A 72,089-nucleotide genomic window follows, 5' to 3' on the forward strand; every position below is an offset into this window, starting at 1 on the left:
ATAGAAGGCTGTCAAGTCACACATCACCAGTGATTCCCCTGAGCAACGATAGTCCTCGACATATTCAAGCAACTCATTGAGGATAAACAATCAGCTTGAATCATCAGCTGAACTGCATCCTGACTACCACCACTAATATCCACTATAAACTCAGGCAGATCCCCTCATGCCTTCAGCTCCTGGATGTTGTCGACAGCTTCTTTGTTACACGATTGCAATCTTTCAGGATTTTTTCGCAGCTTGAATGATGAAGAGGGATCTAATGTTTTTTCCATCTGTAGGGTAACCCTTGCCCAAGCTAACTAGTTAGCTAGTTATTAGTTATATAACATTAAACACATTTTTCTATTCAATGGGTAAATCATGTGTCCCTCAAAGTGTTAACCTTTCACCTCAGACCTTGAACAGCTGTCATAGCTGGTGCAGATGGGATGTGTTGTCCAAGGAACAGATGCATAAGCTACTCCTGACTGGTTTTTACCCCCAATTGTCATAATAAGGGGAAAAATGTTGGTTTCTTAAACTTGAAACCTATTTTATTAGATTCCTTGACCCCCAAAATGTACACGTTGACACCAACTTTGTCATTGTAGCTATAACAGAAGCAAAGATATGGGCTCAAGAGTATTTTCGACACATTGGCGGCCATTTTTGAAAAAACTTGTTTATTTCCGATACAAAGTGTGATCTCACTTGTGTCTTAGGATAAATTTATTTGTATGGTCCTAAGGTACTTCCATACCAAAGGGGACATTTGCATCATGACTTGAAGTCAAAAGTCACTTAACCTCCCTACTATACGGTGAGTTAGTTTTTAGAAGGAAGTGTAACACAGCAGCAAAAGAGAGGGAGACGGCGTCAGAGAACACTGCTGCTGATGCGGAAGTTTAAATGTCGTCCTTTGCACAATCACAATAATATTACAGCGGAAAACTGCTTGAGTTGTAGACGATTAATTTATTTCATTTAGGTGTAATCCAGCGGGGGAGAAACGCAGTTGGCAGCAGTTTAATATGAAACATAAAAACATTGTTCAAACAGGTAAAACCTCGGTATAATCTCATGGGATTAACCTCATTTTGATCATGTTTTACATAAAGTAAATATGAAGTGGCTGTTTGATTGTTGTTTTATCCCCAACATAATGATGTTTTCACACATTAATGACTTCTTATTCTTTATATCACGTTCAAGTGCTCTGCATCTATGACGTTGTATAAAAGAAAAATTTGTAAATTTGTAAGTAAAAAAAAAAAAAAAATTTAAACCGCAGCGCAACACACAATATATGCTGTGACGTGAGAGCGTGACTCCGGTTGTTAATGTTGAAATGTAAGGACAGATAAGTTTGTGAATGTAAATGATGACGTGAAACTGTTCCGCTCAAAAAGATAAGTGTCTGGAAATGTAAGAACATCTATGCGCGGTCTGATAATCATCTCCTGACGAATATTGAATACTCTGCACAGTAATGATGCACCTTCATCCACGGGATCACTGTCAAAAGTACACGGTTGTGAAAATAGTCGCCACCTAATATAACTTGTAATGTAGACGCAGAACAGACTTCAACACTCTGCTGACTGAATGAATGTGGAAATCAATACCGTGTGTGTCTGAAAGAGGGCGGAGACAGAGAGAAACTCAAGGTTTTGGTCCCGACCAGGTTAGTTTCAAAGAGCATGTTACCATGGTAACTGACCGAGAGCTTAAGTTACCTCTCTCTGTGAAACAGGCTAGAGTTACTCCTCTTTCTCTGGTTTGACTTACCTCCCTTTGTGAAACGGAAAACTCAGTTTCCCTCATTTCAGGGTTAACAGACTCAGAGTTTTCACTAAACCTGCTTTGTGAAACGGACCCCTGGTGGTGCCTGAAACCTTTTCACAGTACTGTATGTTGTGAAGGCTTACATGTTTTATTGTATTCTAAATGTGTTTTAAATCACCTTATATTGTCACTGTCCATGTTTTTCATAAAAGCCTGTCTAAGGATTGGTTTTGCAAATGAGCATCTGTTATAAACACTATGTTACTTCTGAATCTATCAATGAATCCTACAATAAAACATAAACAAATGGTATTGGAGATGTGACAGCTCAAATATCACATAAAACATGGAGCCTGCAGTGATCCAAACGTCTTGCTTCACCCTCCTCCTCAGACATCATGAGCTCTTTTGGGCAATGACCTTCTTGTGTCTTGCCATCACATCCTGAAAAAAAGTCTCACCTTATTTTAGCGCGAGACCTAAAAGTGACTCTCAGTCTTAGTGTGAGTTTCTGTATCTGTGACAGCAGATGAGTCCTTTCGGTCTGTGTCGGAATGGAAACTGGAATGGAATACTGATTAGACTTTTTATAGTTTGTGGATGATCTAGTCAAACAAACATTTGTGTGAAGCATGACATTTACATTGAACACACAACGAAAGGGGGGAAAAAGGACAACATTCCTTTATATGATCAATATTAGAAAATAGCTGAACACTGGTGGTTCATGAGCGACATCACAGCAGCTTTCAGATGCACAAGAAAGACAACTTTAAAAAGTTAATCTGATATCTGATTTGCAATATATTTTTAAAATAAAGCCACAGCTCATTATTCACTGTAATACATTTAAAACATGATGGAACACATCATTACACAATCAAAATAGGCTATAGGTTCAAATAGGTTAACATAACAACTTCGCATTACCCTAACCCTAACCTAGAACTACCAAAAAAGAATGTTGCCAGTTAACAATACAACCTAATAAAACTGTCCACAGTCCTAACAATAACATTTACATCTTTACCTCACGGTTAGACAGACTTTCAATGACTCAGGTCTACTGCTGCCTCGTGTGGTCAGTTTTTGTCACTGAAGAAAGGTTTTCAAACATTGAAGTGACAAAATAAGATATTTGAACTTACTGATGGAGGCAGTAACTTCAGCTTCCTGTGTGTAACAGTGAGATAAAGACGTGAACACATTCTTCAGATAGTGGAGACAGAGCATTTTAACCGTCTGCCAAAGTCTCTTTTTTCTGTTGTCCCCAGTCACAGCCATATTTTCACTCAGCTCGTCTGGTATGTGTGCAGACCGAGCACAATCACCTGTATAAAACACTGACTTTGAGTTAGTCCCTCATCAAAGTCCACTTCCTAATGCACAAATCATATGGATTTACCCAAAAAGCCAACTTCTCTTCTGCAGGTAAATAACAGTGGAATAACTCTGGCTGTGAGTTATTCCCCAGGGATCCAAGATCAGCAGTTAGACTGTGGCACAAAAACAAAAAACGAACAAGGACGGACAAAGGAAAAATGTTCAAGTCGGCCAGCGAGGATGAGACGATTCTTCAGGTGGTGATCACCTTCTTTATCACAGACGAGGTCCGGTTGGAAGGGAAGAAGTTATGCATGTTCATCGTTTTTATTGTCTTCACCTCAGGGGCGGAGCATCCCATGATTTCCACCAATGGGTGAACAGTTGCCTGCTGCTGATATCATGCACCGCAGTGGCTTGTGGGGAATGAGTTCATCACAGACTGGATTTTCCTTTGTCCTCAACGTGGTTTATTCAGGCTTTCAGTGTTCCAGTAGGCCTCAACAGTCTACAAGGGCTTTGATAAAGTCTGTGTTATTTGACATGAATAGAGCTCTCAGATTCAGCACTGACAAAGTCAAGCCCTAATAGTTTCCATTGATCCACATGAAAGTGTGTGCAGTTTATTTTGTGTTGGAACCTTATTTGTGGCTTTTAGGTGTGCTTTACTCATCACATCATCATGGCAACACCACAAGATGGATAACTGCGTGCACTACTTATTATTATTATTAATAATAAATTAAGGAACACTTGTGTAATTCCAGTATAAATCCCATTACACTCCATTTGAACAAACAAACCAATGATGTCGACACTAGTGTTAGAATATTCACACAGCAGAAGAGAAGTCACATGTTGTCAAACACTTGACAAAAGTAGAAAGGGTGCGAAATGTGTTTACATTGATTAAAAAGGAAAAATCACAACATTCATTCAGCATTGCTATGTAATTCTTTCTGAGACAACATCATACAATAGACAAACAAATAGTCTACACACCAATCAGTATGACACATCTTGCCAATATTTGCCTACTTTTTTTTTTTTTAAGATAAGGCTCCAAAATGAATGAGATCTTCTGTGCAGTATCCACCTCAGGTATTTTTCCTCGAGTAGTCTTCAATTTGTTGATAATTCCATCTTCCTATGTATACATTATTTTTTATGTAAGATTTTATATTATTAGTATTATTATTTACTTTTACTTAGAATATTAAAATGTTGAATCTTTTCTCATTTTATTAACCTTGGACTATTTTTTCAGTTATGGTATTTTTTGGGGTGTAGAAAAGGACACAAGGAACTTACTCATGGACGCATGGATCAACACCTCCTGTGTGCTGTGATGGAAAATCACTGATTTTACCTGTGGACTTTTCCTGTGGTTTGGTAGAGTGACTGGTTTACAAACTTCAGTTTCTGGTTTGTCTAATGGTGAGATTAAGTGGCAAACATATTCCTATGGTAAATCTGTTTTTCTTTGTTTCACCACTGGCAGCCAAGTTATCAGTGACCGCGAGCCTCAGTGTCTGGTTCTCCTGACAGGAGGCACACACAGAACAGTTAGCACTGATTATGAGTCATAACCTCATCCAACCACATTTTAACAGACCTGAACTATCCCTTTAAGCTGCAGTGTATGTAATAACGATGCTATCACTTCAGTGACATCAGACTGTACCATCTGTACCTCATGTAAACACTTCATGTAAGACTGAAGACGTGCTGCACATGTGTGCACTCACTTCCAAGGCTGTGTGTGAAAGTGCAGCTTCTTTGTCCACACTAGCTGACTCTTGGCACCAGATTATCCATTAAAGTAAACACCTGACTTCACTGTCCAAACGGGTCATTTAACAATCCTCATCTACACAGACACTTTGGTCTGCAGCTGAACTGTGAATGAGGAGCGTCTCTGATTTCTCACATGACGAGACAGTTATTTGGAGGCAGTGGGGTCCAGATGTCTGAGGGCTCCTCCCACAAGGTGGAGGCTGCCGGTGATGAGGACATGGATCTCGGCTGCCGCACAGATTGGAGCAGCTTTGGCCATGATGCTGGGTTTCACTGTGAGGACTCTCTTTGATGCATCCGTCAGCACCGAGTCCCTGCCTTGGGTAATCCAATGGAGGGCGCTAAGGATGCAGGGGAAGACCAGGGTGTCCGTTTTCTTCTCAGGGACCAGGGGCAAAATGTCCTCGATGAGCAGCTGTGGATTGTTGTTGTAGCCTTTGCTGTGGTGAAGATGCCAGCTCCTCTCATTGTCCAGACAACGAGTCAACATATTCTCCACAGACACGTTGAAGTTCTGCTCGTCTGAGAGCAGAGGGAAGTGTTTTTTTTTGTTTTAAATCATTGAACTGAAAAATCTGTAATCCATTCTAGGGCTGCAACGATTAGTCAACGTAATCGTTCACGTCGACTAAGCGTTGATGTGTCGTGTTATTGTTATTGTAAATCACACACGGGACGATTGACGCTCATCTTTAACTGCAGTGTAAACAAACTCACACTCGCACGATCCAGAACTAGCTACAGGAAGTGCTGGGGGCAGTATTGCTCGCTGTTTACATCCCGCAAGGTAGCAGAGAAGAAGAACGCACAAATTATGGCGGAAACAGACGTAGAGGCTCGAAAACTCCAATCCAAAGTTTGGGAAAATTTCACTGAATCACAATCTCTGTGAAGCGCAACTCTTATTCTTATTATGGTAGCACTACGATGAAGCACAAACACCTTAAACGCCGACACCCTGGAGCCGCTGTATCATCACGTACCTCAGAGAAGTGAGTTCACAAATAAGGTTGATACCTCGTCGATATTTTTAAATCACATGCTCATTTATTCATTAACCATCAGCCTATGATGCAAGTACATAATACGTTTGTGTTGTACGTCTGTCAGACGGAAAAACATGGAAGAAGCTAGCTTAGCGAACGCTAGTTAACTTACGTTAATGCATACTTTACGGCAGTAATCAGTGAATTACAGGCGAAGCTGCTTTGACAAACTTCATTTCAGCCCCCGTCAATACCAGCATTTGCAGTGTTATGCAAAAGTTTGGGCACCCCTGTAAATTTTCATGATTTTCCTTTCCTTTGTTTGGATGAGAAATGTCAGTTAAATATATCCTATAGGAGACAAACACAGTTATTTGAGAAGTGAAATAAAGTTTATATGATTTACACAAAGTGTGCAAGAATTATTTAAAGAAAATTAGGCATGTGCATAAGTTTAGGCACCTTATCACCTTGTCATTTTATTGATTTCAATACCGTTAGCACTAATTATTGGAACGCAAAATTGGTTTGGTAACCTCAGTGACCCTTGACCAAATCATGAGAAAGGGTATTTAAGGAGGTCAATTGTAAGTGTTTCATGGGCAACATGGGAGCCTCAAAACAACTCTCAAATGACCTGAAAACAATGATTGTTCAACATCATGGTTTAGGGGAAGGATACAGAAAGCTATCTCAGAGATTTAAGCTCTCAGTTTCAACTGTGAGGAACATTGTGAGGAATTGGAAGACCACAGGCACAGTTCTAGTTAAGGCCTGAAGTGGCAGACCAGGAAAAACTTGGTTTGTCGACAAATCGATCGACAATCGACACGTGCGCACCTCGACAAAAAATTTTAAGTAAAAAAAGTCGAAGTGTCACAAACACGTAAAGTTCACAACCACGGAGGTTAAAGAAGCTGTGCACGAAAAGGTGATCCTGCTGTCCAGGCTCCCTGCGCTCTCAGATGATCGTTCCCTCGAGTGGCTGTGCGCACGTCCAAGCGTGTGTGTGCGTGCAGTGCGAACGAGGTTATGCGGACGAGGGTGGGGGACATAACACAAGCGCTACACAAATGAAGACGGCATCTCATCCAGTCAAGATCGCTGTACTTCACTCTGGTGGACATCTAACGAGCGCAGGTTCAAAAACCAGAGCTGTCTGGTGAGTGGCGACACGCGTTCCAGCAGAGAGTCCGATTTTTTTCCTTTTTTTTGCCCCTAATTTTTATTACCGCTGTTCTGATGGTCAATAATGGACATTACAGCCATGTTTTTGAGCATAAAATTAAGTAGTACAGTGTAGAATATTTTACACCCCCCGCATTGCTGCTGTTGATGCTGCTGTAAAAAAAAAAAAGTTGACAAAAATTTGACACGTAGACCTCGACAATCGACTCTAAAAATGTGTGAAATTCCCATCCCTACTTGCTACCTACAGGAAAATATGGTGGCAGTTCCATCATGATGTGGGGCTGTGAGGCCAGTGCAGGGACTGGGAATCTTGTTAAAGTTGGGGTCGCATGGATTTCACTCAATATCAGCAGATTCTGGAGAACAATGTCCAGGAATCAGTGACAAAGTTGGAGTTGTGCCGGGGCTGGATCTTTCAACAAGACAACGACCCTAAACACTGCTCAAAATCTACTAAGGCATTCATGCAGAGGAACAAATGCAATGTTCTGGAATGGCCATCTCAGTCCCCAGACCTGAATATTATTGAAAAGTTGTGGTGTGATTTAAAGCGGGCTGTCCATGCTCAGAAACCATCAAACCTGACTGAACTGGAGATGTTTTGTAAAGAAGAATGGTCCAAAATACCTTCAGCCAGAATCCAGACTCTATTTGGAAGCTATAGGAAGCATTTAGAGGCTGTTATTTCTGCAAAAGGAGGATGCACAAAATGTTTCTTATACCTAAACTTATGCACTTGCTTTATTTTGTTTAAATAATTCCTGCACACTTTCTGTAAATCATATAAACTTTATTTCACTTCTCAAATATCACTGTGTTTTTCTCTAATATGATATATTTAACTGTAATTTCTTATCCAAACGACCAATGATTTATAGAGGAAAATCATTAACATTTACAGAGGTGCCTAAACTTTTGCATACCACTGTATAATGAATTGTAAACCTCTTTCACTTATCAACTGTGGGATTTTGAGCCTATTAAGTCTATATTTACGCTGTTAGAAATCTGTGATCATTTGTTTCAGGTATTTAACTCTGATAAATGTCGACGCGAATCAACTGTATGTAGGTTAAACAGAAGTCCAAAATAGGTGCTAACGAAGATAATCGTGATTAGTCGACTCATCGAAAAAATAATCGATAGATTAGCCGATAACAAAAATAATCGTTAGTTGCAGCCCTAATCCATTCAGGAAGAGTTTACTGTCAAGTATTAAGAAACAACAGATTAAGGCAACTCACCTGCATTAGAAGAAGCAATGGCCTCAGTGATGTTCGGGCAGAACACAGCAAAATCAAAATGGCATGGCTAAATAAAAACAAACAAACAAGAGGATACAGTGTAAAGATCAGAAGTGATCACATGATTAAAGAACCATCTAGGCTGAGGTGTGCTGTACGAAGTGAGGCTCCTGGCATTTAGAAATGGGAAAACGTGCATAAAACTCATTAGAATCAGGAACTTTTTCTCAAATTCAAAATTGTGTAAAGTTTTGGCGAAATTGGTAGGAGGGGTGTGGGCGACTCAAAACGACACAACAATGGAGGATGTCCAGCAGCTTTTTGTTTTTGTTTGTCTCAAAGAGACAAAGTCAGTCTTTGTATGAGTACAGACTGCGAGCATTTGCCTCAACATATTTACACCCATCACATTTCTGTCGCTAAATCAGATGACTGCCATGGGTTGAGCTGGTCTAGCTCAGGGTGCCAAAGAATGGAACAGTTGGATCTGGTTATTTTGGTACTATTCCCAATGGAAACACAGAAGGATATGTACTGAACCAAACCGTTCACAGTTGAAAAACGGCTATGGATTATCCAACATTGAAATCATATGTATACTAAATACTTAGTATAAGTAAATTGGGACTCAAAAATACTACAGGACCAAAGTCAAGCTTTGGAGTCTTTTAGAGATTTTAGTATCATGTGCACAAAGTTAGGCTCATTTATCAAACTATCACAGCAACCAGAGCAGATCTCACTAACCATCAACGTGACAAGATTCACATGGAGCTTATATGAAATGTTCATATCTCTCCAATCTCACAGTAAGAAACGGTACAAATATACATCATTTATGCATCACGCTCTTATATATTCGTGGTTCTGAATGCCTTGTCCTGAAATGTATTAATCTGGAAGAGGAACAGGAATCTCTCTGATGTGGAAATTTGAACTCCTGAAGAGCAGAAACATGGGAAGTGGAAAAAATGTAGTTTGGAATGAGATCACTGCAGTCACTAGGGCCCAACTGCATGAAGAATAATTGTTATCAATCTTAATGATTTTTTAAATGCTCCTGATTTCCATCTCTCCTCTATATTTTTCTCTCATTTCCATTTTTCTTTTCACTCACATCTCCTTTACTAACCTCCTTCACCTCTTTCAAATTCATTGAAATAATGTATAATTATGAATGTAGTCTACTCTGAATATTTGCTGGGTGAAGACATAAATAGGGTTAAACTTAAATGTCCCACCATAGCTGGTTATGGTCCTAAAGAGCAGCACCATAGCCAGTTCAGACAGCTGAAAACCTTGACATGACTGTGGACTGAGGAAATGTGGCCTTCAAACCACAGTTTTCCTTCAATTGCAGGTATAAGTGGCTACACTGTTGCCTCACAGCAAGAATGTGCTGGGTTGGACTCCCGGCGTGGGACCTTTGTGTGTGGAGTGCACATGTTCTCCCGTGTCTGCATGGGTTTTCTCCCACCATGAAGAAATGTATGAATGTTGGACACATTTGGTCAGGTGGGTCCATTGTGTTGGCACGCTTAGTCACAGTGGCTCTGATCAACCCTCCAGCTGATCTGGTAATTTTGGTCGTATCATGACAATAAAGACACTTTCCATCGAGGACAAGTTTTCTGCTGCAGCACTGACTCCAAAACTTGGAAACTCCAGACTTTGCGTGATACTTGCCTTCGCTCATGTTCGGATCATTTCAGTGAAACTCTGTAACACCCACACCACATCGTCCTGTTAAACAGCTCAGTATAGCATCATTCTCTGTCTTGCTGAGACAGCACTTGTACTCACCACCAGTAGTTTAAGCATGGCTGCTGAATCTCTCTCTCCTGTGGCATTGAACAGTAAAACTCTGGCCACAGTTCCACTGCAACAAAAACATCAACATGTGTGAAGTGTGTGGATGGTGTGTGGAACAGCAATTTATCAGACATTACTACAGCCAACTTCATACAATCATGTTTTAAAAATCTGGTCCATATGGATCCAAGTCTGGCCTAAGATCCTCAGGTGGGTCCCTTTTAAAGATGATCAGAGAGATTTAATTTCAGCGTCTTGTCGCTCTGGAATGACCAGAGATCAGGAAAACTAATGTTTTGGCATGTAACTTCCAAGCTTCCGAACTTTTAGGGCTGGGCGATTTTATTGCGATATATATCGATTTTTTATTTTCCCAGAAAGTATCGATTTTTCAGCCGCGAGTATCGATACATTAAGTTCCATTCAAATCCCCGGTGTTCCGCCTGCCACGTCCTTGCAGGAAGAGCGATTTGGTCAGCCAGCTGATAGGGTCGCTGTAGAGCATTTATAGCAAGTGACCCGTCTTAACACGCCGTCTCCCTCTTCCTGTTTACTAAGTGAGAGCGAGGAGATTCAAGAAAATCGCGGCGAATATAAGTTCAACACTTGCTTAAAAGCAGATGCGTGGGAGCACTAAAAAGAAGAAAGTAACACAGTTTTTCGTGCCATGTCACCGGAGTTTAGCGTTACTTTAGAGACTCATTTTAACAATCGGGAGTTACGTAAACATGACTTAACGCATGTATTTTTCCGGACAGTCGTCATGGAAACGAGTCATGCTTTAACGCCGTTCATGGCCCAGCACTAACTTTAGGTTAAATGCTTTAAAGAGACATATATTGTGTATATGTGTTTTTAGTTTTCAGTTCAATTAATTCAATCCAAGCCCTACGGACAAGTCGAGGTTTTAGTTGATTAATATCTCACCAAATGTGTGTAAAATGCTATTGATTCTTATGTTAACAACTGTGAGGTTTTTTGAAAGGTTGATTATTAAGATGAATGTTAGTATATTGTGCTTGTACCAGTTTATGCAGCGGAAATAGTTTAGTGTTAATGTTTTCTGGCAGGAGTTACACTTTAATTAATCCATAGAAAAAAGTATAATTAGTCATTGTATGAATAAAAGGGGAAGGCTGTAGCAACTTCACCCACACTATGATAACTGTGTGTTAAAGGGATAGTGCATGTGCAGTGTATGAAGTACTGACATAGTCAACAGTCAGTACATGTAGTCATAGTTGAATCAAGCATAGTTGAGTCATGCCATTTCACTGGACTACTGTCCTTGTCCAAATATATAAATACTAGCAATCTACTTATTAATTGAAGTATGTCCTCCTCTGTGATGATATGCCCCCTTCACCCATTACATCACTTCCGACATCTTTGTCTGGGAGCTAGTTGTTAGCAGGTCGAGGGCCTGCTCGTGTCTTTCTGCCGTTGACCGGTCTTTTGTGTACCAGCTTTTTTTTTTACTAATTGCAGGAGGTGTGGGAACATTACCTGGGTGTGTTATATAGACACACCTAGGTAATATATTTTTTTTAATTTAGTATAATTTTGGTTTTAGCTGGAATAATACAGTACTTTTTTTGTGTAAATGTACTGACCGATTTTTTAAAGTGCTTGCCATCAGCGTATCACTATCGCTAGGAACCAGTCTGTACCACGGATGTCAGTCTATGATGTCATCAGAATGTGTTTGTCTCATCTTGCCTTTTGTGTTGCTTTGTAAACTGCACACGTAGCCACAGTAGTTTCACATCACTAAACCGCACACAGGATATGTTAATCCATTGTGTGCATGGGTTTTCTCCAGGTTCTCTGGTTTCCTCCCACAGTCCAAAAACATGCAATCAGGGCATCCGATAAATTGGACACTCTAAATTGACTGTAGATGTGAGTGTAAGAGTGGAAGTTTGTTTGCCTCTATATGTGGACATGTGATGGACTGGATAACTGCCCAGGGTGTGACCCCACCTTTATCCCTGTGTCAGCTGGGATTGGCCACAGCAGCCCCAGATAAAGCAAAGCCTTTATTTGGTGACACAAATTTAGCAAAGGGAGCAGCAGCTGACCAGCAGTTCCTGTGTCCTTGGGGGTATAAAAATTATTATTTCGTGTTTTGGACTTTTGTGATTTAGTGATGTGAGTGAGTGGTTTACAAACTTCAGTTTCTAGCCAAAATATGATTGACACAAGCAGGTGTGGATTTCATTAGGTGAACCAAGCCAGCCAAGTAGCTAAAATGTTTTCATGTGTCCTTGCTTTGTTTTCAGTGATGGGAGGCTGATTCCAGGCAGCAGTAGCCCACACAGGGAGGTCAGTGTTTACTTTGTGTCAATAACTCATAAAGCACACTTCAAAAAATCTCACCAAATTAGCCATCATCATATAAGCAGAAAACACTACTTTGTATAATTGTCTTCCTTTGGGCATTTCATTTACCGTGCTTTCCTCTCATGCTGGGCTGCAGTCTCTCTAAACCAATGTACACAGGCCTGCATACTGCGCATGGTGTGAGCTCCATCCAGGAAGTAAGTGACTGCTCCACGTTTCAGTGTCTGATTTCTCCCAGGCCACTCGGTGTCTGCCAGCCCTGACAAGATACCCAACAATACATGATAATGTCACTTTTAGTCTGGAGACTGTGTCAGACATGCACTGCAGTCTGGATATTCTCTGAAGTGTCTCTATGTGAGAATGGAAATGTCCACAAAAGCCGTTGGCATTTCTCTAGCTCTAGCTCCTTAGTGAGATCTCAGGGTAATGTGTAGGCAAAAAAATATCTATTAACTCTTGTGGATTTTTACGATAACGATAATTAGTCTATATCATCATAATTGTAATTCTTATTGGTTTCGAGAAACCAATGACATTTCTCCAAAGGCAACACTAATGGTGCTTTTCCACTATATAGTCCCGGCAAGAATCAGCACTTTTTTTTGCTTTTCCATTTGTGCTTTGTGATGCTTTGTTATGTGCAGTATGTACAGTTTATGGAAGCAATGACATATTTCATTTCATATCAAAATAAGAGAATGCATTCTCCTCCAAAGCAGCTCAGAGTGTCTATACACTCCATCATCATTTCATGAATAATTTCTTCCTTGGGCCATAAACTACATGCCCACACAGGGGGACACAGTCTAAAGTTGAATGTGTTGAATAAGCTCAGTCAGTGAAAAAACACTTATTGTTTTGCCGACTCACCTTTCACCATGATGGGGCTGAGCTTGAAGGAAGCAGCCTGCAGTACGCCTGCAGTATTCTCAACATCAGTGTAAGAACAGCTTTTATCTGCTGAGAAACAAAAGGTTTTCACCTAATGAAACTGGTAATACACAACAGAACCATCTTCTTGAACATGTATGAGTGATGGATTTTTGATATAGTCACAAAATCTTCATAGCTGCACCTGAACTGCATGACCACAGACCTGACCTTAGAGCTGTGCGTGTTCAGATCCACATTTTATACAGTCAGTCTGTGTCTGATCCTGCTCTGTTATTATTTAACTATGGTTCATTTTGTTTTCAAAAATAGACATGATATCAGTGTATGTTTGAAAAAAGGACAGTGAAGCCAGATCTCACGTGGTCACAGGAAATGCATCCAGGAACAACACGACCAAAACAGGATATTGTGATGAGGCATGCAAAAACTGCGGCCAGCACACGTCTGTCTATTCCCACATAGAGTCTGTCCGAGATCAGTTTGGAACACCAAAAAAACGGTTCCAACAAGATGCAAGTACACAGTGGAACAGCACCTATGAAATGCTGAGAAGTCTCTTTGGGCAAAAGCAAAAAACAGATTATGAACTTCCTGTGGAATTCACTTGACACCAGTGAATGTCACATCTAAATGGAGAACATTCTCTCTCTTCTCGGCCCTTTTGAGCAGTTAACTAAAGACATCAGCTCATCTGATGCATCAGTGACAGACTTTATTCCCTGAATAGCAACACGATGTGGGGATAAAGCTGCATGTAGAGAAATTATCCAGTCTATGTTGGATACGGAGAGCCCGCTTGGAGAAGGAGAAGCGCACAGCACAGGAGCAGTGCACAGCAAAAAAAGGCTCGTCATGCACTCTCGTTGTCTGATATGTTCAATGAGACCCTCCTTCATATTTTCTTAATCGATTTATTCTTTGAGGCATGAATATTAATCTATACAATTGCAATGCCTTGACTTTAGTGAGGTAAGTACAAACAGACCCAGCCATAACAACAAGATTAAATTAAAAAAAACAAAACAAAAAAACAAGGGTACAGGATTGAAATAATAATTGATTTCAGTGTTTTGGCCAACAATCTTCATTTCGGTGCATCCCTTAGCCAGGACAAATTTTAATATCAGGTTTGAACAGTCATACTTAATTCGATCTATGCCAGTGGGAGTGCAGAGCACTCCTGGCAGGGTCACCCATGCTGGACAGGTCAGGGGGGTAGAGGCCAGACAAAATGTGGGTCACTTCGCCCCCAAGGTGAAAATGGTTGGCGTAGGGCCAACTAACCAACCCGGAAAAACAGTCAGTTACAGAAGCACCGATGATAACCTGAGAAAAACCCGTCCTGGGAGAGGAAGGGCCTCCACACAGAAGTCTTATGGCGCAGGGTAGTGAAAGCCAGAAGGAAGCAGCAAGGCCGACTCCCCTTCAGACACCCAAGACATCTATTAGGATAGGTACATGTGATGTTAGAACAATGTCTGAAACAGGGAGGACAAAGGAACTACAACATCTCTCTACTAGGGCTGAGTGAAACAAGATGGCTACAGGCAGGAAAGCTTAGCCTAGCAATGGGAGAGATTAGGGCTGGGCGGTATACCGGTTCACACCGAATACGGGTTTTTTTTTTCATTACGATATTCATTTTTAATATACCGCCATAAAGGTGTATTTGATTACAAAACATCCGCGCAACGCGGCTGTCTCCTTTGCGAGTGAGCTTTTCATTAATGTTAAAGGTGAAGTAAGTCGTTTATAGTGACATCTAGAGGAGAGGCTGAAATTTACAACGAACTGCTCCTCTGCTCACCCCCTCCCTTCCCTGAGCGCTACGGTATCCTCAGCCGGTCAAAAGTCGTCCTCGTCGTCTTTCTCCGTGTCAGCAGTTAAGGTTCTAGTATTTATTCAGACAACAAGAGGGAGGGGGAGAGGGCGAGGACGAGGGACAGCTCTTCGTGGCCGCGGTAGAGCTGTCAGAAGCCGGCGAGGGAGAGGGCAAGCTATCGCGGCTGTAGCAGACGAAGCGGAGAGAGTGGAGGCGGGACTTCCGATACATGTAAAGCGACGCTCGGGTTTGTCTATACAGGCTCCGGTAGAAACATGGCGTCTCGCTGCTAACAGTGGAAATGCAACAGCGGCCCGTGACCATGTTATTTTACATGACTTTTTGAAAATGAAACAAAAACTATTATACAGCGACTAGACAATGCAGGAGCACATAATATGTATTAAAAAGTGGAGTCCTCTTTCGTCTATATTGCGGAGTTTACCAAAGAAATCCATCCATCCATTATCTACTGCTCCATCCTGCACCGGAGGGTCACGGGGGGGCTTCATGTGACTTGGCCTGACTCAAAATTAGCTGTCAGCTTGGAGAAACGGATGCCAAATAGGCACCCATTTCTGTAGAAGTCTTCCACAACAGACACACACAGTATGCTGCCGCTGCGAGCTCGCGACTGTGTCGCTGAGGAGGAAGTGAATCTTGTGAATCACATCCTCCGCCAGTTCTGTAGGTTCGCGAATCGCGAACATTACTCACGTCCTCCACGACAGTTCTCAAATCATGAGTGAGTGACAGAGAGAATGATAGAGAGCGGCAGTTCATAGTCCCTCCTTGCTCGCACACTGGCTGGCGTCATTTGCTGAGGATTCACAAGTGAGTGAATATTTTTCAAATTTTTTCCAACTGTAAATACTGACATGGGGTCTACTTTGGAACCTGGCATATGGCAAATAAACACCCCTGCATTACAACCTCTGCTGCATCATCCTTGTAAAAAAAAAAAACAGACCTCCTGTCACGGTACCTTTTCACAATGTATACATAGATTTACTTCTTTCTTCTCAGCTTCTCCCGTCACCACAGGAGATCATAATATATACTATCGTGTTGGAAACACTTGGATATCTTTATCTTCTCAACCTTGCATTCGAGTAATTAAGGGTCCAGTGTGTCATTATTGAACCCTTTATATGAGTAGCGGCTTGTCTTCTATGGAGTTCTCATGTCCACCATGTGATTCAGATGGTTGGGATACGCAACTTCCCCCTGGCTCTTTAATGTTTTGATGATGTTAGTAACACTCACAGATGGAGTCACAGTCAAAATCAATCATCAATGATTCAAAGAATCAACTTTCTGTTTACACCTGCATGCATGCTCAGTGAACTTGAATGGTTACATGATTTACATTTTCAGATGTATTAATATAAGTGCTGTCAAACGATTAAAATATTTAATCGTGATTAATCACATTAATGTCATAGTTAACTTGCGATTAATCGCACATTTTTATCTATTCTAAATGTCCCTCGATTTCTTTTTGTACCATTATTTTTCCTCATTTTAATTCTCTTATCAACATAGAAAAGTGGATTGGTTTGCTTTGTGTAAATGTTATTTGCATATTTTGGCATATACTGTAGTGTAGGGCTAAACAATTCATCGAAATTTATCTAAATTGCAATACAGCTTACTGCAAAAGACAATATTTAAAATATAATATTTGTTCAAGCCAAAATCTAATTTAAATGGATTATTATTACACATCTTATTCTACAGACAAACTAATCTATGTTACAGGCTAAACCTGGTGTGTGTGTGTGTGCGCGCGTGTGTGTGCGCGTGCGTGAGGAGCTGTGTATGTGTGTGTGCTGTAGGAGGTACGAGAGGTGCGTAGGTGAAGCAGGAAGTAATGTGTTCCATGTGTTTACATTAGGGAGCCGCAGGTGAATATCTCTGCCACTCTGCATATTTTCAGTTCTTCCTCTTATTGTGATAGAGCCGCACAATAATAACAGAGTCCGTGTATCACCCCGCAGTGCTGTGAATAAAGAGCCGTTCTTTAACGCAGACGAAGTCCTGTGGTTTAATGTGTTGTTGCCGTAACAAGCTAATCCGAGCTGATCCGCTCTAAACGGAGCGTTTACTCTAATGCGAGCCGACTACTCTTTGACCAGCGCGTCTGTTGTTTTGTTTCCGGTCTATCTAGATCCGGTGTGGTTGTTCTATTGGCGCCGTTAAAATGGGTTCACGTTGGCGCGTTAATTAACGCGTTTAACTGACAGCTCTAATTTATATGGATACAGATTTTAATAATGAGCTGAAACATTTTGACCAAATCATCAAGATCTGTTTTAATTAATGATCGCATTACTGACAATCCAATTGATTTATTCTGTGTAACTGAAACTTGGTTACATGAAGAAGATTATGATTTGTATCTTTCCTTCCTGTCCTCTTGTGCTCTCCCCGTTTGTCTATCTGTCCTCATCTTGCAGGTTGCAGGATCCAGATCCATTTTGAGCTATTATCATACTATAATCATCATTATTATTATGTATAATTAAAGTTGATATCAGTATAATTATTTGTAATAACTGATTCAGTAATGTCTTGTGTACACTTCTAACTTGATACAATTGTTTTATATCTGCTCCTGGTCTCTGTCTTCTGCATATATTCTAGCTTTGTTTCATTACTTACAGTATATTTGTCACTTTGTTCTGTTATCTTGAAAACATTCTCTATTTATTTAATTTCAATTGTTGTTCAATACTTCATTGTTTTGTGTGTTTGCGTTGGTTAACTACTAATGATGTTGGGGATGTAACAACTATAGCGACATCCTTTCCCACCTGATAAACATCTCTTCTGCAGCCAGGTGTGACTCAGCTGGAGTGCCAGGGAGGCATTACTGTGCTGGTGCAACCCTGCCAGACCAAGACGCAGAGGACCACAAAGGTCTGTCTGATAGTCCTCCAGCTCTGGACACACCCACAGTGGACACTATGACAACAATAACAAGAGGTGAGAGCATTAAAACATGCACACAAGCAAATAATATTACTGCATGTGCACAGATATTAATATGCACAATACAGGTCCCCCGCATGTATATTAAACAAGCGTGAGCAGTTCAGACGGCTTTACTTTCTTTGCTGCTGTAAGAACGGAAATTGCCCCACTGCGGGACAAATACAGGACTATCTTATTTGATTGACAGCTGTCACTACAAGACGTGCGAAGAATGACTGAAGTTAGACTGAAGCAAATAATTTGTAATGTTCATAATATGTTATAATATTAGGTAACATTGCATATTGTTGCTGTAATGAGCAACAATGCGAGTGGTCACTTACTTTGATCTCCTTGGCCCTGTCCTTGAGCACAGCCATTGCATTTTCTTGCTGTTTGACTGTGAAGGCAGGAACACCTGGCTGAAAACACATAGTCATGATTAACAGACAGAACAGAGCACAAGTATGAGAAATATACAAATGTGTTTGCGTATTCGTTTCACTGCATGTAAATGTAGTGTGGAGAAGTGAGTAAGATAGTGACAGTGATGATAGTTATTTCCTAGTTTAGTTTTGTTTATATTATTATTTGTTTGTTGTCACCCTGAAGTTTAATAATCAATAAACCTTTTGACATTTTCTTTAAAGTTACCTTTTAAAAAGAAATTGCCTTTCTTGGCTTGAAGACAACAATCAGGAATTCCCTTTGGTTGCTTGGTACTTGAGGAAAATTCATCTGTTTCATGTTGTGTCTTGGCCCCTAGGATTGATTTACCGTATTTTCCGCACTATAAGGCACACTTAAAAGCCCTTTCTCAAAAAACGACAGTCCGCCTTATATATGGATCAACTGGTAAAGTTTGACTTTATCTGTTTTGTTGACATTCCCTTTAGCACAGCTCCATCTAGTGGATGCATAACACAACCCCAGTCAAACGGTTGACTGCAATATCTTCTATTCTATGCGCCTTATAATCCAGTGCGCCATATATAAATGAAAACAGTTCTAAAATACGACATTCATTGAAGGTGCGCCTTATAATCCGGTGCGCCTTATAGTGCGGAAAATATGGTAAGCTGTTTTAGCTATAGTTTATTAGTGTATGCTACGTAAATAATACACAGTATTTATTTCACCAGTGGGCATTTGTTACTTGCTATTTGTAAACCACATATTTTTCTACATAAAAGTCTGTGATAGACCCTGCAGGGACACAGGAGCTGCTGTCTACTGTTGCCTCATGTAGTCAGTTTGTGTCACTGAGGTAAACCTGAACATAGAATTTCAAGCACAGAAGTGACAAAATAAGACATTTGATCTTACCAATTCCTAGCACCAGTGTACACGTCAGTGTCGAGCATGTGAGTGATATACACTCCCGATCAAATTTTAAGACCGGTTGAACAATTGCAATAATTTACATTTTGCACTGTTGGATCTTAAAAAGGTTCAAAGTGGTCAGCTGATCAAAAGTTTGAGACAAAAGCCTTTAAAAGCCTAAATCTTCGCAAAAATGTGGATTCAGTGCAATTTTCTGTCAGCTATCCAAACTGTCATGGCCTCCTGATGGCAAAGGCAAAAAAGCTTTCTCTCTTTGAACGCAGTCGGATTGTTGCTCTGCATCAGCAAGGCCTCTCGCAGTGTGCCATTGCTGCTGAGGTTGGACGCAGTAAGGCAGTCATTCTTAAACTTCTTAAAAGATCCTGAGGGTTATGGAACAAAAAATTCAAGTGTTAGACCCGAAAAAATGTCACCAGCCCTGAGCCGGCTGATACAATTGGCTATCCGTCAAGACATCGGACGATCCTCGGCCCAAATTAAGCTTGTCACTAGTGCCAACTGCAGTCACATAACCATTAGACGGCATCTGTGAGAAAAGGGTTTTAAGAACAAAAAATGTCTTCAAAGGCTTCGTCTACTTCAACGGCACAAAATTGCCCGTTATGAGTTTGCACAAGAGCACCAAACATGGGACACTGAAAGGTGGAAGAAAGTTTTATTCTCTGATGAGAAAAAATTTAACCTCAACAGTCCTGATGGTATCTAACGATACTGGCATGACGAGGAGATCCCACCCAAGATGTTTTCTACACGGCACAGTGGAGGGGGTGCCATCATGATCTGTGGAGCTTTTTCCTTCAATGGAACAATGGAGCTTCAGGTTGTGCAGAGCTTGCGTCAAACTGCAGCTGGCTTTGTGGAGATGCTGCAGGGGCCATCCCTCATGACTGAAGGCCATCGTCTGTGTGCTAATGACTGGGTTTTTCAACAGGACACCCCTGCAGTTCACAATGCCTGCCTGATAAAAGACTTCTTTCAGAGAAATAACATCACTTTTGAACCATCCTGCATGTTCCCCTGATCTAAATCCAATTGAGAACATTTGGGATTGGATGTCATGGGACGTTTAAAATGGACACCAGTTCTAGATAGTGGATGCCCTCCGTGAAGCCATCTTCACCGCTTGGAGCAACATTCCCACTAGCCTCCTGGAAACACAAGCATCAAGCATGCCAAAACTAATTTTTGAGGTGATTAACAACAATGGCGCAGCTACATATTACTTTTTTGAAAATTGTATTTCTATTTTAGGGTTGTTGTTTTTTTGTTTTTTTTGTTGATGTGTTCTTAAAATTTTGACCAGCTGATGAACAGCCTATTTTCAGTTTAATGCAATAAATTGCTTACTCAAATGTTATTTTTGTCTCGCTCCCATTTCTTCTTTTTGCTTTTTGAAGCACGACTTGGAACCTTCTTAAGATCCAACAGTGCAAAATGTAAATTCTTGCAATTTTTCAACTGGTTTTAAAATTTTGATCAGGAGTGTATATTCTAAAAAAAAATAAACACAGACTAAATCAATCAATCAATCTATCAAGAAAATAATACAACTATGAAGACAATCATTTGCTGCAGCCCTACTGTGAATTGAGTTGTTATTAATAGAATTAGTCCAATCACATCAAACACACCTTAAAAATGCCTCCTTTCTGCCAGGCGATCTTTTCAATGGTGTCTCCAAGAATCTGAGTGTGGTCTATACCCAGAGAGGAGATGCCACACACCCACGGCCTCCTATCAGGACAAAACCACACGTGGCAACACCCACATACACAAGATGTTTTTATCGATTTTTTATGTACGGATGGACAACAGGATCATTTCAACAATCAATGTAACAATAGATTGATATTGTTCATATTCAAATTTATCAAACGATCTTTTGATATGATAACATTGTCTGGAATAACCAAGTGCAGCTATTTACTGGGTGATAAGTGTTCATCATAAAAAAAGACATTAAAGCTGTTGTGTAAGCCATGTAAAGAACCTACCTGATAATATTGGTACAGTCATATGCGCCACCAATTCCAACTTCTATTACGGCCAAATCTACCTGAACAGACAAGAGCAAAGGTTCCACTGAAGTTAATTAACATCTTTCTATTAAACAACCCAGGGAATGTCCCTGAATGTGAGCCTGGAAACAAGGACACAGGACAGCCAACACTTTTAAAGTTGCTGATTTACCTTCTCCTGAAGAAACACATGGAAAGCCAGGATGGTGAGGAAACGGAAGTATGCTGGCATCGTCCCTCCATGAGCATCCTGAGAAGTGCAAAAACCAACAAGCAAATGACTGAATCACTTAACGTGCGAAATTGATATGCACTATATCTTCTGCTATATGATCCACCTTAAAACAAACAAACAAACAAACCTTAATATTAGCCACATTAAAGGGACAATTCAGGTTTTTCAGGTGTCAAAAGTTACTTCACCATAGCTTGCTACAAACATGGAGCACAAGGAAAACCAAATGTTAGCTAATAAACTTTAGGCTCCATTTTAAGAATATGTGTGCCATGTCTAAAGGTCTTGCTCCGCCCTACCTATCCGACTTGCTGCAGCCAACTTTATTTACTGGGCTACAGAGAGTGAATCACGGGCCATACTACAAGCGTGATGTAAACGTTCTTTGAATGAACTCACAAAATCCATCACATTTTCACTATTTTTTTCTCCTGCAGAAGACGCAACGGACCATGCACTGTGGTCCACGCGCAGACCAAAAACTAAATTACCTCGACTGAAAGATTCTTGTACCGCATCTCTCACAGCAAACAAAAATGGCAACCTCTCATCCCACTCCCTTAAAGTATTTCTGCATCATGCTTTTTAGAGCTGACTGACAGTCACACAGACACTCTCAAAGGAGGAGAGAAACTGGAAATAAAAATGCCAAACGGACCCAAAACATGTGACATGGGTTACAGATTGTGTAATGGCCTGCCATTACACATTAGGGAGGAACCCTTAAAAGACTCACCTGTTCCCCTTTACATTTAAGACAGTGCAAGTCTGTTTTTATGTTTTGTGTTTGTTTATACATCGGTTTACTTAATTACTACTGTACATCACCTAAATGGTCAACTAATGCCGTTGCTTTTTTAAATGTGCTTTATAAACAAATTGGATTAGACATACATTTTATTCGATTAACCTTTTGATAAGCAGCCAATTAAAAAAAAAAAAAAAACTTGCATCCCTGCTAGCTGCCATGTTTTCATTCAGGGTGAGTGGGAGAATAACGTTGTTGATCATTGACAAAGTCCTGCATAATCTGGGACATGAGAACAAGTGACCTTTGAGATCTGTTGACCTGTGCTCGTCTGAAAACTAGGGCTTCAATTGACAGATAAAAAAAAGATGAACAAATTTTCTGATTTTTCTGTGAAAAACAGTGAAAACTATGGGGGGCCATAATTAATTTTTACCACACACATAATCTTAAATCTCACGTACACAATTTTACCTCTAACATTCACTACTTTACTTCTCACATACAATTTTTTACCTCTTACAAACACTCTTTTACTTTGCACTTACACAATTTTACCTCACATACAGTTTTACTTTGCACATACACAAAACACACCTCTTGCATACATTTTTGTCTGTGTGTATGAAGAGTTTTTATGTGAATGTGCGAGGTACAAAAAAGTGAATGTGTGAGTGGAAGGCCTTCAAGTCATGTGACGAAAAGCACAAACTGAAGAGGCACTGCATCATGGCGGCTGAAAGAAAAGATTGGTTTTCCTATCCCTATGTCTGCTAAATTAATTTCATCTCCGGTGGGGACAAGGACTTCCCCACCTTGATAGCAATGGATGCAACTTAACTGATGGTCCACTATCTCTTCGGCCCTGATTTACAAAAGGTTTGCAAATGCAAAAACGTGCACAAATTGGATTGCAAATGCAAATTTGCGTTGATGCTGATCTACTAACGAGGATTGCGTCTCTCAGACAGGGAAAATAGAAACCCATTTAGCGGTCTTGCCTTAATGCATATGCAATGTGGGTGCAATTTTGCGTGTGCTGGGAGGAGAAAATGTAGATATATTATTTTAGCATGTGCAAAGTGATTTATGAAACCTGAAACTGATTGCGGTGCTTATTTTTGTGTCTATAATTAGCACGTTTGAAAGGCAGGTCTTAACTGCCACAGCCGTGCACACACATGGTTGTGGTTACGCACATACTTCTGCACCTCCGCTGAAGCATAATCCTCTGAGAAATTCATAAACAAAAATACTTATAAATCAGGAAATTACGCTTTTCCAGAGCATGTTCAACTACGCGTTCATAGATGACGCACATACATTTCTTATTTGGTATATCTGAATAAATTAAATATAGATATCCAGAGGAGAAATGCGTGTTTGTACTGGTATGGGCTTACCTTGGTCTGCAATTTGTGGTTCAAGGAGGGGTCGTACCTATGTTCCCCGGGTCCTATGATCATAGGACCCTATTTTATGAAAAAAAAAAGGTTATACGTTCTCAGTTTTTCCTTATGGGGTCCAGCATGGCGAAGTGCTGGCGGCGCAGTGGTGGTTTGGCTGAACGGTGCACAGTGCGCAAAACATCACAGGCAGGTTTCCACAGTTCCAGGCTCATTTAAATGCAATAAATAATCACAACAATCACTATTTAATGCAACTATCTGTATCAGCACATCGTCGCATCTGATGTCAGATCAAAGACCGTTGGCACTCGTAATGGAAACTCAGCCTGACTGAATCAACAGATGAAACCAGGGACGGACTGGGACTAAAGAACAGCCTTGGCTGCTGTTGTGATGATCCGCTTTATTTATTTACTTATTGACAAAAAGTGTTGAGGACATGTCACACATCTATTGAAAGTAGACCTATGTGTAATCTTGAGAGAAACAGCAGAGCGCTCCCTGGCAGCTGTCAGAGAGCTGCAGGTGAGTCAGGAGGAGAGAACTTTTTTTTACGGCAACATCCATAGTCCATAGTTTCCTTTGTTTGATACGTCAGGTAATGATGGAGCTGTCCATCATACCAATGCAGGATGTCCTATGGACACGGGTAATACGACCCCTTCAAGGATGTCATATCCCTTGATCCCAGTTATCTGCTTATCGCAGAACGTCAGCTGAACTTGCTGTTCAGTGGCTTCAAATTTCATTTTGCGCTTCCATTGAGTCTGCGCTTTCTCTTTCTCCATGTTGACAACCCTTGACCCTTGACAACATAATGGAAGTCCTTGTCCCCACCGGAGATAAAATTAACTTATCAGAGATAGGGATAGGAAAACCTGGGGGGAAATAACGATTCCCCCTACAAATCGCACCCTGATTATTTGATACATTCTGAATGGATTCTGGTGAAGATAGACTGTTGAATAAAGCGGCAGCTTGGCCGATGCGCTCTTCTTTTCTTCCAGCCGACATGATGCGCTGCCTGTTCACAGTTCCTGCTTTTCGTCACATGACCGGAAGGCCTTCCGCTCGCATATTCACTTTTTGTACCTCGCACACATAAAGCTTCACACAAAACACACACCAAAAAATGTATGCGAGAGGTGTGTTTTTTGTATGTGCAAAGTAAAAGAGTGTATGTGAGAGATAGAATGGTGTACGTGCAAAGTAATAGAGTGTATGTGGGAGGAAAAATTGTGTGTGCAAAGTAAAAGAGTGTATTTTTAGTTTATTCAATTTCTGCCAATAAACTCTGCTAAATGTTACACGAGGGACCTTCAATGGTAGTAACGTGACCAGTTAACACTGTCACATGAGGGTCATCCTGACATGAAGGCTCTTATTATGCACTGACAATCACACTGGGGTAGCTCAGTGGTTAAGACTGGTACCAACCACTGAGCTTCTGGTATCAATTCCCTTGTAAGTCGCTTTGGATAAAAGCGTCTGCTTAATGATCCAGACTGATGCAGTTCATTAGCTCATACGAGTCTGGTTCATTTGTGTAGGTGTGAATGCACAACCGAACTCTGATCCGCACCAAGTTTCAAGCGGACCGAATGCAGGGTATTGTGGGTAAACACAACAAGAACATACGCGAGTGTAGAACGATCATGGATGTATAATATGAACTGGATAGAGCACCGCCCCCCTCTGCCTTGAAGACAACTTTACATGGTGGCCACTGTGGGTACTGCAACAGAAAACCCCATGGAGCCCAAAAGCAATTTTCCCATTGACCGCAATAGTAAAAGAGACGCCTGTAAAAATGTCCACAGGACACCTCGAGACATGGACACAGGCTTTTATAGATCTTTATACGGTAGTGACACTACTGCGCATGCTCTATGGGCCCCATAACCCGGAAATAAATGCGGAAGTCAAACATTTTTTTGGCATATGCGCTGGGTGAGCAGCTTCATAGGAATGAACGGAAGCAAGGGACGGTGCTCTAACCAGTTCATATAATACATCCATGAGAACGATAGCTGGGAGAAATTGTTGTGTCGTATGTTCACATAAAACCATAGGATTTGATGCAACGCCATGTTTTGCCCTTATGTGGAGGAAACAAAAGTTGTCCTCCATTAATCAATAGATGAGCGAGTTTTCCTGTTTCTTGTTGTCTTCTCCTTCAGTAATTATTGATGCAGCGCCGCCTCAGGCGAGGAGGGGAATACTTTATTCAAAAGGTTTGGTTTGTTTCACTGCAATGTGAAAGCAAACACCGACCGTCTGAATGTTGCAACTGGCAATTGAAGAAATGTATCATATTTACATACCCATCATCTTTGAGGCAATTAAAGGTCATTCTGCTGAATAAATTCAACAAAGTGAATCTTTCATTACCATAACAACATCCATCCATCCATTATCAATCACTTTATCCTCCACTGGAGGGTCGTGGGGGGTGCTGTGCCTATATCAGCTTACCCTGACAACATGTTTGGCTGTTTTAAAAAGGGACTGTTGTGCCTTCTTGTTGCATCACCTACCTTAGTTTCATCCAGCCGTCCATAAACCTGCCAGAAGTATTTAGTGAAGAGCTCTTTTCCAATAGGCTGTCCATTTATTCGAATCCTCTCCCTGACTTGTACCAAGTGTGGGGAGCTGCAACCAGAAATGAAATGGATTTAAAACAATGGCTCTGCTGAGGAACATTTAGAAGAAATCAACATCAACACAGACATCTTCTCTTTTAATATGTAATCTATACATTTGATGGTAGCTGGTCATGGTTTCAATCCAACTTTTCACATTTATATGTCTAAAATGCATTTTGATTTCAGTTAATCCTTCTCTGCCAAGAACATACATTTTCAATGTTAAATTTCAAGCATCCAAGGTCTGGATTCTCCTAAATGTACATTTGTCATCCAGATGTTGTCAAAATGCATCACCACACCAACGTGGGCTGTCCCATGAATGACACATGAATCATCGGGCCTATGAATGCGGCTGATGTTCGCTTAGTTTTGAAGGATAAATTGGTGAATCCTTCTTGGTCGACCATGTCACAAAAGCCTTTGTGTGCTGTCTTTTTGTTTGTTTTTTAAACCCTGGCAATTGTAAGCCAGACACGAATTCAAAAAAGAACAAATAAAATAAACCCCAAAACACTAACAATACATAAAGAAGATATAATTAAGATACAATCTATCTATAACAAGGGTCTCAAACTCAAATGATCTGGGGGCCAATGCGCATCTATTTTGGTCAAGAGGGGGCCGACCTAGAGAACAAAAAGTTCAACTGTTCACAATATTGCATCATGATATCACACATATACTTAATAATAGTATTTATGATGCAAAATGAATGCATTAATATCAAAAACAGACATGTATTTTAAATTACATAAATAATAGTGTGGACAACTGTAATTAAAATTCGTACCAGGAGCCGTTTCAGCCACTGCCATTTGTGGCTCGGGCCCTAACAAGCGTATTTATTTATTTAATGAATGTTGTATATGATGCATTTAATAATGGGATAATTATGACCATGTAATCGATTGGGGGGGGGCGCAAGTTTGAGACCCCTGATCTATAAATTGCAGGAACTCTGTGTGTGTCTCTGTCTGTTATTCACATATCTCTGTAACCAATGGTCCGATTGATTTCAAACAGGCACTTGACAAGTGTCTTGCTACGGGCACGAGTGAGTGCAGTGCCAAGTTTGTTTGGATAAGGAATGCAAAAGATATTGTTAAATATATTGGTAAAAGAAGCACACATTGGCTTTTGCCGCTCTACTGTAGCCACTCCCCCTCTCACTCACACAGCACTGTGGGCTACCTGAGAGGATAAGCAAGGCTTTTGGCAGAATTGAATCTGTGGGAAAAAAGTTAAGCGAGTGCAAGATGTGTGGGTGACTATTATGTCCAACCACAACAATAAGGACTCCCTGAATGCAGTATGCTTGCATTACAATCAGTCAGTGGTAAGTTATTATATAGAAATACTAAATATTACAACTAGTTTTCAAAACTATGTCGAAAAAATAAAATGTATATAGATATATTCAGAACCGTTTAGTATATCAGATTTTTGAGATGTTTTGTCTGATAAGGGCTTAAATCAGCAGTCAGACAAACTGTGATGCAGGGCTTTGAACTGTGGAAAGCAACATTTAACCTCTTGGTGTACAGCCTGCCTGGATTTATTAAGAGAAGAAGGGGATTCTATGAGTTGTGTGGGCTACACGGTCTCATTTCTCATGTCTCTAGTTTTTTTTTTTTTTTCGGTTTATCCCTGTATCTCAAACTGAGGAAATATTCACTCACTACAGTTTTACCTATAAAATCCTGTACGAAAGCCATAACTTCTCAAAATGTACTCTGTAAATGCACACGTTGACCCCTGAAAGACAAACACAAAGACATGTAAGAGGCCAATCTCACACGTTTGCATGCCAAAACTTACATAATGACATCTTTAATCATCTATAAAGGTCATTGAGATGGTCAATTGAAATTTAATGACAACATAACTATTACCACTACATTGTCTCTGCTCATATATGAATATGATATATAATACCATATATATAATGAATTCCTTTATGTGTGTGACTCACATGACCAAAAGTTAGTGAATCATTCCAAAATCATGCAATGCACACACACACACACACAGGCAGTGTGTGTGTCCTCAGCTTACCTTGCCCTTTGTTCCCGTCACATGTATAATATTAAGATGATCCAGTTCCTCCACCTTTGACACAACACACACTTATCAGATTAAACTACAAACTCTCATCAGACAGACCGACAAAAACACTCTGTGACGCTCATCTCTTTTATTTGACAAACATGCCCTGTGTACTATGTAAACTGATAAGATTTTACTCACAGTGAGACCGGTTCGCTCCAGGAAGCCTCGCATGGCTTGGAGCTGCAGTTGAGGGAGGCCCCGCTCCCGTCGTACCTGCTCCAGAGCATTGGCGTTTGTCTGTAGGGTGTTCAGAGTGCAGATGGCGTCCTGTGGCAAACACAAAATGTGACATGATTAGTACACAGCCTCAAGGGCACATGACCAGCGTTATGCAGTTAGGGGCGATGGAAATGTAATTTGTTTTCTACAAGCTGCTCTAAACCCTTACTACTAGGGTTTGTGTGTCACACTGCCTTTCCTGTAATTCTGACTTGGAGGAATAAAATGTACTGCGTTTCATTTGCAGACTAACATTTACTCTGGACAATTGTCTCTGTTTATTTGATATGGTAAGATAAACAAAAAGCTGCTAGAGGACACACCATCTTGCCCTGACAACTTCAAAAAAAACAAAAAACAGTGTGAAAGGGATTTAAATAGCAATGGTATAGCATATTTTGACATACTAATCAGGATTTCTTAAACAGGATTACATAAGACAGTTACCTACATCAGTGTTTCTTAAATTCTCCTAAAACAACTTTCTGTATCACTACTTCCATAGATCAAAACATCAAAATAAAATGTCCCCCTCTTTGCTGTCCCATTTGTATTGTTCTTGAGAAAGAAACCATCAGAGAGAGCTTTTTATAGTCATTTGTATATATATTTTTTGGGAGAAACTCTCATGCTCAGTTTCCCATTCTACTTTTGTGAGTATGCCACCTTTGAGAATAAAAACTCTTTCACATGAGAGCCCAGGGGCCTCATTTATAAAACGTAGCGTAGGACCGACGTCAAAATTGGTGTACGCACAAAACACAGAAAGTGCTTACGCACAAAAATATCCTGATTTATAAAACAGTGCACACGCCCATCCTATGCCGATTTCCCTTTATAAATCACAATCCACTCTAAATGTGGCGCACCTGTGTGTGGGTCATACCACGCCCATATTTGCCTATAAATATTCAGAGAAACGCCTCTCATGAATATTGATTCACGACTGAAATCATGTCGAAATCGTAGAGAAAGGCCAAAGAACGTAATTTCACCCAGTGTGAGGTGGAAGTATTTGTCGGGGAGGTGGAGAAGAGGAAGGCTTTATTGTTTGGTGTTCTAGAGTGAAGCGGATAATGTCAGTGCTGTTGCCTCAGAAGGTCGGAGTGTGACCGAGGTGAAAAAAAAGTGGTCAGACATTAAAGTAGACGCAAAAAAGCGCCTGGCGTCACACAGGCAGAGCGTCTTTGCCACGGGCGGGGGAACAGGCCAACTGGAGCTCACCCCGCTGGATGAAAAACGGGCGGGGATCATCGGGGAATCCCTCCTGATTGGAGTGGTGACGGAGGTGTAGGGGGACACCGATGCAGGTGTCGTGCAATGTAGGTATCCCCGACAGAAAGTGTTGCCGCGGCCGCGGAGAAACAGTGGTGCGCTTGCTTTCACCCAAGTAAATTAACACAATTGCATCGTTTAATGATTAATTTTATGTATACTTCACATAGTTTTCTATAACCTCTGGGATTATGAACAGCTTTCTTCTCTTCTAGCCAAAGATATGGGGCTAGACTGTTTACCTGTCTGCCATAATTTGTATCCCCCCATATCTTTGGCTAGAATAGAAGAGAGCTGTTCATAAAACCAGAGGTTATTGAGTACTATGTGAAGTATACATAAAATAAATCATTAAACAATGCAATTGTTGTTAGTTTTACTTTACTTGGATGAAAGCAAGCGCACTGTTTCTCCGCCTCCGCGGCCAGGGGAAACACTTTCTGTCGGGGATACCTACATTGGCACGACACCTGTCGCCAGAAACCCGAGTGTTGTGAGCACTTGGAGCGGGACTGGCACGACGTGGTTTCTGCGGGTGCTCCTCTCTAAGGCTGGGCCCAATGCCGCACACAGATCCAAGAGGACAGCTCGTGGGAGTCGGAAACGGCTCATCAGCCACTCATCACTGTTGGCCAGTGGATCTTGCTGGTCTCGGAAGTTCCGCTCCCTCCGATCCTTCCGTTTGCCACATCCTCTAACAGTGCCAAATAAGCCATTGTGCGCCATGACGCATTGTGAGTACCTGCCTTTATATGCCCATCGAGCGTGTTTTATGCATTGAAAACGGAAATGAAACGAAATGGGCTATATGATATAGGATGTTAATATATTGAACTGCATTCATATCAGTGTAAACATAATTTGCCCTACTGTTGTGTTACTATTGTCCTAAATCATGTTTCTATTATATGTTCTCCATTTATTAACAATACTTAAACACCAACTATAGCATCTTACAAAAAGACACAAATAATATAATTTTTTTTCACTTAAGTTAAATATTAATTAAGTAATGGGCCAGTGAATCTTAAAACAAGCCATGCAATGGTTACATTTAAAAGTAAAATAAAGCAACATAAATAAAAAAGTCGTAGTGCCCCCTCATCTGCCTCATCTGGTGCAGACAAAGGGCACTTTTATTTCTGCGCACCGCCCCTGCGTTGTTCTCTTCTCCCTATCCTGTGCTGTTGGTCGCTCCTGCGCTCTCTGCGCTTCTGCGTCTCCAAGTGGTCTCTTCCAAAGCAGACTGGATAATTTCTCTACGTGTTTTATCCCCACATAAAAATAATGATCTTTATGACAAGGATGGGGTACAGTCATGATGAAGTGCAGGTGATCCGAGTAGATCTGAGTAAAACGTGGTGACAGACTCTGAAGAGCAGAGTGCACTTTTCATCGTTTTCACTCCGTGGTCTTAATCTTTGTGAAAGAAGACGCTTTAACGCTGCAATTAAGGGAATAACAGATGCATCAGATGAGCTGATGTCTTTAGTTAACTGCTCAAAGAGAGAGATTGTTCTCTGGTGTGAAGTGAATGTCGCGGGGAGTTCATAATCTGTGCCGCACGCAGCCAGGTTTCGCTTTTGCGCAGAGACTTTCCAGCGTTTAACAGGTGCTGTTCCACCGTGTTGTAGCTCTGTTGCGACCGCCAAATTATCAGTGCATCCCTAAATATAACATCTTTATTGACAAGAACGATGTAACTGTAATAATGACGCACTTTATAGTGTGACTTGGGTTTCAATCGGCACCTGGACAAGCGTGCGCTGCGCTGATTACATGGGGGAACATGCGCTCTTGTTCCCCGGTATAGAAAAAGCTGTGGTGTATAAACAGTAACCCTGGATTTCCACTGGACGCGGAACGGCCGCGGAACGGCAGCGGCGCAGTCGCCGTTGCAAATCGCTTCCATTCTAATCAATGAGAGCATTCCCACCGCCCGCGCTGCGGCGCGTCTCAGCAGCGGCCCAGAAGCGGCTTGCCGCGGCGCAGCGCTATCGATAGGAATAAGTTCTATTTTTTCCGTTACTATATTTCACAACATAGTACCTACACACAAATAAGTAAATGACCTCACTCTCTCTCCCACCCCGTGCCAACAATGCCTCACGCTCTCTGCGCACACAGGTTTAAATGACAAACAAACAAATGCTGATCAAAATTGAATCAAAAGTGATTCAATTGTCCTGACTCTTGTCAAATATGACAGGCTTTGTTCAGTGATTGAAACAAATATATAAACATTAATGAAACGTTCACATGCAGAGCTCTCACTCGCAAAGCAGACAGCAGCGCCGCGGCTGTGCAGATGTTGTGTAATCAAATACACCGGTATGGCCGTATAAATTTTTTTATATCATAACGGAAAAAAAACGGTATTCGGTGTGAGCCGGTATACTGCCCAGCTCTACACTCTACTACATGTGCGTGTAGCCGCGTGCACGTGTGTTGCTGATGCTGCGCGATGTGGGTGCATTTGATCGGCTTATTAAAATCAGAATATTTCTGTCTGACCGGCCGGTCGCCGATTGCGGTTACGGTCACTGGCCGATTAATCGGTGCATCCCTAGAGTACAGTTTACATAGCAAAGCAAAATCAATTTTCCTGTCAAATTGGTATAGAGTGTGGAACACATTCTGAAGATATGGCCGATTCAGGCATGTGTTTAGTTTTGTCAGAGCAATCTGCTGATGAAATAACAATAAGAAACTGCAAATGATGTAGTATAGTGCAAAATATACACCAGGGATGGTACAGTTTTCCCACTGTTCGGTATGCATTGCGGTTTTTGGGCCACAGTATCGGTACGGTTTCAATATCTTAATATAAAACTGCTCAGACTAGCAAAGGCAATATTACATTGTAAAAATAATCAAAAGCACAGATATAATCACACCCCATCTTTATTACTTAACAATAGTGCACTATCAGATCAAACAGCAAACATAAAATCACACAAATTAAACGTGTGTGACTTTTTTATTGGATAAAAAGTTTAGTGCTATCCAATAAAAATAAACACAATTTTAACCCACTCACAGAAACTACAACTACAACTACAAATACCCTGTGCTGCTCCAAGTGAAAGAGACAGGTAATGACGACATAAGTGAGAGGCTTGCTCAGAGTCGCACTGTAGGTGAATGTGGAGCCAACTTTAGCATTGTGATGCGAGGAAGACGTTTACCCGGAGAGAATCATGTCTGTCAATATACAATTTAAAACTAACTTCACTGTGGTGCATAACCGATGCTTGCACACAGTGGTTTGTTGACAGTACTTTTCTCATTCTCATCGTAGTTTGCGCTGAATCTAAAATAATCCCACACTTAAACGGACTTAAACGAAGACGTTGCCTCTTCAAACTTGAGTCTTGTTCACTCGCCATTGTTTCTGCGGCATGAGCAGCCCATGGCACATTGCAGCGCTGCACTCATGTCTCGGCTCCTGAGTGGATCTAGTCGCACAGCTATACAAAGTTTTGATAACGTTTTGTGAAGATGCCGAAACGTACCGAAATACCGTCGTTTGTTGTGTATTCAACCGAACAGGGCGTACCAAACTGTTCGGTAAAATACCGAATACCGTTGCATCCCTATTATATACGAACAAAGTCATGCTGAAATAAATGTGCATTAAATACAGCCATAAGGGTCTGTTGTGCATCCTGTGAGCTTCCCACTCACAGTTCGTTCTGGAAGGACGGAATACGGTGCTGTTTGCCTAAATAGTCTGTTTATTTTCGGGAATAACGAAAACAAATGAACACAGGTGTTTCTGCCGCTGCCTGTGCTCCGCTTCTCTCTCCACCATTGTTTACCGTTGGCAACTACTCAACAATCAGAATGGGAACATATCTTTTTGTTGATTTTTGGTGAATATTTTAAATATTTACTTTCATACTGTTTCGGAATAATGGCAGATATCAACAAAACTTCACCTGTAGTAAGTAGCTGTCCACCATTGGCAACTACTACAGCAATCAGAAGGGGAAAATATCTATTTGTTGATTGAGAAAATGTCTTTCGAAAACGAATATCCAGCGAATATCAAACCTGCTAACTTATGCACACTCCCTTTCTGTAACACACTCACACGCACGCGCGCACACATGCACGTGTCTACACAGTTTAAGTTCCTGTTATAGTACACTACTACAATCTTGATATTCTCAGATTGCATGGTGCGCTGTCTGCAACCTATGAAATACTAATTTAGTGTGTGTACGTCTTGGTCTGTGACTGCCTGACTACCCTAAGGCTCATCGCACGTCACTGTACGTCATATATAGAGAGCAAGTTATATAACAAATAACATTATTGATACACATCGATTCCGCATCAGTACAATCAAACATATGTGACGTTACGTCATGTTCATTAAAGTTAAAGCGTATTTTCAGTTGTATGATGGAAAAATGTGACGTTTACATGCGAGCAGTGGTCCACGTGTTGTTAGCGCAGTGGTTGAACTTTTGACGTGGAGTAGAAATGAGACACAGAGACTGTGAGTCCACACTGGCACTGACCACGGCGGACACCTTCTACAAGTGCCCGCTTCGTGGTCATCGAGCTCCGCTAACAACACGAGCTCAAGTTAACACAGTCTCATGTGGCTCCGTGAGCCAACTTTATTTCCAACAAAACAAAAAAAGTGATGTTTTAAACTCAACTACCGGGCTAGTGGCTCGCTAGCTTGTTAGCAGCCGGTGTTAGAAGCCGGTCGAAAGCGACTGTGTGGCAGGTTACCTGGTACTCCATGCCCGGTGCGTGCGGAGCCGTTTTGGTGCTGTGGTATCGGACAGAAAGGCCCGCCAACCTGCACGTCCACTTGTGCTTTCCGATCCTCGCGGCAAACATGGAGCCCCGCTGTATCACGCGCGACATACAAGCCATCGTGGTGCGTCGAGCTGTCACAGGGAACGTCAGCCAAACGGCGTGGATCCTTTCACTGACGTAATGACGTCACGAGAAGCCTCCACGCCCCATGGCTTGGCTTTTATCAGTTTAGTATAATAAAGTAAGTGGTGTCACTGGTCTCAAACTCAAATGACCTGGGGGCCAATGCGCATCTATTGTGGTCAAGAGGGGGCCGGCCTAGAGAACAAAACACGTATACTTAAAAATACTATTTATGATGCAAAATTAATGCATTAATATCAAAAACAGACATGTATTTTAAATTACATAAATAATAGTATGGACAACTGTAATTTACATTCGTACCAGGAGCTGTTTCAGCCACTGCCATTTGTGGCTCGGGCCCTAACAAGCGTATTTATTTATTTAATGAATGTTGTATATGATACATTTAATAATGGGATAATAATGACCAAATGTCTTCTTATTACTGTTATAAAAAAAATTGGTAGCAAATAATATATATTCTATCACCTGCAGCTGTGCCTCAGCTACACACTGTGTTTAAAACACTGTGAGGTCGTGGGCCATGTTTTCATTATAACATGATATGAAGTGGGGGGGGGCGCATGTAATCGATTGGGGGGCCGCCAGTTTGAGACCCCTGCTTTCAAGAATGGTTCAGAGGGTTTAGGCAACTGGGTCCTCTACTTGGTGACAAAACCAGGATATGATTCACGTTTGTAGGGAAGCCTTCCTAGCATTTCCAGCTGACGTTTTCTATGGACTTTGTGAAAAGAAATCTAGATCTGGGGCTGCAGAACTTGACCACCATCACTGTATTTCTCTCCTCAGTGGCTGGGTTCGCCTCAATCTTTACTCACTTGAGCTCCACACCATTTGACCTGAGCTGTCCATGAAATATGCTCATTTCTAATCCTGTCTATCCTCGTCACTCTCAATGAACATCTCAGCTCCAGCTTGTGACATACATTTATTGTATTTTTATTCCACACATTTGATTTCTGTTTATTCTGTGCAATAATCAAATAGTAACAGATCCAAAATGGTCCTGGGGCCTGTTACATGAAACAAGTAGAAGAGATTAAGCCGGGCTATGTCACTAAGGTTGAACTTAGAAGTCGGTTGTACCAAAGCAATTGCACAAAAGTTACCATGGCGATTTATTATTTGACCAACAGGATATGTTAATCCTGCTGCTCAATCCATCCAGTCCAGTTAATCTGATCAGAAATATATGTGTTTTACACCTTATTTATGATCGTTTTGGAGTTTTAGCCTTAGTTATTAGCCTGCATTAATGTTACAGTGCTTACATGTGGTTCAATGTAATTTTAATTCTAATTAGTCTGAAACTATTTCATGAAGACTGATGTACCTCTTTGATTTAAACGTTTTTATCGTTATATATTTGTGCAGTTGTTGAGATGATCAGAAAGAGCTGAGGTTGTGAAGATGGTTTCAATCAAGTCAGTGACGAGAGCGATTATATAAATGACTCATTCATAAATTTGTTTGTGTCACAATAATGTTTTAGAGACAATGGAGCTCTGATACTTAGATGGATTTGCATCAGAGATTATTGATTAATTATCCAGTGATCGTATCCAAAATTAATCATCACACAGCACAGGGTCATGAACTGGCCACAGATGATCTGGCAGGGACTACATTATTATTATTTTTACATTTTCTTATGGACAAGTTGAACATTTATAAAAGGCATGATTTACAGAACTGTATGTGATAAAGTCAGTGATCTTGTATTTGTGATTTCTCTGCATTTCAATACGTGAAACTTTATCTTTCATTCAGCTGGTTTTACGTAATGCAGGTGAATGTCTCTACAATACAGAATAGCATACAGCACCCCCTTCTGGCTATAACTGTTATAACACAAATGTCACTCCAGATCACAGGTGTCAGACCGTCTTTTAAACACAGTGTGTAGCTGAGGCACAGCTGCCAGCGAGGTGATAGAATATAATATATGTTTGCTAGCAATGTTTTTTTTTTGTTTTTTTTTAAATCAAAGCAATAATTAGCATAAATCAAAGCATAATTATCACTTTATTAAATGTATCACATACAACATTCAATTAAATATAAATAATCTTGTTAGGGCTAGAGCCACGAATGGCAGTGGCCGAAACGGCTCCTGGCATGAATTTGTGTGAGGAACCTATTGTTAATCCTTCAGATTATTATGATACCCGCGGCTTTCCGGTTATGTGCTAGACACATCATAGGTGAAATGAAGCAATGAATGGTATGATAAAACTAAAATGGTTAAAGCAATTTATACAAAATACAAATGGTTTCTGGTTTCACATCCCGTTTAAAATATTTGAAGTATGTGGGGGTATAGATTTTTTTTGTTGAGATATGATTTGTGTTTGTCCAAACTTCCCATTAAGTTGTCTAAATTACATGAACTGGTCATGTTATATTGGAAAATGATCTATTAGCACAATTTTACTCCACATAACTCCCCCATCTGGAATAATAGATATATATATTATTCAAAAGAAAATCCTTATGTTATTATGATTGGGCAGAGAAAGGTGTTTGGTCTATTTTACACCTAATAAATTAAAATGGCAGGTTTCTCCTTTAAAATTAATTTAAGGAAAAATGTAACATATATTGCACTAAAAAGCAACATTCAGTGGTGATTAAAGTAATGGTGAATACAGTGAGAGACATGTTACCTTATATGGTGTTAGCACCACAGCTGCCGTCACTTTATATTGATGACTGATTTTAAAGAGAAAAAATGTACAAATAAAATGATAAGACATGCTCTCACCTCTGAAATCTTCCCTGTGTCGTTAAAAAGGAAATAGTTGTTAAAAGATGACCCTGATGAAATCATAGGATTACAACCAAATATCTCTCTCTCCCGATCCCACCAAAAACTAAAGAGACTCATTTTAAGATATTGAATGATATTTACCCTTGTAATGAATTTCTCAGACAAAGATTTAATGTGGACAGGAACAATTGTACATTTTGTGACCATGATATTGAAACTCTTGAACATGTATTTTTTGATTGCCATTGTATCAGGAATCTTTGGGATTGTTTTCATCGAGCTTGAATTTCAACACTCTTAAAACTGGGGTGCTGATGCAGGACAAAAATAGAGATATACTTCAATACTTTAATCATTATGGCGAAATACTTTATCCATAGAAGTAGATTTTCAAATATCAGACCACTGTTCTTAATTTTTATGAATGAGTTGATCAATTTCAAGAAAACTTTAAAGATAGTAAGACTAAACAAGCCTTATGTGTTTATGATAGCTTAGTTACTTTGATTCCCGATTAATCGCTGACTTATTTATTGTGTTGTTTTGTTTTGATGTTATACTGTTGGTTGTTTATATATATTCTGCTTGGTGAAATATGCTAAATCTTGACTGGAATTTTTGAATGGTTATTAACCTTGTAATGCTGAAATTTGTGAATAAACTCTTTAAAAAAAACAACACAAAAAAAAAACATCAAAGATTTGATTTGTCGAAAAATACTTCTTGACCCTGTAGATATTAGTTAACAAGCAGAGGAAAATAATTAAAGCCCTTATCAGTTACTTAAAGAATACAAGATTAATGGAAATAATTAAGGTACATTTATTTACATTGTGTTTAAACGTTTTTATTTATTTATTTAAATAGATACATAAATGAATTAATGTATTGATTATTTATTTATTTATGTATGTATTATTATTATCCTTATCCTTATTATATTATTATTGTACTTATTTATTTATTATCTATTTTCTCTTTACAAAAATTAGAATGTGAGTCTATCCCATCCAGTCCCTTTATACACTCCTGTACAGTGGGTGGCGGTATATGTAAACAAAAGCTGTAACCCGTCATTAATAAGAAAGAAGAAGAAGAAAATAATCCTCACTTCTCCACTATCTTGCTATCTTCTCGTCAGGGGCGGCGCTCCTCGCAAATCTCGAGTCTTCAAAACGGGATTTCATGTTCTTATAGATGACGTAACTACCGGTTTTCATTAGACTTGCTCAGCGACCGATTTCTAAAAATGCAACGAGAGCGAACAACGAACGCCGGCGGTGCTGAAAAGTACGTATATGTTAAGTTTTAGTTTTAAACACGTTAAAGTATCAGTTTACGCAACTCTCTTTTAGCTCTATCTCAAAATAAGATGACCATTATTTAGTGAACTGCTCTTTTTTCCAGGCCCGACCGAGAGGCTGCCATCATGTCCAAATACTATGATGGAGTCGAGTTTCCCTTCTGTGACGAATTCTCAAAATATGAAAAGTTGGCAAAAATTGGACAAGGGACATTTGGGTAAGTGGGACAGAAACTTTTCTGTGGGATTTTTATGTGCGAATGCTAACGTTAGCACCAGCACAGTGAACGTTTGCGACGAACTGAAGTTAGCTTTCCGTTCAGCCCGTTGAGAGGGACGTTTATCTTTGTAGGTTTATAGTAGTGTACATAATACTGGATCACTATTTTACTGGAGGAAATGTAGAACATATTGCATTTGTGTGTTTATTATTTTGAATGTTAACATTTACCGTAACATGTTAACGTTGAGCTTTCGCTTCTCAGTAAGATAACTTCCGTTGCTAACATCTAGCCATAGCTCTACTGATTTACCTTTATTCAGAACATGTTAGACGTGTATGACACAATATTCACCGTTTTCCGAATTCTTGTGAACTCGTGATTTGTCAACCATGCATGTTTTTGTTTGTTCACCTCTAGACCACATTGTACCAGGTGCAGATTTTAACCAGATCACTGGTTATTATTTTTCTCCTATCTTTCCTAGAGAGGTGTTCAAAGCCAAACACAGACAGACCGGAAAGAAGGTTGCACTAAAAAAGGTTCTAATGGAAAACGAGAAAGAAGGGGTAAGTTCAGTTTATAGACTGAGAAGTAGATCTTATAACACAGCATAAGTGGGTTTTAACGGTGCACCGTATTTGATTTTTTTTTTCAGTTTCCAATCACAGCACTGAGAGAAATCAAGATCCTGCAGCTGCTTAAACATGAGAATGTGGTCAATTTGATTGAGATCTGCAGGACTAAAGGTTGGTGTCTCTAGTTATTAGTATGTATCTCAGGCTTTTAGCTAGGATTTTTTTAGAGGGTGTCACCCGCTCACCACCCATGCTGCACAACTTGCAAACATTTACAACATGCAAATAACACTAATAACACAAAATCAAAACAAAAATACTCTTCTTTTCCAAAAAACAAAACAGTGCCATACTCCCTCAGGCTCTCCGGCGACGTAGAGGGGTCTCCGTATCCTACGTAGAGCACTTTACGCAGGAGTATAAATTGGGCTTAATGCTAGTCCAAAGTCTTAACAAGTGTCTTGAATCCTGGGTAACTTACGGTACTGATTCTACCATGTCCTTTGCTAACATAATTTTTTAAATAACCGCCACAGCCTGCATTATCTCTTGATGTCTGCGGGACGTGGTGGGATATGGGACGCCATTGTAAAGAGTGTCCTTAATCGAGGACTGTGTTGCGGTGGCTGACAAGCTTTATCGCCTGGTCATAGACCACGTTATGACTGAACTTTAAGTGATTGAATAAGCTGGTCGTGTTGCCTTGAGGAGCAGACACGACGGCGCCATAAACTTTGTAAACAATTTCCTTTTGCTCGACGTCCGTCAAATTGAAGCTGTTTCCAGTTAGCTGATATTGTCCTACCTTTTCTGCCATGTTTTCAAACATTCGCTTCTCGTATTATTGATCCACACGTCACACATTTGTTCCAGCTGCACGTAGCGTAGGTGCATTCAAGGTGTTTTTCTAGCATATGAATTTACATACACGCCGCGCATTAATCGTTTTTCTTCGATTGTAATGTTTTTATGATCGTGATAAGCCAAAATCTATATCTAAATCTAGGGCTGGGTGGTATGACCAAATATATATCACGGTATTTTTCAAAATTCGAACGGTTTCACGGTATCTGACGTTTTTTTTTTTCATGCATAATCAGGTGTTCACAGCATTTTCTACTGGTAGAGAACATAATTACTGCAGTAGATTAACTTAGGATGGTCTATTTTACTGTCATGAATACTGTAGAATAACTCCACATTAGTACAGGTTTGCATGGCCCCAGAAAATGATGCTGTTTACAAAGAAAAGCTACTCATGATTCTAATGAAGTGAGGAATCAGAATGCATAGACGATTACAGAACTTTGACTGTGTAAATCAACATCTTTTATAAAAAATCCTGTGTTACCTGCTGATGTGGAGGGTGCTGACCTTAACTTCATGCATTCTTGATATTCCAAGACATTGACATGCTTACTAGGGCTGTCAAAATTGCTCAAAAATGATATTCGAATATTCCCTCTCAAAAACACAGATATTTGAATATATTCTCATAGTATTTGCATCGCGCATCTGGGGTGCGTTGCATCCGCTGCATCTGAGAGCTTTCAATCAGCCAGACTGTCAGGTGATGACAGCATGACGTCAATAACAGGACAAACTAATATAACGAGACATAACCTGTAGATGTCGTTTATTTAAGTTTAAACATATTTCACAACATATTACCTACACAAAAATAAGTAAATGAACTAATGACCAAGAGCGCACTCGCTCGCTTTCTCTCTCTCTCCAGCCCCGTGCCAAAAATGCCTTGCGCTCTCTGCACACACAGGTTTAAATGACAAACAAACAAATGCTGAGTGCTGATCAATAGTTTTGTGCAAGTGATTTAAGATCCTGACTCTTGTCCCAAATATGACAGGCTTCGTTCAGTGATTGAACAAAAATATATAAACATTAATGAAACGTTTACATGCAGAGCGACTCGCAAACAGACAGCAGCGCAGCAGCAGCGCTGCGGCTGCGCGGATGTTGTGTAATCAAATATACCGGTATGGCAGTTTATTAAAAATTCATATCGTGACGGGAAAAAAAACGGTATTCGGTATTAACTGGTATACCGCCCAGCCCTATCTAAATCTAAATCGTCCAGCCCTAACTCAAAATTGAAAAAAAAGAAAAACCGAAATTAATTATTGTGCCAATTTTGTAACGTTTTGTAACAAGTTTGTTTGCGATTGTAGGCTTTCAGCTAAACACAGGAGATTTTTTTCAATTATGAGATTTTAGACCTTTCCCTGGTAGGTTAATGCACATTTTTAGGATCAAGTCTTTTTAACTGATCTACAGTTCGGAATTGTTCGGCTTGATTCTTGCATTGGACGTCTTGCGCATGCCTCTCATGCGTCGCTCATAGTATCCTTGCCAGAGCTGATACCAGGTGCTGTCGCTAAATAATATGCAGAATAACCTTGCAGAGACGAGTTGTGCCATGCTCGTGGAAAAGGGGCTTTAGAGCTGTTTACATGTGTTTGGATCACTCAGGTCGGTTGCTAATACAATCGCTGAATGTGGCCTTAATTGCATCATACATCTACATTTATAGAAAAAAATGGAATAATGAATGAAAAAATTCCCTTGCATATAAAAATCCTTACTTTTTGTTTCCTGCCCTAAAGCTACCCAGTTCAATAGATACAAAGGTAGCATCTATCTGGTGTTTGACTTCTGTGAGCATGATCTGGCTGGACTGCTGAGTAATGCCAATGTGAAGTTCACCCTGGCAGAGATCAAGAAGGTCATGCAGATGCTGCTCAATGGCCTGTACTACATCCACAGAAATAAGGTAAGATTTGAGCTAAATGACCATCCTTCATTCATCTGATTTTTAAGTGCAGACCAATGGGAATTTAAAGACAACTGTTAAAATGTAACTTAATTTTATTTAAATTACACTGTAAAATGTATATGGTGTACAATCCATTAATTGTTAATAATTTGTCCAGATGCTACTTGGAAGCTCTCATCGTCCTTGAATGTAATAAAACTCTGGGATCATTTGAAAAGTTTACTGTTAATCTCTCTCACACCAGTCTCTAGTAGTCTAAAGACCTGGCTTTCTGTTGTATCAGATCCTTCACAGAGACATGAAGGCTGCAAACGTACTCATTACCAGAGACGGTGTTCTCAAACTGGCTGACTTTGGTTTAGCCCGAGCCTTCAGTCTGGCTAAAAACAGCCAGGGGAACCGATACACCAACCGTGTGGTGACGCTGTGGTACCGACCCCCAGAGCTGCTGCTAGGTAAGAGACAACTATTACACTTCAACGTAGGGCTGGGCGATTTTGTGATATGTTAATATATATCTTTATTTCTAAACGAGATATAACACGGGACAATATCACTTGTATCGATGTATGTGTGTCAGGGATTAAAACTAACTTTTTTCACCACCGTCCCGGAAACGTCCCGAAAAACATTTTGAACCGTCCTGAATCGTCCCGAAATTTTTTTTTTACATTTTGAGTGTCTTACTGATAATATAATAAAAACACAATACATTATGTTGATAATAAATAATATATTTATTTCCAGACTAGATTTGTTGTGTTGTAGATGACAACCAACACACTCAGTCACAGAACTGTGGCCTACCAGACCTTCTGCCACTACTCCACCATTTAGTGACTGCATTTAGTGAGTTGTAGTCGTCATGAGAAGGGCCGTGCATTGAGATTTGCATGAGGCTGTTTAGGGCTGTCAAAATTACTCAAAAATGACTTTTGAAAAACCACAAATATTCCAATATCTGTATTTGCGCATAATATCAATGACGCGCGCATCTGGTGTGTGCTGCATCCGCTGCATCTGGGGGCTTTAAATCAGCCAGACTGTCAGGTGATGACAGCATGACGTCAATAACAGGACGAACTAATACAACCAGACAAAACTACTTGTAGATGTAGTTTATTTAAGTTTAAACATATTTCACAACATATTACCTACACAAAAATAAGTAAATTAACTAATGACCAAGAGCGCAGATCTCTCTCTATGGGCATACTGGTTTGCAGTTTACAGTGAACTCGCTCTGTTTCGACCGCCGAATTATCGGTGCATCCCTAAATATAACATCTTTATTGACAAGAACGATGTAACCATAATAATGACGCACTTGATAGTGTGACTTGAGTTTCAATTGGCACCTGGACATGCGTGCGCTGCGCTGATTACATGGGGGAACATGCGCTCTTGTTCCCCAGTATAGAAAAAGCCGTGGTGTATAAAAAAAATCTATTTTAAATAAATAAACAAGCAACGCTAAGCCTGGCGGGGCTTCATTCAGTGATTAAAAGAAACATGTCAACATTAATGAAATGTTTACATGCAGTGCGGGCGCGCAAAGCAGACAGACGCGCCGCGGCTCAAGCGGCGCACAGTGAGAGAGGAGCAGTTTCTGCGTCTCACTGAACAACACAAACATGAGCACGCAGCCATTTACCTTTTCACATAAGTATTTCCCACCGACCGCGAACCCGTTCTGGTTCACAGAAAGCGTTGAAAACTTAAACAGAAAAATTTAGTCAGTCAAAATTCTCTTTCGTCCCGTGGTCGTCCCGAGAGAGAATATTGATCGTCCCGATGACAATTAATGACGTCCCCGGGACGACGGGACGGTGTTAATTTTAATCCCTGATGTGTGTATATATACACGATACATATTTATTCACATACAGTGGGGCGAACAAGTATTTGATACACTGAAGATTTAGCAGGTTCTCCCACTTACAAAGCATGTAGAGGTCTGTAATTTTTATCATAGGTACTTCAACTGTGAGAGATGGAATCCAAAAATCTAGAAAATCACATTATGACTTCCGGCGGAACGCGGTAGATGTAGGACGCGTTTCACAGAGGCTCCGCTGGAATGTGTGCGGCATTGGGCCCAGCCTTAGAGAGGAGCACCCGCAGAAACCACGCCGTGCCAGTCCCGCTCCGAGGTATCCCCGACAGAAAGTGTTTCAGGAGGGATTCCCCGATGATCCCCGCCAGTTTTTCATCCAGCGGGGTGAGCTCCGGTTGGCCCGTTCCCCCATGCCCGTGGCACAGACGCTCTGCCTGTGTGCACCAGGCGTTTTTTTTCGTCTAATGTCTGACCACTTTTTTTTCACCTCGGTCACACTCCGACCCTCTGAGGCAACAGCATTGACATTATCTGCCACATGCTGCCACTCTAGAACACCAAACGATAAAGCATTCCTCTTCTCCACCTCCTCAACAAGTACTTCCACCTCACGCTGGGTGAAATTACGTTCCTTGGCCTTTCTCTCCGATTTCGGCATGATTTCAGTCATGAATCAATATTTATGAGGGGTGTTTCTCTGAATATTTCTAGGCAAATATGGGCGTGGTATGACCCGCAAACAGGTACGCCACATTTAGAGTGGATTGTGATTTATAAAGGGAAATCGGCATAGGACGTGCGTGCGCACTGTTTTAAAAATCAGGATATTTTTGTGCGTAAGCACTTTCTGTGTTTCGTGCGTACGCCAATTTTGACGTCGGTCCTACGCACAGTTTTATAAATGAGGCCCCTGGACATGTGCTGTTTGAGCAGGGGGACATTGTGTGTACTGCAGGATTTTAATCCATGACAGCATAGTGTGTTACTAATGCTTTTCTTTGAGACTGTGGTCCCAGCTCTCCTCAGTTTATTGACCAGGTCTGATTTAAAAATCATACAATGTGATTTCCTGGATTTTTGTTTTAGATTCCGTCCCCCACGGTTGAAGTGTACCTATGATAAAAATTACAGACCTCTACATGCTTTGTAAGTAGGGCTGTAACGATACACAAACTCACGATTCGATTTGTATCCTGATTTTTGACCCACAATTCGATACATTCCACAATTTTTTTTTTATTTAAAAAAACATTTGATTTAAACATTTACTTATATAACAACTTAATGTAACGTTTAATAACAAATATTTTGAAACACTGTGAACTGGGGCCCGTTCCACAAAAGTAGGATTCAGATATCCAGGATGAATGATTGAGCCTGGTTCAACGATTCCAAAACAAGCGTGTCCAGGCTCAGTTATCGAACTTTGCGTCAAAAATCGAGTTCGATACAAATCGAGTTTGTGTATCGTTAAAGCCCTAATATATACATGTGTTTTTCTTAAGGTGAGCGAGACTATGGTCCCCCAATTGACCTGTGGGGAGCAGGATGCATCATGGCTGAGATGTGGACCAGGAGTCCCATCATGCAGGGCAACACGGAGCAGCACCAGCTCACTCTCATTAGCCAGCTGTGTGGCTCCATAACATCTGAGGTGAGTCACAAGAGGGAACCAGATTCAAGGGCATAGTTCAGGTGCTAACCTAATGTAATCAGTGTCTGCTTAAGTTTATGACGTGTTAAAAATATATTTGCTGCTTTATCTCCCTGTTAGACAAACCCTGTAATCCTCTCACTGAAGACCATAGAGAAAATCAGTGATTTTACATGGCAGCACGCCAGAGTTGTTTGCCTCCACCAGTCTGTTCAAATGTACCATTTTGTGACTTTAGTGTCAGTGGTCACCTCAGTGACCAGACCATCTCTTTTTACTGGTAGCACAGTGACCTCTATCTGGGGCACACAAATGACTTGCAAAGCAAATATTCACATTTCCTCATTTTGACTGCATTACTGATTAATACTTGCAGATATTACAATGTACAGTTCTAAATTTAGTGTCACATTTTATTAGGACACTGAAGAATCAACATAAACATAAGAGACAAAGTACCGTAAATTCCGGACTATAACCCGCTACTTTTTTTCTACACTTTGAACACTGCGGCTTATGATACAGTGCGGCTTATTACGGTAAAAAAACTTTTTTTCCGTGGCGCCAAAAACATTTTGCCAAGTAACAGTAGACCAATACAAATTGATGAGTAGTTCAGGAGGTCCAATTAAATTGCATGATAAATCAAGCGGACTTTCAAAACTATTGTAAATCAGTCATTTGTACTCACCCTCATCAACATGGAAAATACGAGAAGGAAAGCATATGATGCGGCTTTTAATTTAAAGGCGATCACTCTGGCGGATGAAGAAGGAAATCGAGCTGCCGCACGTAATCTTGGCATAAATGAATCGATGATAAGAAGGTGGAGACGCCAGCGTGAAGAACTGAGCCAATGCAAAAAAACGACGAAAGCTTTCAGAGGTAATCATAGCAGATGGCCCGAGCTTGAAAACTTTCTGGAAGACTGGGTTAACACACAGAGAGCAGGCGGACGCTGTGTTTCCACTGTGCAGATCAGACTGAAGGCTAAAGCAATCGCCACCGAGATGAAAATAGAAGATTTTAGAGGTGGGCCCTCGTGGTGTTTTAGATTTATGAAACGGAAATCCCTGTCTGTTAGGGCACGCACAACTTTGTCTCAGCAGCTCCCTCCCGACTACGAGGAGAAACTTGCTAACTTCCACACATTCACTCACATGAAGATAGCAGAGAATTCCATCGGGCCAGATGATATCATAAATATGGATGGAGTACCTCTGACGTTTGACCTGCCTCTCACTCGGACTGTAAATAAAAAACTTGAATCGTCCATCACACTGAAAACGAGCGGACACGAGAGAACGCATTTTACGTGTGTTCTGAGCTGCACAGCATCTGGACTAAAGCTTCCACCGATGGTGATTTTTAAGCGGCTGACAATGCCTAATGACAAATTCCCAAAAGAAATAGTGGTGAAAGTCAATAAGAAAGGATGGATGATGGAGAGCCTAATGAAGGATTGGCTCAGAGAGTGCTACTCAAAGCGACCAGGGGGCTTTTTTCGCTGAAAAAAGCATTGCTCGTTATGGACAGCATGAGGGCCCATATAACGGATTCAGTGAAAGCCGCCATCAAGAGAACAAACTCAATTCCATCTGTGATTCCTGGGGGCACCAAGAAGTATCTGCAACCACTGGACATCAGCGTGAACCGGGCATTTAAAGTGGCACTGCGCGAAGAATGGGAGACTTGGATAACGAGCGACGAGAAATCCTTTACCAAATCTGGTAGGATGCAGTATATGATATATGTTTTTACCAGTTATTAGGATATACTGGAGTGCTGTTCATGCACTGTTGAGTGAAAAAGCATAAGCAACGTAATTTGTGTGTTACCGATACAAACGTATATTTCAAGGTAGCCGCGTTAAAGGCACCGTTAAAAAAAAGCATTTGCAATATGTATTTGTTTATGTTATCAAGCGGATTAAATAAAAAAAGTAAAAAAAAAAAAAAATCCTCACGTATAATATCTTTCTGTGTAAATATCTCATATGATAAATTGTTTTTTGGTTCTCTGTATAGACATAAAAGTGAAAAGAGTGGATGTTGCTCCTTGCCTTTCTGCTTGACACTGGCAGATAAACAGCCGGCACCTGTGACACGCCCAGGTGCAGGTGTGCCAATGTAGGTATCCCCGACAGAAAGTGTTACTCCTGGCCACGGAGGCAGAGAAACAGTGGTTTAAATTAAATTAAATAATTTAAATTTAGAATAAAAAACAATGCAATTGTTGTTAGTTTTAAAGGTCCCCTATTGTGAAAAATCTACTTTTTGATCTTTTAGTACTGATATTTGGGACTCAGGGGGCCATACCAGTCCCCAAAATGTGAAAAAACAAGACTCAGTCATGTTTTAGTGGTTCCACTTTGTGTAAGTATAGGCGATAAAACATGAAATGTTTACACCTCCCAACCAAGTGACGACTGACGAGTGATTTCACCGTGAATGTTGGCACCCCGCTAGGCAGAGTACTTCACAGAGTACTTCACAGCTCCACCGTAGCTCCCCCTTGTCCCTGTGAAATATGAGACTGCAGGCGAGGTAGGAAGAGCGGAGCACAGTGTTTTACACAAACTTCCAGCCTCAGAATATTTTTGTGTCCAGTGGATATATTTTATTTATGAAAAAAATGTTCACAAGCTTCACAAGCCCTTTGTTGTTGATCGTTGTTGAACGCACCAGTTACGTGCCTGCAGTTAGCGAGTGGCGTGTGTGGATCGGTGATTTGAAAGCACTGCAGAAAGATGTATATTGTCCTACATTTCTTCTCAACCAAAGGCTGCCTTTCTGCCGTGTTTCCAGTTCTCTCCTCGTGTTGTTGATCCACACACCAGTTGAAGCCGCAGTTACACTGGTGCGTTCAGGGTCTTTTTCTAGCATGGGAATTTACATACACGCCGCACGGCGCATTAATCGTTTTTCTTCTATTTTTTTATGATCGCGAGAAGCCAAAATTGTGGTCACTCTATGCATTAGAGAAGGGCATGCGGCTTTTAATCAGGTGCGCTCTGTCGTCTGGAATTTACGGTATTTAAATATACACTTTACCATCACTGTCATTACAGTACAATATTAACCAGTGGTTGAAGTGGACAGGCACTATCCAGCGCTTCTCTGTTTAGGTTTTCTGCTCAATTCACGATTAAGATCCAGAATAATCATTTGACAGGGTGCACAACTTGACATTTACCCTTTCGAAACAGTCTCGTGTTAGTTTCTAGTGTCTAGAATTGTTATATTTTTAATTGTTAAAAAAGAAAACGATCTACCAGGCAGATGTTATGCTGTGGCACCCCCTGAAGGGAAAAGCCAAAAGAAGAACAATACCTATAATGTGTTTGTGTCGTGGAAACGGCAAAATAACAGGACACTTGTGCTTGAAGTTTAAGTAATTGTTGGAAATGTTAAAGATGATCTTAAATACTCAAGTTGGTAAAATGTGAAAAATAAGTCCAGGCAAATTTATTGGTCACACATGCACAAGTACATAAAATAACTAGAAAAGCACTCGGAGAGCGCAGACCTCGCCAAGGCAGCTCAGTGTCTTCAAAATTCTCCCTGCTGGCGCGTCTGGGTCAGACAGCGAGTGTTGTAACCAGTGATAGCGCCTACAGATCACGCCCAAAATTTAATCACTTGTCCCGGGTCCCATTGCGGACATTTCCTGAAAATGCCATTCAAACTTGTCTGTGACTTTTCGAGTTATGTTGCTAACTGACAGACAAACGAACAAACAAACTCGAAACGCGAAAACATAACCTCCTTGGTGGAGGTCATTACTTTCACTGTCCCAAATTTTGGTCGCAAAATGCAGTCTGAAGCCCTGGTGTGACAATCATACTATTTGCCAACCTGGACCTTAAAGTGACTTTTTTTTGTTCTCAGGTGTGGCCTGGTGTCGATAAGAAATATGAACTTTACCAGAAGATGGAGCTGCCGAAAGGTCAGAAGAGGAAGGTGAAGGACAGACTCAAAGCCTACGTCAAAGACCCATATGCTCTAGACCTGATAGACAAGCTCCTGGTCCTTGACCCAGCACAGCGTACAGACAGCGATGATGCACTCAACCATGACTTCTTCTGGTCTGACCCCATGCCTTCAGACCTAAAGAACATGCTGTCAACACACAACACCTCAATGTTTGAATATCTGGCCCCGCCCAGACGGAGAGGCCACATGCCCCAGCAGCAGCCCAATCAGAACAGAAATGCAGCGACCACCAGTCAGACTGAATTTGATCGAGTGTTTTGACCATGTTGGAACATGGTGCCTGTCGGACCTCCTGTTTGTTGAATCATGACTGTTTTGAAGCCAATTATCGAGGAGAGCGCCACATTTTTTGTTGTTGGACGTTTGTACATTTTTTGCATATGCTTGGTGTTCTGTCGGAGTTCATGTCAGAGTACAGCTTATTTGGATTTACCTCTTAGACTGTGAATTATTTTTATGACTGATTTTAATTGATTAATAGCAGGGAAAAAAGTCAGAAAATTATGAGGAAAAAGTCACCCCACTGTTTCCCAAACATTAAAATGTTGAATACTATACTATACTTCTACTATAGTAGACGATAAGAGGACTAAACAAATCATTGATCAGATTATGTTTTATTAGCAGAAACAACAGTCATGTATGGAGCATTTTGCAAACTTGCATTAGTTATGGTTTTGGTTTGATCACTCTGACTGAACAATGTTTATTTTATTGTGTGTCAATACTGTTGTTTTTTTGTTTTTTTAATGAAAAAATAAAGCTGTGTACAGTGAATCTTATGTTTAATCCCCACTAGAATGACTAGATGAGGGTGATTTTTGCTACTCATCCAACTCATGAAACCTTGTGGACTTAATCACTTGTTCTGGATTGTGAGAGGCTGTCTGAGCTCAAAACAATACCAGTCATGTTTACTTTGCCTTGATGATGATGATGCAAAGACTTGGTGAGTTAAACTGCATTTGAGTACCTAAAGCACCTTTTCCACTAGCGGCATGCCTCAGCACAGCACAGTTATTTTGCGTTTCCATTAGTGACGGTACCTGGTACTTTTTTTAAAGTACCTACTCTGGTGAGGTTCAAAGCGAGCTGATATCATGCGCGATGTCACATTGCTGTTCACTGATTGGTCAGTGCCGTCACAGGAAGAGGCATGAGCTCGACGTCTGACACAAAAATCAAAGCCAACAATGCCAAACTGTACATCAGTTAAGACTTAACAATCAAAGGAAATGTTTAAAATCTCATTGAACAGAGGACTCCGGTGTATTTCGCGACAGCACTGCTGAAAAGCCTGTGATCGAGAGTGACGAGCCGCATCACAACCCCTGCCACTGCTTTTCAGTGATTGTGTCTGATGGGAGTCTGTGCTCTGGTCATGGAGTAAGTACTGAACAAATCTTTGTAACTGATTCTAATGATTCAGTTACACTGAAAACAACTGCTTTATAAGTCAAGTCTGTGTGCGTTGCAGGTAAAACAGTTTTATGCAGCCATGCAATGATAACTCAGCCCACGTTGAGGAGATACTATGTTGTAATGGAAACCCAACTAGACCATGTAGAGGCAAGGCGAGCTGGGACCATGTAGTGGAAACACGGCTTTAGTGAATGTATCTGTTAGTAGGATTATTTAGGTATTTTTCTCCATTACAGATATTTCATTGACCAGGTCTACCCATTCTTCAACAGTGGGAGGGTTTCAAGTGCCATTGTGTAATTTATTTTCACTGAATAAGTTATTCTATTTTTAAATAATTAGTTATCCTGGTTTTGAACATTTCTTCAATTGCTATATGTTACAAAAGTATTTTAACTCGAGCCATTGTTCAGTCCCAAAAAACTGTTAAATCTTTTACAGTGACTCCATGAAAACCTTTTTTTATTTTTTTATTTAAACAAATCACTATCATGTTGATATGCACACATGTAAATGAGTGACACATAGTATGTTCAGAAAACAATTAATAGAAAATAGTGTGGGAGCGTATATTTCAGGAAACAAAGTTTTTCCTATGTCATGTTCTACAATATGAAAATGTGAATAGTTTGAAGTAGCATGTGTTTGACATGACGTACCTGTCTTTTATTCTGATAACTAACAGCAGTGTGCAGTGTCAAACTGGAGCTTTACTCAGATGATGGATTACCCTTTCAGTTCCAGATCCTCCTCGAGCTATACCTCCACTGAAGAGCCCTGTGTGTGTGTGTGTGTGTGTGTGTGTGTGTGTGTGTGTGTGTGTGTGTGTGTGTGTGTGTGTGTGTGTGTTCCAGTGGACAGATGGGACTCTAACTGCAGCTGTCCATGTGTTCTGATCGGCCAGGGTGTTAAATCATGAGCTCTTTTCCAAAACTATGCCAACAGTAGAATGTTGTGTTGAAAGTATATTGAATAAATGTATCTGATTACCTTTCATGTACCTGTACTGTACTTGTAGATATTTCATTATTCTAACCATGATTTTCGTTACATATAGTTAAAGAAAATGTAATATCTGCAATTAAATTCCGTAAGCATGCAGGAAAACATATCATTATTCAAAACCAATATAAATATAGGACACAAATGAAATAGAATAACATTTATCAATCTAAAAAAAAAAGAAAAAAGATTTTAATATCAGCTGGGATAGGCACAGCACCCCCCGCTGGTGGAGGATAAAGCGGTAGATGATGGATATATATATAACAACCTAATGGGATTATGAAAGTGTTTGATCTTTTCGAAAAAGCCACATTTTATTGAATTTCTTCCCTAATTTAACCAGCAGATATGCCTTGTAAAGGTCATTGTGAGGTCAAAGTCTAGAGGCAGAAGCACCTTCACGCACTGACAGCTACTCTTGTGTACTAGCTATGTTAGCACATGAAGTGATTTCCAAACGTTTCAGAGTCCTGCACTCCTTCATAACAGACATATACACATATTTCATTATTCTTTAGAAGCCAAACACTTTTTTTTTTTTTTTAAAGAAAATAATCACTGATTGTAATTATAAGGTAAGATTTGGATCAGAATGATTCAAACTTACACCTCCCACCAATTTATACTTTATTGGTGGAAGTAATTGTGAAATATTGATCATATTTCCATATGGCTTGTGTTTTCATTGTACACATTCCATAAGGTGGCGCCATAACCCCATGCTTTGACAGTGAGATGATCACTATTTTGACTGTTCCCTCACCTTAAAAGCTTTGTGGCACAATAAAAAAATAAACCTGCTACAATGACCTTCTTGCTCAGTCTCCTCAGTCAGTTGGGCTGACAGAGTTGATACAGAAAATGTCACATTTTCACCTTTCACAAAAGTGCTGTTCAAAAGATTCAACTCGTTCATGAACATCACAGATCTAGAGCAGGCACGGCGATTCTAGTTGTGGATGGGCTAGACCAAATATGGGTGGTCCTTAAATTAAAAACGTAATCAAATCCCTGTTAACCCAATAAAAATGACCGACAAATATAATGTTATATTATCTGTGCATAATAGAGATTTTAAAAGCTTGATTCTGATAATATTACAAGATAAGATTCTAATATTTCCCACATAGTTTTTTTCTGCTCGTACAACACGAGGCCGACAAAATACATCATTCTGTTTTATAGGGATGGGAATTACACAAGATTTTTTTTACAGCAGCAGCAACAGCAGCAATGCAGGGGTGGAATATATTCTACACTGTACTACTTCATTTTAGGCTCAAAACCATGGCTGTAATGTCCATTATTTACCATCAAAGCAGCGATAATAAAATGAGGGGCAACAAAAAAGGAAAAAAACTCTCCACTGGCACGGATGTGTCGGCTAACGTTACAGGTGACAGGCCACACACTCATCCTACAAACCAGCCTTTGAGCACCACAGACAGCGGCCGAAGCTCCATAGTTACCTTACCATCCCGCCCTCACCTATTTCATTCACAAAAACAGGCCGGTGACTCGTCCTCCTAATTATTCTTGACAAAATTAAAATATGTTTTTAAAAGAAAAGTTCTGGCTGGGCCTGTTGAGATGTGGGTGGGCCTCAGCCCATCGGCGCCACCCATAACGGCGTGCCTGCCCTAGAGAGGAGGAGGATGTATCAGTGGTATGAACTTAAGTATGGCCTGCTTTTCCAAAACATTGCCACACTCCTACAACATTAAAACAACTTTTATTTATTCATGGAAATTTGGACATGAAGAGGATTTAAATAAAGACATAAAAATAACAAACATGTAACAAATATGTTTTTTAACAGCAATTTGAGACCAAAAGGTGGCAATTTAGAACTCAAGAAAATTGAGAAAAGCCTCCTCTCCACTGAGGTGGAACATATAAGAGGAAGAAACACGAGGTTGTGGCTCAGGAATTCAGAAATTAAAGTCATTTCAAAATTGCATCTCGCTAAACTGAGTGTGGCCTCATGGTTTGTGTAGTAGTTAGCACTCTTGCCTTTGCAGCAACAAGACCCAGGTTCACGACCCGGTCACAACAAGGGCCTTTCTCCGGGTTCTCCAGTTTCCTCCTGCAGTCCAAAAATATGCAATATGGGGATTAGGTAGGTGAACTAGACCAGTTTGCCGGTCCATCACAGGGCCACATACAGAGACAAACAACCATCCGCTCTCACTCCTATGGTCAATTAAGAGTGTTCAATCCACCTGGAAACCCACATACACACAGGGAAAACATTCAAACTCCATGCAGGAAGGCCCTTGTTCCAACCGGGGCTCGAACCCAGGTCTTCTTCTTGCTCCCCGGCTCATCTTGAGCGGTGAGCTCTCTCACACGAGCCCGAGACTTCCGTAATATTATTTTTCTCCACACCCAGAGAAACGTTGGCGCTTTGGAATTATTTTTCTTTCCACTACCGTATCTTCACCTTCTTATATACCTCTCCACACTGACGGACACACGTGAGGACGTGTCATTTTTTTAAATTTTCTAACGGAGGCGGTGTGCAGCCCTGGCAGCCTCGTCACACCGCTCTGTTATTGTTCATGGCAGCTCGAAGACAAAACAGGCCCCCGTGGCACAAAAAAGCCTCCGCGTTGGCGGTAGTGGAAAGAAAAATAATTCCAAAGCGCTGTGTTGTGGGGTGTAACAGCGCAACACACAATTGTAATGGGAGAAAGATCGCCAATGAATTAACTTTTCACCGATTTCCTGCTTGGAGGCGCAACCACGAGTATCCGAGTCGTCGGCTCGCTTTGATCGCAGCTGTAAGACGACCAAACATAACATTCCACAGTATCCCGATGTCGATGCGGCTTTGACGAACAGTACAGTGTGGGACTTATGTGCGCCGAGGTAAAGAGCCCCAATTTCACAAAAGGACGCTGTCAGCTGAATGCAAGAGATGTGGAGAGCACTAGAAAAATTGCCCATCTCCGAATTCATGTGGAAAGGGTGATTGGAACCGTCCGCAACAAGTACATTATTTTGTCAGATAAAGTACTGATTCACATGGTGTTGCCATGCAAGGATGAAGACACAACATTCCTTGATAAGATTGTGTCTGTATGTTGTGCTCTGACAAACATGAGCCCTAGTGTTATGCTGAAATAAATGTGCATTTAATCATTAAATACAGCCATAAGTGTCTGTTGCATGTGAGCTTCCTACTCACAGTTCGTTCTGGAAGGACGGAGATACGGTGTTGTTTTGGGTAAATCGTCTGTTTATTGTCGGGAATAGCGAAAACAAATGAACACAGGTGTTTCTGGCGCCGTCTGCGCTCAGTAGATCCCCCGCAACTCCCCTCGCCTTCCTCTTCCAACATACCCTGTGGGTATGGCAAAAACAAAACAAAAGCATACTTGTGATCTTACATCTTATGACCATGTCTTTTTTGCACAAAAGTGAGTACACAAACAGCCAATCTGTTTCAAAGCAAAGTACAAAATACCTGGCATGCAGCTCTTGTACAAAGAGTAGCATCCACAGCAATTTACGACCAAGTACAGTGACCAGAATTCATGCTTCTAACTTTCAGAGAACCTATGCCAATCACTGACACCTGTTAAACAAAATGTTGGGATTATCAAATTGACCATTACATTACATGTAAAAAATATGATTGTGAGCAAATATGAAAATCATCAAGCCACAGAAAGTTAGCTCTTTCCCTGAAATAGGGATCAGTGAATATGTCTCTGAATGAGGAGCACACAAGGGCCAAGGTCAACAGCACCTGAGCACCGTCCTGGAGGACCACCTCCAGCAGTATGTCTTCCAGACAACATATTGGAAGCTGCCAAGTAGATCATGGACAAATGGCAAAATAACTGTGATAGTATTTTTTATAAAAAGATTGTTCTTCAGTTATTTTGTCTCATGCTTTTGTGATTCTTTACTGACCTCCAAGATGTCCATTTCTTCAGTGCGGTCAACACTTGAACACATTTGAACACTTGATCTTATATTATTTTAAAATGTCATATATTGTATGCATATGAACGGGCAGTTTGGATCAACACTTAAACAATACTAATAAAGAAACATGTTAGGATATTAGTTTTGTTGACAAAAGTTGACTGTCAAAGTGGGATACTTACGATGGAATCCTCAGGTTTCTGCAGCATCTTATTTTACGAGGTCAAAGAATGCACATCCTACCCCCCTTATACCAACAGGCCATTTGTGACTTGTGACACACCACTCAGCTCTCACCAGTTCAGGTTAAACAATGATCAAATATCACAATTCCCTCTTTTGATCTCTAATAAGAGATCACAACTCCGAGTAAAGCTGGAATTCAGGGACTTCTTCCTCATGAGCAACCAACAAAGGCATCACGTTAGATTGTCCTCCTGTATCTTGTTTCTCCATAATAGCAGTAATTAATCTAATTTTAAAAACTTCAATTTTGGGATCAGCTAATTTAAGTAATTTCCTATTAAATGTCCTATTTGCACATTATTTTAACTATTTTAGACCAGGTAAACTAATCATTTATCTTAAATCAATCATTAAATCTCATTAATGTTGATAGAATCTAAGCAATTGGTACAATCCTGCAATCCTCACCAAGCTTTTGCTGATTCTCTTTATTTCATTAATTCAGTTTTGAATGCAGCCAACCCTGTTCTTGCATTGTTTCTGTTGTTGTTAGCCTTCTGTATTGAAGAAAACTAGTATTACTAATTCTAATTGACTTTTATTTTGTTGTGTTTTACTTTTTACTGTTTTACCTGTGCAACCTTTGAATGAAATACCTCATTTTATTCAAACTAGGTGTTTCAATTCTACAGCAAAATACAATTATTATGAGAAATAGCTTAAATATCATAATTAATATATCAATCTATCTGCATATATCTTAAATCTGCTAAAAACGCTCAATTTTAATTTCTTTATCCAAATCTTATTAATAACTCTCCACTTTTGAATTGTATGGGTAGCTTAAATACAGTCGCTTCATTTCTGTTTTGTCCCTTCTCAAAGTTTTGAGTGGAGACTGAGGCCTCACAGTAGGACTGGGATTGGTGACCAAATGTCAGAAGACAAGATGATAGGATAACATGGATAGCCCCTCCTACTCCACTGAGAGTCCTCAAGTTTAATTTCTGCCTAAAACACCGAAGAGAACACTGCTCCAGGTCACACCCCACAGCCATTCCAGCTGCACATCAATTGATCAGCTGCTATTTACAACCTAGTCATCAGTAAACTTACAAAATCTGAAAAAAACTTGAGTCACTAAACAAAGATACACTGTTAATCTACCTTTTTGATTTTAATCCAATCAGCTGTAAATGACCACTGTATTTATCCTAACTTCACAAATAAAAGTAATACATGTCAATACCATCATAAACACCCTGAAGCAGAACACCATTTCCAAATTAGCACTTACTTCTTTTCATTCAAACATGATTTAACATGAAAATGTTTGATTGCCCACACTTCAGACAACTTTCAGAACATAAGACTCTTCCAGACACTCTTCACATTACTCACATAGACACTCACTCTCACACAGACACTCAGTTGTTTCTGCAGCTTTTCCTTATCAGTCAGTCATGTCTGTTAGTGGAGTCAGTGATTAGATCAAGGTAGTCACTCCCTCATACCTATATTAAATGTATGCAATTTGTTCTCTATTCATGTCCAAAATTATCAGAAGATATTTATTTGGTCAGTAAGTGTTCACCCAAAGCTTGAGAAGAAATAGAGCGTCCTCCATCTCCTCTCATTTGGGATCACCGAAGAGTCATGGCGTCCCATGTCTCTCCTGCTGATCTCCTGAGCCTAATTGTAGACTATGTGTTCGGCTGTTTCTTCATACAGTCAAATTCACTTAATCTAGATTACAGATTATTTAAGTCCTATAGTTACTGGTATGTAATTACAGATTTATGTGTTAGTTTATATCCACTTTAGTCATTTTCACATCACATCAACACCATCCACACAGAACCCTCCTTGTCTACCATGAGACAAAACCATTTGAAATAAAACAAAATCATGTCACACTTCATCTTAAAAACTATTTCTATTTATCTGCTGGGCCTTTCAAAGCACTCTTGAACAGCTTAAATTCTCCCATTTATTCATTCACATTCACATTCCACATAAACCACACTTATCAGGAGTTATTAAGGACTTAGTGTCTTGATCAGGGACACTTCGTCATAAACAATTCTCCCCTCATTAACCAGCGCATGCACTATATACAACATAGGAACCAATTTAAATTTCCACAGCTGAGCTGATCTGACTCAGCCCCAGCCACACATCATCATCTCCTTAGTGACAGGAAATCCTGCTCTTTTCAAAGAATACATTCTCTCAGCTTGGCTTTCTCCAAGGCTTTCAAACAAAACCTTTCTATTTTAACCTAATTTAACAATTATAAATAATTTGTGTTCTGGTATGTAGTTCTTATTACAAAATACACTGTTCCTGTTATTTATTCCATTAATGTTAAGGTTAGCCATTCAACCTCCAGTCTCCCCTGTGGAGCACAGCAAAGGACAAATGTTCGGACAAATGCCTAACCTAAACATCCACTTTTATGATCTACAGATAATCCATCTGAGCAGGCAATGCTCAAACAAAATCTACAGACTTCCGTCGTAAAAAACTTAATTGTAGGGCATTGTAAACCCTATTTGTTGAGTATGAGTATGTGAACCCACAGAATTATGGTAACATATTTGCTGTGTTAAAGTGTCTAATACACTTCTTCCTACTTTCCACAATCTTTCCTGATCAACTTACGTTTTCCTTTCTTCTGAAACCCCCCTTCTCTCTGTTTCTCTGTCACTGTGTGAGTTCAGCCTTTAGAAGATTAAACTCTCCCCACATTCATTCACCCTTTACTCAAACACCATCAACTTCTATCATGTTATACCAGTCTCCTCAACATTGAATGGACTAATGCTCTAGACATGGTCTATCCTTTTGTCATAGAGGCATTCCCTCTCTTTTTCTTTTTTACAAAGAAAAACTCTCTACATGCAATGTCTGCCAACCAAAATGAGAACTAAAACACATTCTGTTTAAGAATGCATCCACGATAACAATCAACTCTCTAATAAAATTCAGTATTTGCTCATCAGTTTAAAAACCCTTCTCTCTCCACAAACTGCAGTGACCTCATGCAAAAAAATAAGCATTTACTCCTCATCTATGTTCTGGTGCGTGCATGTGCGTAGGTGCATGACCTGTTTTATTGTCTTAGTCATGCTGATGAATCATTAATTTGTCTGGGTCTCCTTCCTCCTTTCCCTCACCAGCCATCTTGACCTCTGCCCTTTTGAGCTTTACATTGGTGGGCCCAATGTCCAAATTTACCACTCTTACAGCAGCTCTGATCTCCTTCAAATCTCCATCCTCCTGTTTATCTCAGTTGGAGTACAAAACAGGATAAAGTTTATTATTTCCTGCATGTTTTCTTCCTGTCCTTTCTCAATTTCTTCTTTACATTGTACACACTTATTCCACAGTATTACCCCCAAACTGCATTGTTCACTTTTGTCGATTTTCTGCTCCCTCAGAAAATTGATTTTAGTTCGGCATGTTTTTTTTTTTACTTTTTCATTTTACCATAACCTTTATCCCACTGTTTTCCCCTATCAAATTCTAGGGGGAAATTCGTCCCTCAGCGTCAGTTCACCAGCTCTCTTTGTGTCAGTTCGTCCCTCAGCGTCAGTACACCAGTTCTCTGTGTGTCAGTTTGTCCCTCAGCGTCAGTTCACCAGCTCTCTGTGTGTCAGTTCGTTTGTACGCGTGAATCATGAGTGAGTCAGTGTACTGACAGTGTACGAATCACAGCAGCACGGCCGGGCAGACACAGTTCACAGTCACTCCCTCTCCCTCCCCACTTGGCGCACGTTGGCTGGCGTCGTTTGCCGAAGATTCACGAGTGAGTGACGGCGATGGCGTCGGCAAATGACTTCACGAGTGATTCACAGGAACCGGCAGTTCCACTCCCGGCCGCCACGCTCGCTGTTGAGCTCAACTGAACTAAAAATGGAACGAATCAGTTCATGAAGTGATCCCAGTCAGTTCGTTCACTCAAATGATTCGTACTTTCGAACGAATCACTCCTGACCGACACAACACTATCGTACTCATCCCTCGCTCTCTCTCAGGTCGCCACGTCTCCTGCACCCGAGAGAACACCGAGGACTCCGTGGATTCCATCTCCTCCGGAATGACTTCCTCCTTCTGCCGTCTCTCCTCGTCATCTCCTCGTCCACGGAACTGTCTCTACTCCACGTCGCTTCCTCATCTGGGATTCCTGCTCTCCTCATTCTTCCACCTTGAGTGAGTTCGTTCCATCGGAACCGCCAGATGAACTTTGTTGCCACTGTGGAGACGCTGACTGTTCCTGACATTACCGCTAGCTGCTACTTAGCTATCTCTGACCATACTTACGTGCTCGCTAGCTCTCTGTACTCCAGGGTTAATAAACCTATATTTTTATATACCTACCTTGTCCTGTCTGCATTCGGGTCCTCCATTCTCTACAGTTGTTTCACCTTAAAGGGAAACGTAACACATACTGTTGAATGCGCTGCAGACCGCTGCTGCAGACCGCTGCTGCAGCGCCGCGCTGCAGCACGCGGCACTCGCCCGCAGTGCCGCGCTGCAGCACGCGGCACTCGCCCGCAGTGCCGCGGGCACTCACTCGCCCGCAGCCAGGCCAGTCTGGCTTCGCCTGCGTCAAGTCTGTGTGGTTTACACTGCCATCAACTTACACGCGATCCTGTTTTTCAGTCACAGAACACGCTGGGCTCGAACCACACACTGTGTCTGCACGCAAGGTCAATCGTGTACTCCCGCTTTCTCTCTCGCTCATTCACTCTCCCTCTTTTCATTCATGAATGAAAGGTCTTACAGGCGCCATCTTGAGGCAAAAACCACAGATCTTCGGTCTAAGATCTACAGCCTGATGTTACAGTTTTTCTCAAATGCTAAAACACATTTCACAAACGTCTCCTCTATGTTCCCCAATGTCTAAACACAATACCCTTTTCTAGAGCTACATAAACACAACCACACCTTCTCACTTCAAAACTCAAACTTTCACACCAAAAGAGCAGCTCGAAGCTTTCAAAAATGTAAACACTATACACAGCATTACACACTACAGCAAAACAATTTAAAACACAATGCTCAATCTGTGAGAAGGTTCTTTGTTTCATAACTGCCAATGCATATTTTTTTAAAAACTTTAGAGTAACGGATCTTCTTAGATCTCTGCAGAGGATTAGGCATTGAGAGTTGAGAGTTTCATATGAAGAGTACAGAAAATTCTGCAAGTACACTACTGTAACACAACTCAATGCAAAAAACAGAATCTATTGCACACAACAGTACTCTTGAAAACATGATCAGGGTATGACGTTTTTTTATTTTCTTCATTCACACCACACACACCACAGTCACTGTGCGGCATCATGTCGCCGAGCTGCATCGGGCCACATCACCTCATCCACATCGCAGGCTATATTGTCTCTTGGAAGGCACCGCGGGAAAAACGCCCGCTTTTATAGGTGTGGTCACAGCATTAGCAACAAGTGTCTTCAATTTGGAGTCGTGTGTAATAAATGACGCCAGGTGTGTTCATTGTGTTCAATTATTGCTGACTGTGGCAAGCATTTTGCATCACATGAACTTTCATTTGAGAATATGTGACCCGCCACGGACCAAGCGGGAACAAGTCGGCCGAGCGCAAAACCAGAAAATCTTTTTTTTTTTTCAAAATTAGGGATTTCCGTTTTTTTCAAAATTACACAAGTTGAAGTTTTGAAGAAGCCACTACCTGCTTCAAATCACAGTATTGTGGGTCTTAAAACCATATACTTTGTGTTTGAATTAAGGTTGTTTTATTGCTGTGAATCGCTCCTAGTTTGGGTGTGGCGATCTCACATTCCAGAGCCTTTGTTGCTTTTTCAGCCAATCAGCTGACGATCACGGAGAATACACATGGCTAATTAATATGCAGCTCTCACTCAGAGAGAGCGAGGGGAGGGGAGAGATAGACTTGGAACTTTCCAGCGTATGTGTGCAGTGTGTGTGTGTGTGCGAAATTAAAGCGTGATTATCATCAAAGCAGTCATCATCAAAGCTTTGTTTGACAAAGGAAGGCAAAGAGAACAGGACAATGAGTCAGCTGTGGCTGAGCAGCTTCTTCACAAGGACAGAGAAAGCACAGAGACTGCTGTGTGTGGACTGTTAGCATTTTAAGCTAGCGATCTTTATGCTAACATGTTAGCAGACTTCATCGTCACAAAAACAACAAACAGATGGATTATTCCGCGGCTGAAAGAGAGCAGGACACACACGGGAGTTGTCTGAGATGATGACATGACGCTAGCACCGCGCTATCTCCTATCTAATTGGCCTTTTGGAGGCGAACAGACGTAAAACTGCGACGAAAAGGAAGCACGCCTGGACCTCTTATCTGATCGGAGGCACTGAAGTCTGCCGGAATACCTTTCAGTTTCTTATGGGGTGAGTTTTCATTAACGTTGTTTATCTATGTTATGTTAGTGTTCATTCAAAGTCACATACAGACGCACATAGGGACGCTGTCTTTTAATAATCCACTCTGCGTTTCATAACGCCGTTTGGCTACATTGTTATTAGCTGTGCTTGCTTAGCTCGCTAGCTCGCTACTGTATTATTACAATGAGAATGATGCGCACATCAAAACTTTTCTTTGGTCAGATGAGCGTATTATAAGTCGTAAGAGGAGCATGTCACGGCCCTCTTTGAGATTTTGTACACCCGCAGGTTCAGTTTGATAATTCAAATGCTTTGAGACGAAACTCCCGTGTTCGAAACCTAACATTGCATTGAATGATGTGTGAATGCCACACCTTTGCATGCATGAATCACACATGTGATTAACAGACGTGATTAACACAATGTGTGATGAACGTGTTAATTACATGTGCGATTCATGCACATAAAGGTGTGGCATTCACACATAATTCAAGCAATACTACTGATCAATCTATACTGATTCAGTGATAAAGTGCCTGCTAACATGAACCATGATCTGAAACAAGTATTTTTTTTTTTTTTTTCAGAATCCTGGATTGATATGTGAAGTTGCTGCCAACCCATGTGTCCAAGGCCTCAGTGTGGCGTCAATACATGAGGTCGGCTAAGGCTCTTGGTATGTGTATAAATTGAATTCTATATAATAGCCAAATGCTTATATAGACTGCAATATGTAATGTGTAAAATGTGATTTTTTTTTTGGAAAAGTAAAATAATTATTTTCATTGCTGTCAACAGGTAGTGGAACACAGCTCTCCTGAAAGTCGCCTCAATATTCTGCAGCTTGTTGGAACGGCAGATGGCAGAGTGATAGTAAAGACCATCGACTGGCAGACACATCTGAGTCCCTACTTTCGAAAGCTCCCACAGATCAAGAGTTATCAGCACTTTAGGTATTTATATTCAAAATTCTGCATTTTATGAATAAAAAAATCACGAATGGACATGATAGTGTTCCATGTGAACAGTGAGCCATGTTTTAAATATCCTGTTGTGTGCTTCTATTCTGTCACAACTTTGATGCCAACAGACCAGGTGTGGTGCTTGCTCAAACTCACAGTGATGCAGAGCCTATCAAGTTTCAGCTACTGCGCAACCCAGGAGTTCTGCCCCCTGTTGACAGTCTTCCCATCCTGGCCCCACCTGGACTGACCATGGACAGGCAGACGTATCTTTTTGAAAAAATCAGGCCTTTCTGTTCTGATGAGGCAAAATGCTTCACATGCCCAGCACCAAAGGTTACAGCACAGAAGAGTAAGCAGAAGAGGGTGCGCTTGTGATGTCACCATTTAGCCCGCATATCAACTGTGATGGACAGAGTGGGTACAGCCACATTGTGGGGGAGGAACTGGTATTGAAGATGATAATATAGTCCATGGTCTGGAAAATATTGAACTCTCCTTCACACACTTAGATATATTTTATTTGATATTGTATAGTATAGTATATAGTATGTATCTATCTTTTACCTTTCTTGTTTCTCATTTTTATTCAAGTGCTTTTTGTAACAGAAGAATTTCCCTCTGGGGATCAATAAAGTAAATTCTGATTCTTATCAGTCCACTGAAGTACTTACAGCAAATAACACTACATTGACATGAACTACATTCATTCCTTTGTTTTCAAACTGCTACACTGTTTCTGTCCTGTGGGCTAATAGACATCAGATGTCACTGACAGCTAGACTGGGTGGGGGGTTGTGACCATGTTAATGTGATGCAAATGAGCAGCTATTGGCCTGGCTCCTCAACGAGGTTGAAATCTTTCAGGCTGAATTTCTCCCTAAAGCAGTTTGAGGAGTGCCTACATTCAAATGGCCACATCTTCTTAAAAAATGATCAGATGGACATGTGTTTGACATTGTTGGAATGCTTAGAAATCACACTTTCGGAATAACTCCAAATGTCCCAAAGTAGACTTGTGAACGCTTTTGCCATGGCTGGACACATATGTTCTTTGAGCAAGGAAACGTGTTTAGATTTATGAGAAAGGAGGATTGTGTTTTGTGAATTGTGTCTTCATGTGAATGAAATGTGTTTATGATATTGGAAAATTATGTTTAGATTTAGTAAATGTGTTTAGACAACTGGTCATTTGGTTTAGAGGATTGACTTTTGTGTTTTAGCATTTGAGAAAAACTGTAATGTGTTTTGGCGCCATCTTTGGTGGAGGCGTGCGTTTACAGTCACAGCTACTGCGCATGCTCCACCATGTTGGTCTCAAAAGGGGAGTGACCATCAACCGCGTCACTCCCTTCTCTTATCTCTTCCTGTTCACTAACACACACACAAACACACACACACTGGTGTTTATGTTGTATATAGTTTGTGTGATTTTAGCTTTAGCAAGTAGGATTTATTGATTCAAAAGACCAAATTATCATTTATGCTATAATGTTCATTGACTTAGATCATTCAATTAGCCTTGGATATTTAATGTTGGTGAATAAAATTGTTTAATTGATTCTTTCAGGTCACTGGAACACAAAAAATAAAATAATAAATATATACCCCATAGTAATGTCCGTTTACCCGTTGTTACTGAGTTTCACCGTAATGCATAGAGTGACCACGATTTTGGCTTCTCGCGATCATAAAAACATTAAAATCGAAAAAAAAAAGATTAATGCGCCGCGCGGCGTGTATGTAAATTCCCATGCTAGAAAAAGACCCTGAACGCACCAGTGTTAATGCGGCTGCAAGTGACGTGTGTGGATCAACAACACGAGGAGAGAGCGTGGAAACACGACAGAAAGGCAGCATTTGGTTGAGAAGAAATGTAGGACAACATCAACATGTTGTCCTACATTTGTCCTGCAGTGCTTTCAAAACGCGTGCTCCTCATATCACCGATCCACACATGTCACTCGCTAACCGCAGGCACGTAACTGGTGCGTTCAATGTGTCCCTCCAGCATAGGAATTTACACACACAATCAACAACAAAGGGCTTGTGAAGCTTGTGAACATTTTTTTCATAAATAAAATATATCCACTGGACACACAAGTCCTCTGAGGCTAGAAGTTTGTGTAAAACACTTTGCTCCGCTGTGCAGCCACTCTTCCTCCTTGCCTGCACTCTCGTATTTCACAGGGACAAGGGGGAGCTACGGTGGAGCTGTGAAGTACTCTGCCTGGCGGGGTGCCAACATTCACGGTGAAATGTCCGCACTGTCGTCATTTTGTCGGGAGGTGTAAACATCGCGTGTTTTATCGCCTATACTTACACAAAGTGGAACCACTAAAACATGACTGAGTCTTGTTTTTTCACATTTTGGGGGCCGGTATGTACGGTGGCCCTGAGGTGCAAAACACAAACGCAAATCAGAAACACAAACACAAATAAAAAACACAAACGCAAATCAAAAAACACAAACGCAAATCAAAAACACAAAAACATTAACTCAAAACGGAAACACAAATCACACAACACAAACACAAAAGCAGAAAACAGTTCGAATCCCGCCCCAAACAGAAAACACAAACACCACAGCGTTTAACACAACATCATTATCTCACAACGCCATCCAAATCAAAAAACGCAAACAAAGAAGCCACAACGGAAATGCATCTCAAAACGGAAATGCAATTCAAAAAACAACGTGCATTGTTTTCTGCGGACCCCTGCTAGGGTCAGGTGTGGAAAAAATAAAAAATTGTTTGTAAACTGTTCCCTCAGTTTCCCTTATGGTATGACTATTTTACCCCTCTTTCATCATCAGAGATAGTCCAGTGGGTAACAAGATAGACTTATACCGGCAAGGTTGTAGGATCGAATCCTGACAGTGTATTATTTACCTTTTTATTGTATAAAGCATTATGAGTATTAAGCATTCTTAAAACATAAAGCATGTTGTATAAAGCATTAATTCAAATATTGGGTGTGTGGTGGTAGCCAGCCATACATTTGCGGAATGGCACTGCGCTCTGACGCGGCACTTCTCCAGGACTGGAGAAGCTGCTGCGGCTACAAGGATTTCGTGAACTGAAAGAGAAGCTCTTCATATATTGTTTAGATACAAGAGTTTAGATATTTACTGTATTGGGTGTGTGGTGGTAGCCAGCCATACATTTGCCCCGCATGCCACGATGTCTCACTCCAAGGTGCGCTGTTATTGTGAATGGCCGTGCGGAATGGCACTGCGCTCTGACGCGGCACTTCTCCGGGACTGGAGAAGCTGCTGCGGCTACAAGGATTTTGTGAACTGAAAGAGAAGCTCTTCATATATTGTTTAGATACAAGACGAATCACCCACATTCATAGACCAATGCAGGCTGAATATTTTAGTTTAGTATTGAACGCATTTGATAACACGTTACTCACACAGCGGATTGACAGACAGACAGACAGGCAGTATTAACAGTTACACTGTATTCATGTATGTATTGTACATACATGAATACAGTAAATATCTAAACTCTTGTATCTAAACAATATATGAAGAGCTTCTCTTTCAGTTCACGAAATCCTTGTAGCCGCAGCAGCTTCTCCAGTCCTGGAGAAGTGCCGCGTCAGAGCGCAGTGCCATTCCGCAAATGTATGGCTGGCTACCACCACACACCCAATATTTGAATTAATGCTTTATACAACATGCTTTATGTTCTAAGAATGCTTAATACTCATAATGCTTTATACAATAAAAAGGTAAATAATACACTGTCAGGATTTGATCCTATGACCTTGCCGGTATAAGTCCATCTTGTTACCCACTGGATTATCGCTGACGATGAAAAAAGGGTTAGATAGTCATAGCATAAGGGAAACTGTGGGAACAGTTTACAAACGATTTCTATTTTTTCCACACCTGACCCTAGCAGGACTCCGTAGGAAACAACGCTCGTTGTTGTTTTTTGAATTGCGTTTCCGTTTTTTGAGACACATTTCCGTTGTGTTGTGGCTTTTTTGTTTGCGTTTTTTGGTTTGGTTGCCGTTGTGAGATAATGTTGTTGTGTTAAACACTTTGGTGTTTGTGTTTTCTGCTTGGGGCGGGATTCAAACTAGGGCTCTCTGTAGTGTGCACTTCTACTTGGGAAGGCAGCTCTACCAAGTGAGCTATAGTGACTTAATGTTTTCATGTTTTCTGCTTTGGTGTTTGTGTTGTCAGTTAATGTTTTCGTGTTTTCTGCTTTTGTGTTCGCGTTGTGAGTGAATGTTTCGTGTTTTCTGCTTTTGTGTTTGCGTTGTGAGTTAATGTTTTCGTGTTTTCTGCTTTTGTGTTCGCGTTGTGAGTTAATGTTTTCGTGTTTTCTGCTTTTGTGTTTGTGTTGTGAGTTAATGTTTTTGTGTTTTTGATTTGCGTTTGTGCTTTTTGATTTGCGTTTGTGTTTTTTGATCTGCGTTTGTGTTTTTGATTTGCGTTTGTGTTTTTGATTCGTGATGTGTTTTGCATCTCAGGGCCACCGTAGTTATGGCCCACTGAGTCCCAAATATAAGTACTAAAAGATTAAAAAGTTGATTTTGCACAATAGGGGACCTTTAAATTAGAAAAGGTAGTTAGCTCTACTTAAGGCCACATTATACTTCTCCGACTGCGTATGCGTTATCCGTCTGCGTCACCACGGAGACGCCTCGAGCATTTATACTTCTGCGTCGTGGTGACGGACACTCGCTGCAATTTCCCGCCCGATCAGTAGGGGTCGCTGCGCAAGGTTGTTGTGCTTCTGGCTACAGTGAGCAATGGCGCCCGAGAAAGAAAGAGAGAGAAAGACTGTTGTTGTTGAAACAGTGGCCGTTTCTCACTTTTCTGTGTGACGGAACGCAGTTTTAAGATAACTTGAGGCGAGAAATTGGCCATTTAGAGTCTAAACATGTGCTGTGTGTATATAGATATGACGTATTTATAGTTTGGCAGCGGCGTTATCGGCGGGGATCAGCTCCACCTCTGTCAGGACGCCCGGAGCGCACTGAGAGCCGGCACAGAGCAGCTTAGCTCGGCCTGTCCTGAGGACCAATCGCAGCTCTTGCCGTCTCCGTAGTCCCTTGACGGAGTGACGGACACTTAAAAAATATTCCGTGCACCCGGAGACGACGCAGAGGCTCTTCGACAGGTTCTGCGTCGACGCAGAGGACTCTGCGTAGCTACGCAGAGCACTTTACGCAGGAGTATAAATTGGGCTTTACACGCAAGTACTCTTGTCTGAAGGAACTTCACCTGTTTGGACTCCCCTCCTGGCATTTTATAGACTGCGCTCTGTAGGAATTCCCACACATGCTTACACTGCTTTGGATATTGATGAAATTGCCTTAAAGCAGACATCAATGGCCTGAATCATGCTCCAAAGCCTCTCTGGCAACAATAGTAATAGCCTGAGATGGATGGTGATTGTCATTCCCCAGTGTCAGGACATAGGTGTAGGGTCTGGATCTGGCCTCATGAAGATACTCCACCATGTTTGTTCCAGGCTAAAAAAAAAAGAAACAAAGAAAGAATGCAAGAGAGCAAATGTGAGTGAGTAAGGACCAAATGTCTATCAACTATAGTAGAATTAAAACTAGATATTGTGAGGACCATTTTCCTGGTGCCCACAAGAACAATGAGTCTTTGTTAGGATTACTATTAGGGAAAGATTCAGTGCATTTATAATTCAAAAAGTTGAACTTTAATAGTGTACCTTTCACTGCACATAACAAAATATTGCAAACTTTTTTTTGTTTAAGTCTTAATGGTTATGGCATATAGCTCACATTACAGAAAACAATTAAAAAAAGGAGTCAGACCTGAACTGACCTAAGAAGCCACAAATAGATTGAGGGTCTATCATTACAATAAACATGTTCTGAAAATGTGTGCAGCCCACCTATTGAAAAAAAAAAAGAAAAAGAAAAAGGAAATTATATTTCATAAGAATGCAGTCAACTCCATAACTATCCAAATTATCACTAGTAGTGAAGACTTGATATGCTGTGGATGGGGGGAAAATTGTATTTCTTACCTTTAAATATTACTTAAGCCCTGCCATTTGCCACTCTGTCAGAGTGTTGGTGACAAAGCACGATTGATCTGAAACAAACGCAAAAAGAAATTGTTTGCTCCATAAAATGACAGATTTTTTAAACAAAAATGACGATGCTCTAAAATGTCTTGTTTTTTTCCACAAACCTAAATAATTCAGTTTTAATGATTTATTTGTTATGTGGAGCAAAGAAACAAAGCAAATATCCACATTTAAGAAGCTAAAACAATCAGAAATCTTGTTTTAATAATGAAAAAAGCTTCAAACCGATTCATCGATTACCAAAATAGTTGATGATTAATTTAGCAATCGATTGTTTCAGCTCTATATTACAATTTTTCTCAAATGCTAAAACACATTTCACAAACGTTTCCTCCATGTTCCCCAATGTCTAAACACAATACCCTTTTCTAAAGCTATATAAGCACAACCACACCTTCTCACTTCAAAACTCAAACTTTCACACCAAAAGAGCAGCTCGAAGCTTTCAAAAATGTAAACACATCATTACATACTACAGCAAAACAATTTAAAACACAATGCTCAACTTGTGAGAAGGTTCTTTGTTTCATAATTACCAATGCATATTTTTTTAGAAAACTTTAGAGTAACGGATCTTCTTAGATCTCTTCAGAGGATTAGGCATTCAGAGTTGTGAGTTTCATATGAAGAGTACAGAAAATTCTGCCAGTACACTACTGTAACACAACTCAATGCAAAAAACTGAATCTATTGCACACAACAGTACTCTTGAAAACATGATCAGGGTGTGAAGTTTTTTTATTTTCTTCAATCACACCACACACACACACACCACAGTTACTGTGCAGTCACTGTGGTCACAGCATTAGCAACAAGTGTCTTCAATCTGGAGTCATGTGTGTAATAAATGACGCCAGGTGTGTTCCTTGTGTTCAATTATTGCTGACTGTGGCAAGCAATTTTGCATCACATGAACTTTCATTTGAGAATATGTTCTTTTAGCAAGGAAATGTGTTTAGATTTATGAGAACGGAGGATTGTGTTTTGTGAATTATGTCTTCATGTGAAATGTGTTTATGATATTGGAAAATTATGGCTAGATTTAGTAAATGTGTTTAGACAACTGGTCATTTGGTTTAGAGGATTGGCTTTTGTGTTTTAGCATTTGAGAAAAACTGTAACTATTCAGATATCACCATGCCAAAAGCAATGCATTCAAGCAGCAGAATGTCATCCAATGTGAAGATAACAAGCTTATTTGTGGGTGAAAGAAACCAATCCTCCCTCTCGCCCTATATATATATATATATATATATATAAAAATGTATGTAATATACACATACATACATAAAAAAAGAAAGAAAAGTAGAATCGATTTTAAAATACTTTTACTTACATACAAGGCCCTGAACAATCAGGCACCTTCTTACATTTGTGACTTAATCACTTTATATCAGCCAAATAGACCGCTGCGCTCCTTGAACTCAGGTCTACTGGTTATTCCTAAAATAACTAGAAGTAGAATCGGTGGTAGAACATTTAGCTACCAGGCTCCTCTCCTGTGGAACCAACTTCCGCTTTCAGTCAGACAGTCTGACTCGGTCTCTGCCTTTAAGGTGAGACTGAAAACCTACCTTTTTAACATAGCCTATAGTCGAAGCTAGATCAGGTAGTCCTGATTAGAATAGTCTATCTTATGCTGCCATAGGCTTAGACTGCTGGGGGAATTTCCCATCATGCACTTAGAATGAGCACACAGACTTTGCACGAGCCGCACTTTCTCTACCCCGTCCTCGATTTTTCATCCCTCACCACTTACCTGATGTACCCCCATGAGATGTAGCACATAAATCTACATATAGCACATCTTTAACTGATTTTAATCTCTTACAGTTCTGCTGAC

The 72,089-nt window shown here is 40.6% G+C and overlaps 2 protein-coding genes across 3 annotated transcripts; one reads left to right on the forward strand and one right to left on the reverse strand.

Moving 5' to 3' along the window:
* Positions 1-4,129: 4,129 nt before the first annotated feature.
* On the reverse strand, positions 4,130-34,997 carry fpgs (folylpolyglutamate synthase). Of its 2 annotated transcripts, none has more exons than XM_083902439.1 (15): positions 34,913-34,997; positions 28,808-28,936; positions 28,616-28,669; positions 28,251-28,315; positions 26,450-26,564; positions 21,693-21,770; positions 21,497-21,558; positions 21,134-21,236; positions 18,503-18,580; positions 17,999-18,149; positions 13,337-13,423; positions 12,572-12,722; positions 10,112-10,187; positions 8,309-8,375; positions 4,130-5,409 (listed from the first exon to the last, which is right to left on the reverse strand). In XM_083902439.1, the coding sequence occupies exons 1-15, from the start codon at positions 34,922-34,924 to the stop codon at positions 5,033-5,035; spliced, it is 1,605 nt and encodes a 534-aa protein (XP_083758565.1). In that variant the 5' UTR covers positions 34,925-34,997; the 3' UTR covers positions 4,130-5,032. The 2 variants fall into 2 exon arrangements, with proteins under 2 accessions (XP_083758565.1, XP_083758564.1); XM_083902438.1 differs by having other exon boundaries at positions 13,337-13,426.
* A 4,053-nt stretch (positions 34,998-39,050) lies between these two features.
* cdk9 (cyclin-dependent kinase 9 (CDC2-related kinase)) lies at positions 39,051-50,915 on the forward strand. The gene is made up of 8 exons (XM_083902964.1): positions 39,051-39,149; positions 39,267-39,380; positions 39,871-39,952; positions 40,042-40,132; positions 42,586-42,752; positions 43,039-43,210; positions 46,098-46,246; positions 50,137-50,915. The coding sequence occupies exons 1-8, from the start codon at positions 39,109-39,111 to the stop codon at positions 50,500-50,502; spliced, it is 1,182 nt and encodes a 393-aa protein (XP_083759090.1). The 5' UTR covers positions 39,051-39,108; the 3' UTR covers positions 50,503-50,915.
* Positions 50,916-72,089: the final 21,174 nt, after the last annotated feature.

The sequence above is a fragment of the Microchirus variegatus genome (genome assembly GCF_963457635.1).
Source record: "Microchirus variegatus genome assembly, chromosome: 16".
Classification (NCBI taxonomy): Eukaryota; Metazoa; Chordata; class Actinopteri; order Pleuronectiformes; family Soleidae; genus Microchirus; species Microchirus variegatus.

What these genes read in the sequence shown, in the direction of transcription:
- fpgs (XM_083902438.1), bottom strand. An exon ending in TGACGGGAACAAAGGGCAAG is followed by an intron (nt 28,316 to 28,615) that starts GTAAGCTGAGGA and finishes TTTGTCTTTCAG; the next exon opens with GGGTCAACGTGTGCATTTAC. An exon ending in GACGGCTGGATGAAACTAAG is followed by an intron (nt 21,771 to 26,449) that starts GTAGGTGATGCA and finishes TGCACTTCTCAG; the next exon opens with GATGCTCATGGAGGGACGAT.
- cdk9 (XM_083902964.1), top strand. Translation starts at nt 39,109, where the DNA reads ATGCAACGAGAGCGAACAACGAACGCCGGCGGTGCTGAAAA. An exon ending in TGAGATCTGCAGGACTAAAG is followed by an intron (nt 40,133 to 42,585) that starts GTTGGTGTCTCT and finishes CCTGCCCTAAAG; the next exon opens with CTACCCAGTTCAATAGATAC. An exon ending in ACCCCCAGAGCTGCTGCTAG is followed by an intron (nt 43,211 to 46,097) that starts GTAAGAGACAAC and finishes GTTTTTCTTAAG; the next exon opens with GTGAGCGAGACTATGGTCCC.